We start from the raw sequence: 71,359 nt of genomic DNA on the forward strand, positions 1-71,359 counted from the left end.
GTATAATGTGAGATCTCAATGCACATTGATAGCATAAGAAATTTCAAATAAGTCTGCTTCTTTCTTCTTATTCCCCAAACCAGGAGACAGTCAGACAACCAACCTTTCAGCCAGCCAGCCAGCCAGATACACACACACACACACACACACACACACACACACACACTCACACACATCAGGAAAAACAGATCACTGTACCAAAGTATTATTAAAGAGAAAATTGATGAAATAAGAAAGAAATCCACACTACCACTGAAGTCTGGTAATCCCAGTCCCTGAACATCCCCCACTGTCTAGATCAGGTCTCCTGTAGGGGGATTGTCTTTATTATGTTGATTGATCTGAGAACACAGAGCCCACAGTGAGTGGCACCATTTTCTGGATTTTGCATCCTGGACTTCATACTATAAGTACTAGAAACATGGATACGTTCACTTTTTTCTGCTCCTGACTGTGGCTGTGATGTGACTGTTTTAAGTTCCTGTCACCTTAACTTCCCTCTTATGTTGGTCTATAGCCATGAACCGAGGGGTAGGGTAAGTTGCTTTTTGTCAGGGTGCTTTATCATAGCAACAGAAAAAAACTAGGGCATTTGGCATTTACTGAAACAGTTTGGGATCTCAATGTTTAGTTTTAAAAGCTATGGTCATAATACAAGTTTTTTTGTAGGGAAAAAAAAGTCTTCACACAAAAGCAATTTCTGAGATTTGTTCATTTGTTCACACATCTGCTCCCTCAGTCATGGCTTGGGGATTTTGTTTGTTTGTGTTTGTTTATTTGTTTTTCAAACAGTGTCTCTAAGTAGCTCTGGATGTCCTGGAACTTTCTACCTTGGCCAAGTTGGCTGTGAATTGACAGATGCACCCGCGTCTGCCTTTTAAGTTGCTGGGACTAAGGACATGGGCTACCAAATCCAGCTTGATTGATTGTTTTAACCTGAACTTCTTATAAATCTCAAATATAGAGAAGTAGCCACAATTAGCTGAAGGTGAGAGCAGGTTGGGCCTTGAGCATCGTGGAGACATGTACTGGGTTGAGGAATTCACACCTGGGAAGGAGAGTTGACTTAGCTCTTACGTGAAAGCTGGGTGCCGTCTTTCAGTCCCGTGTGGTAAAGTCAAACAAATGTAAAGCAACTACTATGTTTCCATGTTTCCAGAGATAGTGGCCAGGCAGAGGCCTTGCTGCCCATCAGCTCCGGGCTGAAGGTGGGTGACTGTGGTTACAACAGAGTTCTCTGAAAAATATTTGCTAAGCTCAACTTTGAGCTAGCCTCAGAGGTCCCTAACCTCAGGACTATGTCCCTACACAGGTGGTTGCAAAATTGTATCATGTGTTTCCTTTGGAGAGATCCAGCACACACAGCAAACAGTTGATGAGTATGGGTGAAGGCCACAGGGATACTCAGTAAACTGTTCCTGAAGTAGGTCCTGTGTCTGAGCCTTTCAAAATAAAATGTTAAGACAAGAAAAATAGTCTGGGTAACAACTAGTAACACGTTACCCTTTGATCACCTTTGCCTGAGAATAGACAAAGGCTATGATGGCTTTAGGTCTGAGGATAACCAATGGGTGCTCTTCAAGGCAAACTGAAGTCCAACTGAGAGACTCACATGAGCCTGCCAGTTGAAGTGGTCTTTATCTGAGTTTAACCTTTAGAGACATGTTAAACCCGAGTTCCCTCTTAAACAGGGGCCATGGGTCGCCTATGAAGTTGAGGCAACTCCAAGGATGACCCCGTGCTCAACAGTGCTTCGTGGTCACCATCTGCGTCAATATGGCACTGGGTCAGAAGGATAAAAGAGTCTCTGATAATTGTAAACATGTCAATAATTCCAAAATCCAGCTGGTGATCAGAAACTCTTGAGGATGCTTACTAAAAAGCGGAGGATCTTTTTAATAAATGCGGGCCAGAAACCTCTGTTTTTAAAACACCTGCAGATTAAACTGAGCACGGCGGCTCTGGCCTTTCTACTCAGCACTGCTGGCTGGGTAGATTAGCGCATGACCGATTACCCAGGGGCATGTGCATCAACTATTTGAACACCAAGAATTGACCATCACAGAGGTTTCATGTGAAAGCAGGCTTTGCTTTCTGCTCCAGGTACTCATTCTGCCCTCTGTGTTTGCTTAAGGAAAGAGCAAAGGTCTGAGGATTATGCTGTTCCACCTCCCTCAACTCACTGAACTTTTGTACTTTCAAAATTCTACCTCCACGAATTCTGCATGTTGAATGTCCATGTTTGTGTGTGTGCATGCGCCTGTGTGCCGTTATTAGAAAAACAACCGATATAAAACATATACAAAAAAAACCCAACATATAAAAAAAAAAGGAGATAGCCAAGGCCTTGGCAATTCTTGAAGTTTATTCACTCAGTGTTTATGAATTACAAGCTGTCCACGCCGGAATCGAAGTTGAAGAAAAGCTTCTCAGGGAAGCAAAACAAACAGGCAGATGGCTGGGGTTCATTGCCAAAATGTGAGCAATTTCCTAAGGCTTTCAGAATGTTCTGAGAGTGCACAGTTGACTGGGGGCGTTTCGAAATCAGCCGCAATTTGTCAGATTGTGTAGGAGGAAACACACCCCTGGGCCTGGCCAGCAGGATAGATACAGGGCTGCAGGCAGTTCTCTGGGCCTTGACTTCACGTGTTTGGACATGTGTTTTGTTTTTGTTTTTGTTTTTTGTTTTCTTTTGTTTCTTTTTTGTTTTTGTTTTTGTTTTTGTTTTTAGGAGTGAGATTATTGGACCACCAAATCAATTCTATTTGTCATTCTTTGCAGAAGCCATGTTGAACGATGGCCTCTTTCTTTCATATTTTCACTGACAACAAGGTGATATCAAGCATGGAATGGGAGGGGAGAAGGGGGAACTTTTGATGTGTATGACGTTATAGAACTGAGTAAATTTTAATGATCCGCTATAGACAGAAGTGTAGTGTTGTGCATTTAGAAATGATCTCATGTCAAGTGCTGTCACATTAAAACAATGAAACAAACAAGAGACAGTAGGAAGGCTTAGGAGGTGATGGATGTAATAATTCCATGTGGGTGAGGGGCCTGTGTCTGCATGCACACACGTGAGCATGTATACAGCGGAGAGATTCGGTTTGAGTTGGACTATGTACAAAAATACATAGGCAGGTTTTTGTTTTGTTTTGTTTTGGGGTGTGTGTGTGTGTGTGTGTGTGTGTGTGTGTGTGTGTGTGTGTGTGTGTGTGTTTGTGTGTGTGTGTTATAGCACTGAGAATCAAACTAAGTATTTTTGCTTTAGCATATAAATTATAATTCAATAAGGCCATTAAAAAGATTTAAGGGACTGCTTTGTACTAGAGTGGTGGAAAGCCTGTTGTAACAAAAATGTAGGTATGTAAAGGGGCAGGAGCCAGTCATGGAAGCCATTAATGACCGTGTTTGCCTCCATCGATGGGACTTGGGTGCAAGGCATCCAGTCATTGGTTCTGAAGAGTCAACTTTAAGCAGGCAGGTAATGGGCAGAGTTGTTTAGAATGGTCTTTTTGACAATGTAGAAGGTATCAGTGGTGTGGTGTAGACTGGGATGGACAGAATCTGTGGCATCAAGGCCAGGCAAAGATAAAGTTAAAGGAACAAGGTCCTAAGAGAGAGTTTGTGAGAAACAAATTAGCCTTCACTTAAGTGAACATTGAGAAGATGGGACCCAGGACACTAAGTTCAGTGCAAACAGGCACCATTGACAGCAGCAGCAGGGACACTGAGCTGGGTGCCCATGGGGAGAGGCATAAAGGGTAGACAATCATATTTCCACATTAGGTGTAGTGTTAACTATCAAACACACACACACACACACACACACACACACACACACACACACAATCTAACTGAGGATGATGGGCAATCTTGGCCTCTCAGTTCATCATTTCCCTAAGAAACACACTCCATAGCTTCATGGCTTGCTTGGACTCTGGCCTTGAGGCCTACTTGAAAGGTAGACCAGTTGTTTTCCCACGTAACAGGATGTCTTTTGATTCCTCAGATGTTCAATGTCAGCTTGGTAGACATTTGAGTCTGTAAATATAGTTTCCTGCCTGACAAATTCAAATCCTGAGAGCATGGGTCACACAATAAGAAGACATTGACTTACGATGATAGAGGCTGGTTTATGTAATCAGTCTGTGAGAAAGAGTTTCTTGTGAGATACCTTACATGAAGAAATAGGATTTCGAAGCCAGACTTATAAACAGCAACTTTCGTTTATGTAATACTTTTCTGTGACAGGGATGGGTGGTGCTTAACCTGAAATGCTCCACAGTCAGCTGAAACCAACTGCCTCCATTTATTACTATTCTTCTATTGGTTCTCTGCAGGAAGTAAATGAAGACTATAAATGAGGGTTGGAGAGATACTCAGAAATGAAGGCCTGAATTCACTTCCCAGAACCCATATCAGGCAGCTCACAGCACTGTGACCCCAGGTCTGGAAGGATCTGACCCCTCTGGCTTCTTCAGGCCCTGGCACTCGTGTGCACGTACTCACACACATTCATATAAATTACAAGCAATAAAAATATAACTTTAAAATAAAAGGACACAAAAGAAAGTCATGTGCTATTTTCAATGTCTTTATCTTAGATCGTTCAAAAAAAAAAAAAAAAAAGGACAGACTCCACCATTGTTTTGAGTTTTAGTGGATATACTGTATCAAAGGAAATTCCAATAACATAATGTAAAAAATGGACAGATAGAAGAATAAAAGTCTGTGTCTGGGGGACTATTGCTGTGGGAAGAAAGGCCTGATCTTCATAGACATCTTCTTCATTGAGTACCACGATCCCTTCCAGTTCATCCACACCATACCATCATCTGTGCCATGTTTGGACATGTCCCAGCTGTAAACACCACCCCAGTAGTATCTGCCATTCGGATTGGCTGCGTGGCATCTGTTATACCACCATCCACCACCATCTTCTTTTGAACACTGATTTCTTGAGTCTGTGGTTACCCTGCAAGGAAATGAGTCTGGGTTATGATGCATACAAGTACATACATGGGTAGCTGTCCAGCTTAGACTAAGTTTACACCTCTAAGTTTCATCAGAAAGATAAAAAAAAACAAAAAACCAATGAGGTCTGCCTTACAGTAGGGATGCTTTCCTTTGGTGAGTAATGAGCTCAGGACAGGGGCTGTCTGATATTCTTTAAGTGCCCAAGTACACTCACAGTGCTCAGTAACAATGCTAGCGGGGACTTCTATTATTTGTTTGTTTTGTTTTGTTTTGTTTTTCAAGACAGGGTTTCTCTGTTTTAGCCTTGGCTGTCCTAGACTCACAGTGTAGACCAGGCTGGCCTCGAACTCACAGGGATCCACCTGCCTCTGCCTCCCGAGTGCTGGCATTAAAGGCGTGCGCCACCACCTCCCGGCAGGTTGCTAGCGGGGACTTCTAAGATAGGAGTGAAGACTACAGCGCTTACCAGCCATCATTGTCCCTGTCATATGTGCTGAAGAACATGCCGTTGTGAATGGTCATGGTTCGGTTTTCCCCTACAAGCTGAGAGGCTCCATCCATGAGGGCGTTGCCAGCAGTCCCTTTGTACTTGTTCACTGAGAGTTGGTACTTGCCAGCCTCACTCTGCACTGTGAAGCCTCCATAAAGTGCCTTCACTTTGTCACCTTTCCAGTCTTCCATTTCGATTAGAAGTTCCGTGGGTCCCATCTTTGTAAGCTGGCTGATCTTATCATTCCCAAGCCAATATTCACCTAGAGAAAACAAATGTAAAATATGAAGAAGAAGAAGAAGAAGAAGAAGAAGAAGAAGAAGAAGAAGAGGAGGAGGAGGAGGAGGAGGAGGAGGAGGAGGAAGAGGAGGAGGAGGAGGAGGAGGAGACACTTTCAACAACCAAGCACTGCTCTTTCCCTTATATCTTTAGCTCCCACATTTGTTTTACATATATTTAGTGTGTGTGTGCGCGCGCGTGTGAGCATGCATGTGTGTGTGTGTGCACACGCGCGTGTGTGCATATGACTAGTTAAATTCCTATTACCTTCCTAAAAATCTAAAAGCAGACTCTCTATCCTTGATGTTTTTAATGAGCGGGGGAAAAAAACCTCATTAAAATAGAACGATTTTATTTTGTACTTGCAGTCTTTACCTGGCAAACCACAGTACTTCTTCGAATCTTCATTAGTTGCAATATTTCCAAATCCTTTTTTGTATGGGTCCCATTTCCTGCCAAAGTCGACGCTGCCATCCTGACGGTTCTGGATGACTGTCCATCCTTTAGTTGACAGAAATAAAATTAGCCTAAGGTAACCAGTAATGCCATCTTTCTGAAAGGAAAGTCTACACCCACTGCCCATTTGTTTTATTTCATGCCTGCTTATGGCCGGGTCTCCAAGTAGACACAAGAAGGAAATAAGCAGGAGGGGAGAACTCTTAAACCACTTGGGAATGCCAAGCGCTGCTTGGCATCTTTATGCACGCATCAAGGATCCTTTAAAGCTTTTCAAATGCCAGATTGAATTTCAAACCAAGTGGCTCCGTGCCAGCTGCTTTGGAGTGTACAGCCCTTGTTCCTGGCACCCAGAATGCTTACAGAATGAGAGGTGGGCCACTGACTGAGCAGATTTACCTCCGTTTTCTGTTTTCATGTCACAGTATACTCTGTATGGCTTGATGGTGGTGTCAGGCTGAATGAGGTACATCTCTGACGTCTCGCCTCCTTTCCTAATGATCTCCTCACACTCTGCAAGAATGAGATGGAGCGTTATGCTCGGGGACAGTAATGCAGTCTGCAGCCACTTGTTCTCTAACGTAACTGATTACACTGGGTACTGAGGACTATCATATCACAAATATTTGAGAATAGTGTTTTAGGAGCTGTATTCTGTCCAGTGAAGTATACAGTTCCTTTTATTTCCTGTCCCTCCAAACAGAGCACAAGGAAACACCTCCGTCTTTCCACGTGCCTGCTATCTATTCGCATAAACACATGCACACACACGTTAGAGACCCGTGGAACCCCGCCCTCACTGGAGTCAAAGATGCTTAACAGAACTGGCCTTAATCGTCAGTCAAGGAAGAACACAACACATCCGGGATAGAGTCACGATACGCTAGACTGTCACTGGGTTCTGTTGGGGAAAAACTACTCTGTTCACATCTTAGTCCCCAGGTTTAGAGAGTGTTAGATCTTCTGGAACTCAGTGACAATGCGTTGGCTAACCTTTCCCGGACACCACAGGGATATTGCAGCTCACGGTGCATGGGGTGCGGCAGTACTCCATCTGAGCTGAGATGTCCGACTCTAATTTTTGTATCTTGCTTCTCAGGTTCTCCAGGATGGAGCGGAGCACACGGAGATTAAGGGGGATATTATCATTCACGGTCTCATCAATATATAACCTCTGGTCTTCCAGAATTGAGGAATACTCGTTTATGACATTTTCATTATCTGGAAAAAACAAAATGATGCTATCCTATAAAAGTGTATCTAACCACATAAATACATTTTTTTTTTTTGCGATGAACCTTTAGACTTTCAGGAGTCATTACACAATTGTGACTGTTGACTTTTAAAGGCTTTGTTTGGTTCATGGCACGTAGCGCCCAGCCGCCACTCCAAGGATTGACAAGCTACAGATAGTATAGGGAACAGATACAGCAAGTCCTGTCTTTTTTTTTTCTTTTTCTTTTTTTTTTTTTCGTGAGCAGTGTTCCATCTCAACATATAACTTCATAAAGCAGAGGCACTTGGTGCTTGCACACCCCATGAGTTCTGCAAAGCCTCGGGATTTGCACGAGTATTTCAGATTTCTTTTGATTCCTGGATGGCTACACTTGGGTGAGCTACTCTCTGAAAAGCTTGTGCCCTGCTGACACCCCAACTGACTCCTACCCACCCCCACCGGGCCCTTAGCCCTCAAGGTTCACAGGCCAGAGGTCACTCACTACTTCCCATGACCATTCTCATATCCAGCACCTCATGGGTTAAATTGGCAAATACTAAGTTTTTCTTCTGTGCATATTATCTTCTGAGCCACAAGATGCACATCTAATAGACTGGAAATAAGAAACCACTCAGCTGAAAGTGCTGGGAGAAGATCCATGGTAAGCCGGGACAGACAGAAATCAGCACAGCGCTGATTGACCTTGGATGTTTAACCGCACGTGACTATATATCTAAAGGTAACAGATTCAGTTTTATAAATGAGTCAGGTCGAAGCCCTCAGGACGGCTACCTTTCATTTGCGCCTGCTTCTTATTCCACATGTCTTTCAGGAGGGTCAGGTACTGAAAGGTGGTGGAGGAAGTCTCAGAGACAGATTGGATGTTGCTGTTTAACTCGGCAACACTGGTCTTGATCGGCCTTTCCTGGCTTACCAAAGTCTTTTGCAGCTGACACCCTGTAGGACACAACACTCCCTGTAAGCAAAGAGAGTGCCAGGGGTTAAAGTGGTGGATATTTGTTAAAAATGTACATTAGGGAAACGTCAGTGATCTCATGGGTCAATTAAAAATATAGCCAAAACACTATGAATGTAATATTAATATAATTCCTGATTGTTTTGTGGTTCTTCTTGTTCTGTGTAGTTTAATATATATATGTATGTATATGTAAATAAATAAATAAATAAATAAACTCGATTATTTCATTTTCTTTATGGAATAACAGAAACTTTAGAAACATCAGTGAACTCCTAAAAAGAACAGAATGAGTCCTTACCACAGGGGGGAAAAAAAAACCAGAATCAAGCTACAAAACTTTTTACCCACCCCAATGAAGAAAGTAGGCAAAATACAAAAGTAAAAACAACGGCCCAATACCTTAGTTTGTTATTTTGCCTCCAGATCCAAGAGTCCCATAAAGGAAGGGTAAGTACAAAAAGGGGACTCAAGTTCATATATCAAACTTTAATTCTTAAATATGGAAAAGAGCTATGACAGAGACGTTGGACCATGAACTATTAAGCTTTCTCTGCACAGGAGACCCACCCTTGAAAGGACCACTAAAGCCCCTACCAGGTCTGGGTCAGCATGAAGACAGCCTCCGGCATCAGGAGGTCTTCTCTCCACTTTCTTCTTGCTGGGATCAACCTTGGGTGGGCGGGCTCGATAGCCACTCCCTCCGCTGATAGGAGGAGGGGCGGGTCTCAGGCTAGGAGCATTTTCCTTTCTCCTGTCGATAGGTCGATGGCCACGGGCATCCAAGGCATCCTACAGAACCAGATAGGAACAAAACGCAAGCTAAGACGGGCTGTGAGAGATAACTCTTCCATACTAGTGTTACATAGCTAAGGCAGAGAGAGCAAGGCTCGTGGTCTGCTACAGGGCTCGCCACTGGCTGGATCAGGTTGTTTGTGTCTCTTCAATGACAAAGCTACTACATAAAGCTAAGGAAGTCTCATGGGGGGGGGGGTGGGCTACACAAATACTCCAGATTGTGAAATCTAAGCTTTGGAACACACAGAACTGTCAGGAAACTAGACAATCATAAAGAATGAATATTCTTGTGCCACCTGGGTTAGTAAATTCCTCCAGTTGTTACTAATCCTCTCCCCAACTTTGGAGTTTGACAACTTGATGATCAAGCTGAGTCTTTTGTGATCATATTTGAGACAAGATTATCTATTTGAAGAAAGCTTATTAGTAATAAGACATTATTTGACCCTAACATGGCACAGAGAATTAAGATAGTGTGGAATAAAGGTACTGCTTTGATTCAAGTCTTGACATGCACTTTAGGCAAGTTACTTTATTCACGATGCAGTTTTCTCATTTATAAAACAGGGACAACCACAGCTCACGTTTGCCTTATAAGATTGCAGTAATGATGAATTTTTTTTTTGCCCACTAAATCCCCAGAACTGTCCTTGCCTCGCTTTAAGTTCTTCTTACTATGTTTGTTGTGGCCGTACTTCGAAGGCACTTTTCCACCGTTAATTCCTCTTCTACTCTCAGTTTCAACGAAAGTATTTGTTAAGCTATTCTCTTGAAACTCTATACCTAATTTCTTTATCAAACGTCATGATGTTCTCACAGTCAAAGTGATTTTCAGAGTTTTTACAGTCTTGAAGATTATATGCTAATTTAAAAGTCCTTAAAAAAGATCCTCAACTGGAAGAGCAGCAATCCGACATGAAGATTTGACTTGGGTTAAATATGTTAATCATTTTCATCACCAGTGGTTTTTTCTGTGGGGGTCGTGTTTGCAGGTGAAGAGAGAGTAAACCCTGGAGGAGTAGGTGGGCTCTCATGGCCTTGCGTGCATCTAAATCACTACAGGAGCTGCATCTGAAATTTTACTGCCATTTGTTCCTCAGATCACTACAGTGTTTTACATTTGGTGGGGTGGTGAAAAGATTGAAACCCCAATAGACTGGCTGCGGGTTCCCTTGCTTAGTTACTGATTAAGTCTCCTTCATATGTGTATGTATAGGTGTAGGTATATTCTCCTATATCTTAATGGGTGAGCATTCATGGGGATATACATATGTCATATTAAAGACACAGGCTCAATCAGACCAGGTCTGTTCTAACACACATTTAGTGAAGTGTGATTTTGTTCACCGCAAATACAATTATGAAAAAATAAAACTACTGGCTTCCTTGTTTGTTTTAGAATGTTGGACAGAGGTGATGTTGTCTGGTTTCACTAGAGAAAATAAGTGACAGATATCTGAAAGAATCAATGAGGACAAACGTTAGGAAAGAGCACTTACAGAAATAATTAAAACCAGGAAATCGACATTCGGAGCTTAATCTAAAACACTAGCTAGTAAGAATTTGAAAGCACTTTTGCAGTAATTTATGAAAAACAAAAAAAGTACCCAGATACATCCTTTACATTTTTCTTGCCTAAACCAGACATTTTCCTTTTTATTTGTATGATCAAATAATCTGAATACTTACAGGCCCTTCAATCCAGATCATCCACAGTGAATCAGCTCGTTGTAATATTAATGTGTATTCTGATTTTTATTGCATATAATGCACTACACAGAGTAAGTGTCATCCTGACATATTTAGCAATAAGATTTAAACTATTTTATGAAATTCGCTTTCAATTTTTTTGGGTGTTTTTGGCTTTTTTGAGATTGGTTTTCTCTGTGTAGCCTTGGCCGTCCTGGACTAGCTTTGTAGACCAGGCTGGCTTAGAACTCACAGTGATCCTCTTGCCTCTGCCTCCCTGAGTGCTGGGATTATAGGACTGTCCAATAGTCCACGTATACTGTCTGTTCTTTCTTTCTTTCTTTCTTTCTTTCTTTCCTTCTTTCCTTCTTTCTTTCTTTTGTTTTTGTTTTTGTTTCATTTTGTTTTTCAAGACAGAGTTTCTCTGTGTCCTGGACTAGCTTTTCTTTCTTTCCTTTTCTTTTTCTTTCTTTCTTTCTTTCTTTTTTTTTTTTTTTTTTTTTGTTGTTGTTGTTGTTCTCTTGTTTTTGGGGGGTTTTTTGTTTTGTTTTGTTGTTGTTGCTTTTTCAAGACAGGGTTTCTCTGTGTAGCCTTGTCTGTCCCGGACTCATTTTGTAGACTGGCCTCAAACTCACAGCGATCCACCCACCTCTGCCTCCTTGAGTGCTGCGATTAAAGGCATGCACCATCAGGCTGGGAGTAATTTTTATGACAACAATTAATACTGATATTGAGTTGGTAAAACCCTGCCTCAAACAAATAAACAAACAAAGGGAGAGAGGAAGATTGCCACAAGTTTGAGGCCAATCTGAGCTACAAAGTGAAACCCTGTCTCAAAAAATAAAAATAAAAAAGTAACATGAGAAAAACAGTTTTAAAAGTAAGAAAGTTACGCCTTATATTAATAGTGGAAATAAACATTACTTTTGTTACAATTTTTTATTTGAAAACCCCCAGCATTTCATTTTCTGATTTTAAAATTATCACGTTTACCCATAGTCAATAATCTGAGGGATTATATCTTATCTTATTCAACAAAGAGCAAACAATCTACCACAGTTTTTTTTCTTTCAAAATATCAGTCTTTTACCATCATAGAACCTATAAATTTAAAAATTATCATTATAATTGTGATAATGTACTGCAAGAACTAGGTGAAAATTCATAATGACAAGACAGATCAAAACACATCTCACATTAGATAAGCCACCTTCACCCTGGAAAAATAAAGGTGATTAAACCGAAAATAATATATGACTTTGCTTTCATTATACAGTTCTTGAAATATGTTGAAAGTCAGATAGGTCCCTGAAATTAAAGATTCGGTTTTGTAAGTACAAACAAGGCTTCCTTAGCTTAAATAACTGTTTACCCCAAACTAGGATTCCATTATTTCACATTAGTAATATTAATAGCTATATAATATATCTGTTTTTTAAAAAAAAAATCACCCCATCATCGTAGTCATCATCGGCAGCTTGAGTTTGAACTGAGAAAACGCACAACAGCAGTAGCCAGAGATACTTCATGGTTTCAGATATTCGGAAATTCCAAGCAGTCGCCCTTTGCCTGCAGACTTAGCTGGGAGACTGTGGAACCTATATATAATGGGTCCTCTCCGAGTCATGACTTCAGAAATGGTTACCTCCCTTTGGTTAATATTTGACCTTTCGGTTCACTTGTTGGCTGAACTGCTTTATCATTTGAGCAACATCTTCCCAGCAGGCCTTATTTACCCGCCAGGCAACTCTGCCTCGCTGCTGGCCTCATGTGGATGCTCCGGAGGATCATCAATTCACGGAATGAGAGCAAATGATGGGAAACAGGGACGTTCTGGAAAGAGTCCCACGTCGGAGGTCTTGTGAATTGCTGTGACTGGTACAGGAGTTCACAGAGGAGGTGCAAGGGCAAGGTTTAATCTAAGCAAAACTGTCCTACCCAAGGGCGGCTCAGTAAAGCTAGAACCCCAGTAAAGAGACCCGCGCATGCTCACACTTGGAGGCAGATGCTCGGTCACGTTTTGCAAGAGGCCATTGAAGGGATAAGACAGTATACCATCGCGGTCTATCCTTTCCTCTAGCTGTTAGTCAGAAGTATAACATACCCATCTTTCTGTGCTGTGGTAGACAAACATTTTGGGGGAGGGGGGAGGGGACCCCAGGGTTCTGTTTCATTTCTCTGTTATGATGTCAGTAAGTTATAGATGCCTAAATCAAGATAATCCTTAGGGTAATGGAGCACACAGTTAACGCTTCATTTTATTATTGTGTTATAAATCCTATTTGTGATATCATTTTAATGTAGGTGAAGTTTCCACAGGTCTCGTTCAGTTAGGACGGCCCACAGTAACTGTGGCCTGTTTTCTCTTGCCGGTTCTCATAAGCTACCACTTCTGCCTTGTCTGCTCATTTCTTCCTAGCAGTAGTAGAATCAAGCGTTCCTCCACCCACACAAATCAAAAAGAGGTCCAAAGTCAACGGCACACTTTCCAGCAAGCGCATTGCTCAAACGTATTTCTGGGTTTCATACAGAAAGGGGAACATTCTCGTAAACTTTACAAAATGCTTTTACAAGAAAGATGCAAGTGATCCGAGTTTGGATCATGACAGCATCTTAAAAAATGATTGGAGACAGAGACACGGAATTTCTTCTTTTTGACAGTGCAGGATATCAAATTCTTTTAATTAGGCTGTACAAAGAAATCTGAGCTTAGATACAGGAAAACACCGATTTCTTTGCAAATCTGTGCTTCATTTGTCACGATGTGTGAACATACTGTGTGGTTCTTTATCTTGTTTTATTTTATTTTTTTAGAGAAACATAAAATCTGACAGAAAAATCAAGTTTGTGTGCTGCGTTAATCAAAATGAGATATAAGGATATACCTTCAAAATAAAACTGATAAAAATCTCATCCTAGTTTGAGTGGGACCCCTGGGCCCAAATCTGCCTATCATAACGTTCTACTTGTAGGTTTCTAGGACCCTCTGGATCCTTCTACTTTGCCATTCTCCCATGCTTCTCTCATCTAGAGTCCCAATAGAATGTCTTCCCCTCTGTCTCAGTTTCCTGGTAAGTGAAGGCTTTCGTGGGACATGCTCCTTGGGCTAATATGCAGATATAAGTGAGTATACACCATTTGAGTCTTTCTGCTTCTGGGTTAACTTACTCATTAAGATCATTTCTAGCTCAATCCATTTATCCACAAATTTCGGGAATTCCTTGTTTTTAATAGCTGAGTATTATTCCATAGTGTATATGTACCACAGTTTCTTTATCCATTCTTCTACTGATGGACACTTAGGCTGTTTCCATGTTCTGGCTATTATGAATAAGGCTGCTATGAACATGGTTGAGCAAATTTTCTTGTTGTGTGCTGGAGCATCTTCTGGGTATATTCCAAGGAGTGGAATAGCTGGGTCTTGAGGAAGCCCTATTCCCATTTTTCTGAGATAGCACCAGATAGATTTCCAAAGTGGCTGTACTAGTTTGCATTCCCGCCAGCAATGAAGGAGTGTTCCTCTCTCCCCACATCCTCGCCAGCATGTGGTGTCGCTTGAATTTTTGATCTTAGCCATTCTGATGGGTGTAAGATGAAATCTCAGAGTTGTTTTGATTTGCATTTCCCTGATGATTAAGGAGGTTGAGCATTTCTTTAAGTGTTTCTCAGCCATTTGATATTCCTCTGTTGAGAATTCTCTGTTTAGTTCCTAGCCCCATTTCACAGGTGGTAAACCTTAAACCCCTACCCAGATCTAGCCAATGGACAGAACATTCTCCACAGTAGAGTGGAGAGTGGGATATTACTTTCTCACATACTCTGGTGCCTCACCTTTGACCATGTCCCCTGGAGGGGGAGACCTGGTGGCACTCAGAGGAAGGACAGCAGGTTACCAAGAAGAGACTTGATACCCTATGAGCATATACAGGGGGAGGTAATCCCCCTCAGGAACAGTCATAGGGGAGGGGAATAAGGGGAAAAGAGGAGAGAGGGAAGAATGGGAGGATACAAGGGATGAGATAACCATTGAGATATAACAAGAATAAATTAATAAAGGAAAAAAATCTCATCCTAGCAATCTGGGCAGGATTTCATTGCCGTGGCACTTATATTTTTGCTGACTTTAAAAGAATATCTTGAAGAAGAAGAATCATTTCTTGAGCTGTTTGGTATTACTACTCGATTTCCAGTCCCTGACAGCTCACCTCCTAGTGATAGTGCTATTTATTGGGTAAATCTGTGCATTCTTTAATATCTCTGCAGAAGTAAGGCAGATCTTGTACAGCACGACAGTGCAAGTTCCTTCAACTACTTCTTCAGGCCCCTGAACCTGGCACTCTGAAATTTAACAGTCATTGTCCACACAGTGTTCACGGGCCTCCAAAGGGACAAATGATGTTCAGGGTGCTGTGGAGACACCAGCTCAAATCATTAACCACAGAATAAACACGTGGACTGGCCTTCATGGCTGCACACCTAGCCAATGTTCACTTACCCTACTTAATTCTTAAAACCACTACCTTCTACAGATGTTGAAACTGAGGCTAAGCTAACCACCTACAGTCTCGGAGGCGGCCAGCAAGACTTGTGCATGTCTGTCTAGCTTAACACACCATGTTTTGTGCCCTCTAAACCACACTGCCCAATGGGATGTGTGTGCAAGCTGTAGAATTTTAATTTTACCTCAGGTTTGCTGTAGCTGCTGCTTGGGACCAGCTCATCTATGGTTATCAGGTATCTTTGGTTGACATACTCACTCTTACCTCATATTTTTGTTCATATTTTTCAGCCTGGTGTATAGTGTGTGTGTGTGGATGTTTGTGCCCAGTGACAGATGTAGGTGATATCTTATAACATTTTTTTCTCCACAGTTACAGACAGCTGAAGACCACTTTGAGTTGTCTAACAGTTCCAACCTGGCGAATCCATTTTAAGGAGAAGGGATACATGGAAACACTTAGGTATTTTTGCATTCTGCTGCCATTGGTGGAGAGGAAAGGGCGTGCTGTTTACTAAGCCAATAATGCAGTTTTCTTGTTGGTATTAGTTGACCTTGTTATGTAAGCCAAGGGCAGTCAATCAATGACAGAGAAAACAGACTGACCCATCCTGCCCAACTGTTTCCTAGCACAGAGACAAAAAGACTTGTGAACCCCAATTATGGAGACACTCCTTATGACCTTTTCAGCTTGTGTGGGGCCCAGGCTGCACAGCACAAGGCAATTTGGGCTAAGTAGCAATTTTCGAGTTCCGCCTTTGTGCCAGGTGGGATAGCTCAGTGAGCAAAAGGGACAAGGGCCATGAGTTTATGGGGAAAAGACAGGAAAATGAAATCCACCACAGTAACCTGTGCTGAACCCTACAGAGTCAGGAGAGGCTTTTTGCACAGTGACTTAGCTAATGACCTTCAAAAGGAAAACGGCCATTAAAATGAAAAGGGCTTCCGAGCCTGCAGCCAGGGGCTGAGTAGCAATGGCTGCTTGTATCACGCAGCTTATACCTGAGGTGTCTCATATCTATCCATTAAGCGAGTTTATGCATGGGTGCAGGTGCATGAATAAATAAGACACATCGGTGACCCTGTTGTCTACACAGACATATGAGTGGAAATGTAACAGTTATTAGTGTTTGTAGTGTGTTTCCCTCTGATACAATTTAAGAATAACTGACCAATGGGAATTAGTCCTGGAGAGCCGGAGGCCAGGGCAGACATCAGAACAGTGTGCCTGGGAGACCTATAGTGAGAGAGAGCATGTGGGAGGGTACTGGCTCTGTGGACAGCTCCCTCTGCTCATGTAGCTTTGCGTGGAGCTGACAAGGAACCTGAGGAGCAGGGACAGCAGGACATTTTCTTACCTGACCAAAATACAGACCATAGGACCAATAGCCAGGACAAAGATGCTTCCCTGCTTTTGTTGAGACAGAAAAACCACAAAGGATGGTGACCCTCTTTGGAGTGCAAAAGTGGGACTGCGGTGGTCCTGTCAGTATGGTGATACTACAGGTAACCAAACAAAGGATGGGCACGCTGGCCTTACGCCATGCTAGCCCCATCAGAATCTCTTAAGCAAACTGAAATGTGCAAAGAAATCTGCAAAGCAGAGAATCAGGCCCTTTGACTTGATTTCTGGTTCATGGCAGCATTGCAGAGAAAGGAGTCCGCTGCTGCAGTTCAGCAGCAATAACACTTTCCTATTCAATCATTTGGTTCTTCAGTTAAATCTGTCAGGCCCTCTGGTCCTTCCTCACCTATCACTGCTCAATAGGAAAGGGTTTCTACACTATTTGAAGGAAAGTAAGAAAAAACTTTTATTGTTGAGTGAGAACACAGATTGGTTAATAATGTCTTTCCTTAAAATCTGCATCATTGTTTTCACACATACAAATAGAGCATTCATATTTATACCCATAAATCATTTGTCATGCTTGCTGATAGAGGGAAAAAAAAAATCCTTTGCATGCTTATGAAGTGCCATAGTGACATCTACTGTCCAAGTTAGGTAGTTCAAAATGCCAGCGAGAGCAGGTTTTTGTTTTGGTTTTGGTTTTGGTTTGTAAAGACATGGCCACGTGCACCTTATTCTTTTGTTTGTTTTGTTTCTTGGTATTGTTTTGTTTTGTTTTGTGTGTAGTCCTGGCCCCGGATGGCCTGGAACTCAGTGATTAGCCTGCCTTTGCTTCCCCCATGCTGGGATAAAAGATGTATGCTGCCTCCTCAGGGACAGGCAGGGGTTCTTAACCAGCTGCAGATCCCGATCCCTTCAAAAACAAGAAAATAGGAGGAGGGAGGTCAAGACAAACAGAAAAACAAAAACAACAACAACAAGAAGAAAAAAAAAACCCAAAACCCAAGTTCCTATATGAAAACAAAGTCTGCCTGTGATATATGTGACTTATGGATCTCAGAACTGGATAATAGGCTCGCCTAAATTTTCTATTAATCTAAGTAGACAAATTTTCACATGGATGACATAGTGCAAGAGTTGGAAGAATTACAAAGCCTGGTGTGGTTTACTTCATTAGATTGCTGTTAGGAGCCTTGGTGCATAGGTTGGGTTCTGGATGAGTAAGTATCTAACAGGTTTAGTGAGCATTGTATTATGTATATTACCGTCGATATATAAAGGTATTTCTTATGTTTCCCTAGTGTTGTGATTTAAGATGTTCTTTTGTATAACTACTACTATCTCAAATTATGCTTTATAGTTATGGTACTTCCTTGCAAAGTGTACCACCATTAGCCACTTTTACAGAAAATAAGGTCCTAAGGGTAAACCCACATTTAAATTTAGAAATGGCTAGAGAGATGGCTCAGCCGTTAAGTTAAAGCTCACAATAAAGGCATGTGTGGTAGTCCACACCTTTATTCCCAGCGTTCAGGAGGCAGAGGCAAGTGGATCTCTGTAAATTCAAGGCCAACTTGGTCTATAAAGCAAGTCTAGGACAGCCAGGACTGTTTCACAGAGAAACCCTGTCTTGAAAGACTTTGAAAAAAAAATTTTTTTTTTAAGTTAAGGCTCAGCACCAAGTAGATTAGAAATAACTACTTTTGGGTTAAAAATGTGACCTTACTGTTTTTGTGAATTAAAAAATAACTTGAATGAGAGCACTGATTTACACTGCTGTATTTGTAATATATTTTCACCCTTCTCAAAGTATTTACAGTACTCTCTGAGGACGGGATCAGTAAACTCAATTACAGTTCAGAAAGATGCACAGTCAGTGAAAATGCCTTATTTTAGATGGCAAATACCAGCTACCTCAATTAATTTTACACAGAAAAACATTTGAAAACGACCGATCATAAACCACAGATTTTACTTGGGTAAAACACAAAACATGAGTACTTTAGCATCAGACCAAATAAATTTTAAAAACTTAAGGTCTCTATCGTTTCTGAAGAACTGCTTGCTTGGAATCTAAGTAAAGACCATTAAACTTCCGGAGCAGGAACCGCCCCTAAGCCGGGCTTTAAGGCTGGCGCGCTTCCTAAATTTCCGCTGGAGGCTCCGCCCTCAGCCAGGGAACTCCGCCCATCCCTGTTAAGACCCGCCCCTCTGCCTGGAGAGCCAGTCCAAACCCCGCCTCAGCTCCGCCCAGCGGCAGCCGCCTTCCGGCTCTCCGCTGTAGGCTCCGCCCAACTCTTCCTAAATCCCGCCCTCCACCGTCCTTTGCGCGGCGAGCAGCCAATACGCGTGCGCGGATTGCGTCACGTCCGGGGACAGGCCCCAATCTCCGGAAAGGGCTGCAGAATAGTGGCGGCGATTTCTGCGGCGGTCATTCGAGTTTCCTCACTGCTGAAGGGATAGACTAAACGGCGGCGACATGGTGGAGGTAAAGTAACGTTCGGGTGCCCAAGAGTCGTTTTGTCTATGGAGCTTTGCTTTGCCCACGGATGTGCAGGACGAAAGTTCTGTGAATCTGGGGGAAAGGAACTGTGTAGCCAGGACTGGTGGTCTCGGGATGTCGGGGCGGGAGGAAGGCCGATGACATCCATCCCGAACCCGAGGTTCTGTCGGCGGGAAGCCTGAGAGAACCTGGCAGTACGTGTGCTGTCCCTGGGAGTTGGCGCTGTCCTCGGAGGCGCGGTTTCTGATGCTCCCACCGTGGCTGGGATGCCGGTCCGAAGGCTGTTGGTCCACTTTCTCTTTATCAGTTCGACTGTTACTTCAGCGCTATCAGAGTAAAGCTTGTTTGTTTGTTTTTGCACACCCCAGACGTTTCTTAATTTCACCCTTTCCGTTCCAGATCCACAGCAGTCCTCCTAATCTAGCTCAGCATCTTTTGCCAGGATTGATGAATTAGCTTCCAGCTGTTCTAACTGCTTACGTTTAACGAGCCCCTTGAAGGAATGCAGTTTAGTGGTAGAACGTTTGCCTAGCATGCGCAAGGCTCTGTACTCAGTCCCCAGCACAACACACGTAAATAGAATGCGAATTGGTCTTGCATTTCCTGCTTAAAACTCCTTTCTTTCTTTTTTCTTTTTTCTTTCTTTCTTTTCTTTCTTTCTTTCTTTCTTTTTTTTTTTTTTTTTTTTGGTTTTTCGAGATAGGGTTTCTCTGTGTAGCCTTGGCGGTCCTAGACTCGATTTGTAGACCAGGCTGACCTTGAACTCACAGAGATCCGCATGCCTCGGCCTCCCTAATGCTGGGATTAAGGCTACCACTCCTGGTCTAAATCTCCTTTCTTATTTAGGTGGTGGCAGAGGTTTAAACCTCACTTCATGGTATATACTATAGCCCACACTCCTGCAGCATTCACAGCTGTGTTGCAGTTCTGGCATTATCTGAACACCTTTGCAAGTGACATTTACCTTAGCTTGCATTGTTCATGCCTCGGTTCTGTGTAAGGCAGTCTGCCTCTTTACTATCACCTGAGAGAAACCTTTCATGATTACACCTGGCAATTCTTTTTTTTTTTTTTTCCCCTCTGACTCATCCCATTGCCTGTTTTCTTAGACTCTTCCAAAATGTGGAATTATTTTGCTTATTTTTAATCTGTTATCTCTTGAGCACACTGCATACCAGATACAGTACAAACTCAGGAAATGATTGTTAAACAAATTACTATCCAAGGCATTATTCAGGTACTTTATCCAGAGCTCTGGCCAGATTGGAGCTTTCTCATCTTTGTTGCTGACTGCATAGTGTGTTATAGGTAATAAGGACTGTATATTCCTCTACATATTTTGCATGTAAAGTGCATAATGAATCTAATGTTCATTAGGGTGTATGGATCAGTCGTGATTAGATGTGTGATTCTGGTTGCTTTTTTCACAGGAGGTACAGAAGCATTCTGTACACACACTGGTGTTCAGGTCACTGAAGAGGACCCATGACATGTTTGTGGCTGATAATGGAAAACCTGTGCCTTTGGATGAAGAGAGGTAAATTTTGTTCCTTTTTAATTGCTAAAGTATCTACAGTTTTGTTATTGATGGAAGAGCACAGAGAGAAAGTGACTTTGAAAGGTCTTAAAAAGTAGTGCAGACAGACACCCACAGCATACTTGGGCAATAGCAAATGGCTTTCTATAAATTTAATTTCTACACTTTTAATATAAGTAGAGTTAGCTCGTTTTTCAATTGATTACCTTTTACAATAAAAATACCTTTAGCTTATCATAATTTATAAATACCCAGTGTGGGGGTTTGAAAGAGAACGGCCCCATAGGGTTATGTATTTCACTGTGTGGTCTCTAGTTGGTGGAACTGTTTTGGAAGGATTAGGAGGTGTGTTCTTGTTAGAGGACATGTGGCACTGGGATAGGCTGTGAGATTCCAAAAGCCCACACCATTCCCTGTTAGCTCCACCCCCACCCCACCCCCACCTTGTGCTTGTGAATCAGATTTAAGCTCTCAGCTACTGCTCCAGCACCATGCCATCTGCATGCTCCCTAACCCTCTTGAACCATGAGCTCCAAATCAAATACTTTCTTTTATATTACTTTCATTATGGTGTTCTGCCAGCAACGGGAAAGTAACCCAGTGATTAAGAGCATCCCTATTGGGTAATTTTATTTATAGTAATCATTTTGTACGTGCTTTCAGCTTCCTGCTCTCAGTCTTATTGAGCTGACATTGATTGTACTTGGCCAGTACCTCTACTCCCATCTTTGCTCCTTAGTATAATAAGAATTTGGAGTGGCATATTTTTGGTTCTCAGCAGCCCTAGTTTGGGATTGTGTTGTGTGCAGTGCCCTTCTTTGTCCTTTGCTTTTTCTTTATAATCTACTTAATTCCCCTAAATTGTATTTAATTTATAAGGTGGATTATCTTTTTAAGTAATATAAGTGCATTTCTCTTAAAATGCTGAACTAATTTAGTGCTTCACTGGGTCTGACTTTTTAGATAACTAGTAAATGTAAATACAAGTTCTATTGTATTCTTATATTCAGCCATTTAAAGGTGGTTTTTTGTTGTTGTTCTTGTTTTTGTTTGTTTTGGTGGTTTTGCTTGTTTGTTTGTTTTTTGTTTTTCAAGACATTTCTCTGTGTAACAGCTCTGGGTTTTTTTTGTTTTGTTTTTTTTTTTCCGAAACAGGGTTTCTCTGTGTAGCCTTGGCTGTCCTGGACTCACTTTGTAGACCAGGCTGGCCTCGAACTCACAGAGATCTGTGTGCCTCTGCCTCCCAAGTGCTGAGATTAAAGGCATATGCCACCACTACCCAGCTAAAGTGTTTTAAGAAGATATATTAGATTGTATATGTCTTTAATTCAGTTGGACCCTTGAGGTCTCATCAAAAAAGTTTTTGTGTTTATTGGGTTGCAAACTAAGGTCTTGTTTGGGTTTAATGAATATTGTATGATAGATTGTGAGGGAAAAGTAAAGTATTGTGTGGAAATAAATTTTGAAATTTTGTGTTTGTTAAAATATTATTTTGAAATTTACCCTGGATCAGTGAGATCAAGTAAAGTATTTGTTTATGTTGTTTTCTGGCTATCTGATTGCTGGATGTGTTTTCAGTATTGAAGGATGCATTTCATGTTTATGATTTTTAAATAGTCACAAGCGGAAAATGGCAATCAAGCTTCGCAATGAGTATGGTCCTGTGTTGCACATGCCTACTTCAAAAGAGAGCCTTAAGGAGAAGGGACCGCAGAACGCAGCCGACTCATTTCCTCACAAGCAGTATCCTGCCAACCAAGGTGAAGACTCAAGTGAATTTGTAAAATTCGAAAAACAGTCTCCTTAGTTCCTCCCTGGGAGGACTGATTACCTGTTGCTGTTAGAGGGAAGTTTTGACTTGCTCATCAGAGTATAACTAAGATTCTTACTTGATGACTTTTTACTAGAAAGCAGAATATGGTAGTCGGATTCTTAAGAAGTAGGCCAGGTTACGGTGGAGCCTACAGGGGAACATTGGCGGTTATTCCTAACCTGCGGGGAGACCATCTGTGGGGTCTCTAATTCAGAAAGATGAAATTATAATGAACAAAGAAAATCTAATATTCCATGCAGAACTCTGCTTTGAAGAACAGCTAGAGTAGGTTGTGAGTGAGTGGGAAAGCCTCCGTTGTCAGCACTGCTGGAGAGAACACATAGTCTTTGTGGATTTGTTAAGAGCTTACTGGCAAAACGAGCAATTCATTTCTGAGGCTTCCATTTAGTTGGAAAGGAAAACTCTAGCTAATATTAGTAATACGTTTTAAAAGATGGTACTTGAATAAAGAAAAATTCTCTGGCAATGAATTTTATTTCTTTTAGGACAAGATGTTGAGTATTTGGTGACAGGTACACATCCGTACCCTCCAGGACCTGGTAGGTGGCATTAAGGCTACACTAGTCTACACAGTTGTATTATCTGTTGGCTTAGACGTGTGTGTGTGCGCGCGCGCGCAGATTGGCATGAGGGAGGCCAGTCTGATGAGAGAAAAAAAGCCTTGTGTTTGTAGAACACGCAGGGGCATCGTGTGCTTCTTTTAGTGACTTGATTTACACTTGTAAGTATTCTTTAACACTTGCTCATGAACGTCTGTACTGTCTGAATCAATAGGAAGTTAACTTTATTGTCTTGGGTTGCTCTTAATACCAAGGCTGCTTGTGTTCAGCCAGATTTGAGCTGTGTAATAATGACTATTTATTATAAAATAAAAAATAAAAACAAAGACAAGCCGAACGTAATCAGGATTGTTATAAACAGGTGTTGCGTTGACTGCTGATACTAAGATCCAAAGAATGCCAAGTGAATCGGCTGCACAGTCCTTAGCTGTGGCATTACCCTCGCAGGCCAGGTATGACTATTATGCTTTAGTTACATAGTTGGTGTTGTTTGGTTTTTTTTTCAGCATTTGTGGGTTTTTTGTTTTTGTTTTTGCTTGTTAATGTGTGGATATGTGGACATCAGATATACTTACCCACCTTTAAAAAACGGTGCACATGCATGCATACAGCACAGTGCTCAGTTGGAAATGAAAAGACAGCTTTTGGGAACTGCTTCTCTTCCTACTGTAGGCTCAGGGATTGAATTCAAGTTTGTATAGCAAATGCCTTTACCCACGCTATAGCATTTCACAGCTCCCACCTTTTTTTAATTTAGGTCCTACTGGCCTGGAACTTTGCAAGTATATTAGGCTGGCAGGCAGCAAGCCTTGGGGATGTGTCTGTTTAGTCCCCAGTGCTGGGACCATAAGCACATGTCACTATGCTTTTTCTGTTTTTGAAACAAAGGTTCTGAATATTGAATGTTGGGCCTCATGCTTGCAAAAGCAAGCACTTTACCAAGTGAGCTGGCTCCCAGAATTCTTAAAAGAAAGTTTGTGCAGAATACATATTTAGGAAGGTGCTGAGTAACTATTTCATGATCTTTTATTCTGAAGAGTTGATTCAAATCGTACTGTGCCTGCTGGAAGTGAGTACCGACACCCAGGGGCTTCTGACCGTTCCCAGCCCACAGCAATGAATTCCGTAAGTCTCCTGGGTCAAGTAGCTGCAGATTGCTAGCCCTCAGACCATGATTTCTTCTTTTCCTTTATCTTAAAAGTCTTATATGGAACTGAAATCAATACTGTTATGGGATATGTTTATTAAAATAGCAGCCTGAGCTAGTCTAATTTTGATAGCCCTGAAAACATGGTTTTGGTAAATTGCTAATTTTTTTTTTTAAGAATCCAAAATCCTGTTACTTCTGTATCTGCTTCCCATATTATATATAGTAGGTTTTTTAAATGAAGATACTGTGATTTTAGGTTTTGCTTCTACTCACTCTGAAAAGAACAGGGACTGGGGCTGGGGTTCAAGTCAGTAAAGAGCATTTGGTGTGCAAACTTGTGGCTGTGTGCATCTGTAACAACAGCAATTAATGGGGTGGGGGCAGGCAAAGTAGGGGTGGCAGAAGGTCTCTGGAGCTCACTGGCTAGCCATCTTAGCCTAAAAGGGAAACACTTAGCTTCAGAGTCAATGAGAGCGCCTTTCAGTGGGGCGTGGCCAAGAGTGACGATAGAGGAGAACGCCTGATGCTGCTGGCCTTCGCGTGCACACACCTGCCGCGGGATGCACAGGCACATACAAAATAATTTTAAGGAAACCATCTTTACAGTACTCTGGTGTTTTTCATTTTGAGCAGTTTCCCTAGGTTCCTATATTGCTGTTATTCCTGCCAGTGAATCAGTTTATTTTCTTTAACCTCCTTTTCCTCACTTCAGTTACTGGGAAAATGCTGCATCCAACACACACACACACACACACACACACACACACACTCGCTCACATGTACACTACATAGAATGTTATCAGACCCTTGCGAGGTGGTTTTTTGTTATTGTAGACGTGGGCTGGTGATGGGGTTGATGTGTGGTTGCAGTTGAGTGCTACTGGTTTGGTGATGTTGATGTTCTGTGAGGCCCCTTGAAATGAGAACTGGCTGTACTTGCACGGCAATAGAGCTTATTTGCCAGGCCCCACACCACATTTTAGAGCAGGCCTCTGTTTAGGGTTCATGTAGCCCAGGCTAGCCTTGAACTTTGTGTATCTAAGCTAACCTTGAACTCCTGATCCTGCTGCTTCCACCACCTGAGTGCTTGAATGGCGGGCTGGAGATACCCAGATCTTCATGCATGCTAGGCAGGCAGTCTGCAACTAGGCTGCATGCTCTGGCTCAGTCTCGTAAGTTTCAGTATAGTTTTGGGTTAATGGAATGATGCTAATGGTAGGTTCTTTAGGTTGAACATTATTTATTTAAAGTGCTTGGACTATAAGTGTTTCAGATTAGATTTTAGATTTTGGGGGGGGCTTGGAATATTGACATACATGCTTTAAAATTAGTTACATATGTTCTTTGACTTTTCATACATGTATGAAGATGCATTCTGGTTACTCTCACCTTCCACTTTTCAGTCTTCCTCCTTTTCTACAACTCCCTTTTCCCATGTCTTTTCTTATTTGTTAGTGGCCCACTGGGCTAACCAGACTCTGTGTAGACCACAAGTTTAGAACTAACCATTTGAGCTTGGTGGGCTCAGCAGTGGGTACACACCTGGAAACAGTGACCCCTTCTTCCCCAAATCTCAGCAGTCAGTAGTTTTGCAGGTGGGGGTAGGCCTCATGCACCCCTCCTCATCCACCCTGTATTGTTGATGGGGTTGGTCTTGTGCAGGCCCCGGGCAGGTTCCTGCAGCTGCTGTGAGTTCAAGGTTGTAGTTACTATGTGAGGCTCAAAAAATGGCATCTCTCAGCCCTTCATCCTTCCTACTTCCTTTTCTGCAGTGTTCACTGAGCCTTAGAGAAGATGATATAAATGTCTAGTTTAGTACTGAGCACTTAGCGGTTTCTTATTCTCAGTAGATAGAGCAGCTATGAATCTCTGCGTTTATGACTGTGACCTCCAAAGAGAAATTTCTGCCATTAAGGCCAAGAGTGCATTTGTCTATGGGTATAAAGATAGATATTTAGAAGACTTCCTAGCCATATGTTTTGTTTTAAGTACCATGTATGGGTCCCTTCCTATGGAGCAGGCCTCAGATCCGAGCAGAGCGCAGTTGATTGCCCCTTAGCAGTAATACCACTGCTGTACAATGGGTACTTCTTCTTGCCTAACTAGTTGGTGTTGAAATTGATAGGCATCAAAGCTAGGTAGGACCATCGCTGCCTTTTCTCCTCTGAGAGCCTGTGCAGCACCTTCCACCTCTGTAAAATCTGGCGAGTCGGGAGAGTTTCCGTTTCCATCCCAGCTCGCTTTCTCTGTATCTTCCAGCCCAGGTGTGTGGTGTTTTCAGCAATAGGGTCTTAATATCTAGTTCTGGTGAGCAGTATATTAGTGTGTGTGTGTGTGTGTGTGTGTGTGTGTGTATGTGTGTGTATTTTCTAGTGTGCACTCGATCTAAATAAAATCTAGATTAGGTTTGGATGTTGGAGCATTTGGAAGTTTTAATTTTCAGGTTAAGGATGCTTAGCTTGTTATTAGCTAGTATATATTTTTTAAATAATGTTTAATTCTATAAGAAGATGAAGAGATAAAAGGATGTTACTCAGTTTTTTGCCTGAAGTTGGTCAGCTAGTGGTTGTCTGAGTTGGGCTTTGAACTCCACAGCTATACCTGCTCAGAGTACAGTACTCTGTCTGCCTTAGGTGTTTTTGCTTCCTTTTTGAATATACAGAACATACAGAGTTCTGACAAAGCTTTACTTTTACTTTTAAGTTAAAAGGTATTTTAGCTGTCTTCCTCTTCAGTTAATGAAAAAACAATCCTTTCACAAATCCTCTTCCAATTTGTATTTTTGAGTTAGTGGCTTGAACCCTTCAGTGTGGCAGCTGTGATAGATGTGTAATCTGTCCCATATGTAGATGATTATGGAGGCCGGCAACACCAAGAACTCTGCATTAATGGCTAAAAAAGCCCCTACGATGCCCAAACCCCAGTGGCACCCACCGTGGAAACTCTACAGGGTAAGTGCACCTGTGTTTCCTCTGACTCAGGGAGTAAAATGCTTCCCATCAGTTAGGAGTGGGGTGGGAACCCAGGAGTCACCTGAGGAGAGTGGGTTCAGCACAGTGCTGGGGTGTCAGGAGGCTTTCCAACTGCTGCGTAGAGTCTTCTTAAATAACATACAGGGTAAAGTATTGGGGGAGGTATACATGTGCAGAGCAAGAAATTAAAGTGTTTTCTGGGACACTGAAGGAGAAGGTTTCTTAGTTGTTTCTTTGCAGTGACCCTTCCTGCTGTAATTAATTACATAATAAAATGGAATTTGTAATATGTAAAATGTAATAAAATGCATCTACACTTTCTGTGTAGAGCTAATGAAATGTTAATAGATACAGATTTGAATAGCCCCTGCCATGGTCATGACATCACCCGTGTGCTCTTTTAGTCATGCGCTCTTCCACTCCTGGCTGCAGCTTTTCATACTTGCAGCTTTTTAAAATCTATGTCATGAAATTCAAAGTGTATAGTAAGTGTTTCTGGAGAGTAGTGTCCTTCACTCAATGCTTTTGAAGTAAACTGCAATCTTCTCTGTTTAGTTAGTAGTATTCCGTTGTGTAGATGTACCTCACTTTCAGTATTCATTCACCCATTGATAGTAAGTTACTGTTTCTTACTCTAAAATATAATTGTCGCTTTTATAGAACTACAATTTGAAGATAATGCCGTTCAAATATGTGTTGTGCCTAAACTTGAATGTGTTTTAAATAATGCATGGGTAAGTTTACTCCCCTCATCTTTTGTTACACAGGTCATCAGTGGGCATCTTGGCTGGGTTCGGTGTATCGCTGTAGAACCTGAAAATGAGTGGTTCGTCACTGGATCTGCTGACAGAACTATAAAGGTAGTAAGAAGGACAGTGGGTTTGTTTCCTAAGTTACTTCCTAGGAAACAATTGGTGTCATCCTACATTGCTGTATGCAGCAAAATTTACTGTCAAAACTAGTAACGATGCCTGTTTGCAAAGTGGCATGCAACTTTGTTTTGTAAACATGTTAACTGCCTACTGTTAACGCCACCTAACTGTTAACTGAAGGAAGTTGTCATTCTGTTATCACAGACTGAAGGCATAACTCTCTGTAGTGAAAAGTACCATAAGAGAGCTAGGCTGGTACACAGTCCTACGGCTGTTGGACCTTCAGGTGGACTCATTTTAGGATGTCTGTGGTGACGTGCCAGTGTATCTACTGCAAGCCCTTTGCTGTGTATTCAGGTGCATATCATTTAAAGGCCAGTTTTTAAATGTTCTTTTTTGTGCATCACTGGGAATCAAACCCGGTGCTTTACACTTGCCAGGCATAGCTGGACTGGAACTTGCTGTATAGACCAGGCTAGTTGTAAATTCACAGAATCTACCTGCGTCTGGCATGATGGGATCAAGGGCAGTGTGCAGCTCTATGCCTCGCAAAAATCCTTACGGTTTTATTTTTGAATCTTGTTTTTTTTGACATAGCATTGTCTTGAAGACCTATTATAAAAATGTCAGTGTTTTAAATGAGTAGCACCTGCAGATATTTCTGTAACTTGTCTTCTTATTGTTCAACATTAAAAGCTTTAGTTTGATGATTTTTCTCATGCTAGCCTGCATTTGTTTTACACAGACTGCTTTTTGTGTATTGTACTTTGGTAGACTCGCATCACTACAAGTGTTAGGCCAAATATCTTTGAGCTGGTACATAAAGTGCACATTTCACTCCAAAGTTAGTAGCGGATGCTTGTCGTGCTGATCATGTAGCTCTTTAGAAAGTGCATGGACGTGACCACTAGAAACAGGTAGATGTCTGCTTTTAAGTAGACATGCAGGAATATAGTGAGAGTGGGCGTTTTCATCATTGGTTCTTTTCTGGGCTCCCCTGCTGTGTACTTTGGTCTCTCTAATGCTCTGCTGTTGGTATTTTTGCCATCAGTGAATCTTTTATGTTTTGCAAACATTGACCTTGCCACCTTCTGCAAATCCTTTCCCAGTTTGAATTGCCTTTTTTTTTTTTCCTGCTTTTATTTGGAGAAGAAGCATTTGAAAGAGTCTTAGTTTTCTCCTGTGTATGTATTTAATGCTATATCAGTGTTCTAAATTTGTGTGTATGGGGGGTTGGTGACCAGCATAAAGCAGAAGAATTATTTGATTTCAGATTTGGGATTTGGCTAGTGGCAAATTGAAGCTGTCATTGACCGGCCACATCAGTACAGTGCGTGGTGTGATCGTGAGCACGAGGAGCCCTTATTTGTTCTCTTGTGGAGAAGACAAACAAGTCAAGTGCTGGGATCTTGAATATAACAAGGTAAGCTTGGAGCCAAGGAGCTCACACACCCTGAGCCCCTGCCTGTTGCTTGTCTGTACTTCACTGTGGTGACTGAATCCAGGGCCTTTCATGCGGGCCAGCTCTCTGCCTTGCAGCTCTGTCCCCAGGCCCCACTGTTGGTCTTTTTAAGAAATGGTAACTTTTCTGCTTTGTCTGTAGGTTATACGGCACTATCATGGCCATCTAAGTGCAGTATATGGTCTGGATTTGCATCCAACCATTGATGTCCTGGTGACCTGTAGTCGAGACTCCACTGCTCGGGTACGTGAGATGCAGCTGTGTGTCTCTCTTAGGTACCTTGAATCTTCTCATGTGCAGACATGATATTAGTGTGTTTTGTTTTTTCATAAGGGACAACAGATTCTTAACTCATCAATAGCCTAGTCTCTCTTGGGATTTGTGACTTCTGTGTTTGCTGTCACTCTTCAGTTCTGTGTTTACTGTATGTTGATAGTGTCCTCCTTCATATTGACATAATGATAGCTTCATGTTCTTGGCCAGTGGGGAGTGACCCTGTTGGGGGTAGAGCATCCCTTTCACAGGGGCTGCCTAAGACCGTTGGAAAGCACAGATAGCTACATTAGGATTCATAGCAGTAGCAAAATTACAGTTAGGATGTAACAACGAAAATAAAGTTACGATTGAGGGAGCTCTATTAAAGGGTCACGGCATTAGGGGGAACTGTATTAAAGGGTCACGGCATTAGGGGGAACTGTATTAAAGGGTCACAGCAGTAGGGAGGTTGAGCAGCACTGCTCTAGGCTATCACAGTGGCTGTCATTGGCTCTTTCATTCTCCGGTCACATTATGGGACTAAGCTGATAGATCATTAGCCTGATTTTAATCTTTCTCTTCCTTGACCACTGTCTTTCCCCATAGCACATGGATCATTGTCTTGCATTTTAACATTTTCTTCATTATGTGCAGACACATTGGTTTGGCAAACTTAGAGCTTTGAGATACGAATACCTGTTCTTTTTCATAGTGTGTTGATTGCGTGTTTTACAGATCTGGGATGTGAGAACTAAAGCCAGTGTACACACTTTGTCTGGACACACAAATGCAGTTGCTACCGTGAGGTGCCAGGCTGCAGAGCCACAGATTATTACTGGTATGGTCTGCTTCTCACCCAACTGTCTGCTCGGACGCCATCCTGAGCTTCCGACCCCTGCCTTGTAATGTGGTCTAGTTTCTTATTCATGGCATTTGAAGTTTAGGATTGCAAGATGTTTTCTGGGTAGTTTTTCTTTTTTATCTTGTGCTTTTTATGTATCATAGAATGTGTTAGGCATTGTAAAATTTGTCTAAAAACTGCTACCATATACAGTGAGGTGTCATTCTCCAGTGTCGTGACTCTAGGGCGTTGAAGTTAGAAAACACCTGCTGCCTCCAGTACCTTCAGAACTGGAGCGACTCTGCCTGGAGTGACAGTGGAACTTTACTGTGACTGGGAAGGGATTATTTCACTTGGATTGTCTTTTAACTGGAAATATTAAGATTAAAAAAAAAATTCAGTTTTTTCCTTCCCTGCCATTTAAGATAAAATCACATATTTGTTTTATTTGCGGTCTATATTTTTGATAGCTGATCAGATATTTTTATTATTGTTTAATTTTTTGATTTGTGTATTTTGCCCGCATATATGTACATATATCTGTACTTGGTACCCACTGGGGTCAGTAGGAAATGTCAGGTTACCTGGAACAGGAGATACAGGCTGGGACCAAACCTAGGTCTTCAAGAAGAGAAGGCAGGGTCCTTAACCACCGTGACACTTCTCTAGTGCCTCTATCAGGCAAAAAGTTACGAAGAATTAAGTGTAAAGCTACAGTTTTAGAACCTTGAGGAGATTATGCGCAGCGGTAGGACTTTCCTCTAGTGTATAGCTGGGTACAGAGAAGTACTTTGTGCTGTAACTTGTGCTGTGTCCAGGTCTCCATGTGTGTGTCTTTTCATTACAGGAAGTCACGACACCACAATACGATTATGGGACCTGGTGGCTGGAAAGACAAGAGTGACATTGACAAATCATAAGAAATCAGTCAGGGCTGTGGTCCTCCACCCACGACAGTAAGTGCATTTTGCTGATCAGCTTTTCTTCATGTCTTAGTGCAGCTCCAACTCTAGCATACCTGCAGCCTGTGCTGCTTATGACACCTGCGGCCTGTGCTGCTTATGACACCTGCGGCCTGTGCTGCTGTGGACAGGCTTCCACTCATTGCCCAGCTGTTGCTGTTTTGTCTCATGCTCTTATAGAATAGGAGAAAGGCCCTCTACAGAGTGACAGATAAGGCTAAATAATGGTTAAAACCGCATGCCCAAAGGAGGTAGGTAACAGTGGCTGGGTATTTTCAGGACACATGGTATCTGAACTACCTGTATCTGTCATAGATTGTGCTATGTATGCACAGAATAGTTTGACTCTTAAAGAAGAAGTTAATGTGCAGGAGGGAAAATGGAAGGAGGGCCATTAGCGTTGTAGTCATGGTTCCCAGAGACGTCAAGGCACGTTGCTGTCAGGTCAGGTCACTCCTGTCACCCCCCCCACACACACACACACACACACTGCTCCCTCTCCTTCACTTTTGTGTCCTGTTTTTCATTTCTTTCATTCCATTTCTCTTTCTCTTGCCCTTCTTCTCTTTCCTTCTCTCCCTTTCTCCAAGATTTTTGTGCCCAATGTGTGTATATTTGTTGTGCTAATTCACTGTAGCACACTGAAGAAATGCGAACATTACTCTGGGATTAAAATGGGTTTCAGCAGTTGGAGAGGCTGGTGGGACTTGGCATGAAGAGAGCGATGATTCTGTGCCGTGATGAGCAGGAGCATTTTACTGAGACTGTCTGGACTAGTGAGCACATAGGGATTTTTCAAAGCTTTGAGTTTCTTTGATGCAACACACTTTCCAATTAATTCTTGTCAATCTTTGTTCCAGTTACACATTTGCATCTGGATCTCCAGATAACATAAAGCAGTGGAAATTCCCTGATGGAGGCTTCATTCAAAACCTCTCCGGTCATAATGCAATTATTAACACACTGGCAGTCAATGCTCATGGAGTCCTTGTATCTGGAGGTAATGCGAGGCTTTCATGGTGTGTTGAGTTTGCCCTTCTGTTGAGTGAGTGAGTTAGTCCTATGGCATCCACCATGTTAGCTGCACTCACCTGACTAGGGCGTATGTGCCTGGTTATAACGTGTCATCTTGCTCATTGATAATCCATGCAGCATGTTGCAGAGTTTCATCCTTTTTGAGTTCCCATGTGAGAGAGGTAGGGATCTATGCTAGCAACTGCCCCGTGTTTGGTTGGATTCCTAATGTTATAGTGCCTTTAAGGCCTATAATTCTGAATTAAACACAAATGAAAGCAGACAAACCATATTAGGGAATTTGAGTGAGCATGTGTGTTCTGTGCCTTTGTGTTACTGATGTGGCATTTAGCTCATGGGCCGTCTGAGCTGTTGAAGGGGGTAGAACTGTAACCACATCTTTCCTTTCCAGCTGACAATGGCACTATGCACCTTTGGGACTGGAGAACTGGCTACAATTTTCAGCGAGTTCATGCAGCTGTACAACCTGGGTCTTTAGACAGTGAATCAGGAATATTTGCCTGTGCTTTTGACCAGTCAGAAAGTCGGTTACTAACAGCTGAAGCTGATAAAACCATTAAAGTTTACAGAGAAGATGAGACTGCGGTAAGTTCTTAGTGCCCCCCCACATCCCCCCCATTCCTGTTTTAATTTAATTTTTTAAACTTTTTTTTTTTTAGTTTAATTTTATGTTTTATATTTAGAGACAAGGTTTCATGTTGTATCTCTGGCTGGCCTGGAATTTACTTTGTAGCTCAAGTTGACCTTAAACTTGAAGCAGTCTTCCTGCCTCAGCCTCCCAAATGCTAGGGATATAGGCATGAGCCACCACACCCAGCTTTCACATGCATTTTAAAGTAGAAGAACTGCATGGCAATTGAGCACGGCCTTCTTACTTGATGACTAGAAAGAAAAGGGCTCATTACAGTACTGAGGGATTCGACATCTGGACAGTGATCTGCTCCACTCAGTGTGCTTTCTTTGCTGCTGATGGCCCCAGCCTTATGTTACTTTGTAAATCCAGCTCTTACTCAGATGGCTAGTGGGAAATTGATACCTTAATTAATACCACAGTCTACTGTGGAAGTGAAATCCAGAAGTTGCTGTAATACCTAAATGAAACTCTTGACTTTAGGTGAAAACTCCAAACTTAATGTTAAATAGATCCATTTATCCTCTATTAGACTTGGATAATCCAGGAGTTTGCTGCTGATGGTAAAAATTTTCAAGATCCACTGAACATGTTCTGCCAAGTCATGTGATTTAGCAGAGACAAGGCCTTTTTGTTGAAAGGAAACAAACTCATAACACTTTGTTTACTGTTCTGATTTTAGACAGAAGAAACTCACCCAGTCAGCTGGAAACCAGAAATTATCAAGAGAAAGAGATTTTAGTGTCTTAATGGCTGTCTTTCAGCTCATAGCTTGATGTTGATGAGGATGTCCAGTCATTTGTGGAAGCGCACTTGCAGAAATCATTGCTGCTTTGTATTTTCAATAAACTGCTCCCTATGTCCCTCACCTGTGTTGTATTTCTAAAATAGATACTTTATAGTTTTAGAAGTTAAATGTAAATACAGAAAGAAATCCTAACACATACTGTTTGGACAGGGTTTTGTTTTTGTGGTAGTGGTTTGGGTTTTGTTTGTGCGTGCGTGCGTGCGTGTGTGTGTGTGTGTGTGTGCGCGTGCATGTGTGTGTGTGTAGGTGTTTTTTACATGTACATTTGTGTACAGCCTGGTTCCTATGAAGGCCGGAGAAGGTGTCAGATCCCTGGAATTGGAGTTACAGATGAGCTGCCATGTGGGTGATGGGGATGGAACATAGGTCCTCTAGAAGAGCAGCCAGTGCCCTTAACCACTGAGCCATTTCTGAAACCCCTGTTTTGATAGTTTGTTAGAAAATCCTCTTTTTAAAAAAATGTACAAAACCAATTGCCTTGTTACAATAGGATGTTTTGAGAGGAACACAATCTCTTTTTCAAACAGTCCTTTAAAAACTTAGCACAGTGACTAACAATTTGGGATTAAAAGATTTGAGCTCTTGCAGGACACAGTGGTGCATGCTTTTAATCCCAGTGCTAATGAAGCAGAAGCTGGTGGTTCTCTTAGTCTGAGATAGCCTGGTTTATGTAGTGAGTTCCAGGTTAGCCTGGGCTACACCGACTCTGTTGGGGATGGAGAGGGGAATTGAACTCTTAAACTGACTTATTTTAAAAACAGGGTTGTGTGTTCTGTCAAGTTCTTCACTGTGCTCTGATCCAGAAGGGATAGAAGCATGTTTTCTATGAAACTTGCAGTCTTAGCTTGCTGTAAAAATGTTGTAACTAGGGCCTGGAGAAATGGCTCCGAGATTAAGTGCACTGGTTGCTCTTCCAAAAGTCCTGAGTTAATTCCCAGCAACCACAATGATGGCTCAAAACCATCTAAATTGAGATTTGGTGTCCTCTTCTGTCATGCAGGCAAAACATTGTGTACATGATAAATAAATCTTTAAAAAATAAATAAAAATGCTGTAGCCAGGTCTGGTTCTGGAGGGGACCCAAAGGCACAACTTCATAATTTTTGGGAGGCTTGCAGACATCATCTGATAAGCATTTGAGCAGGCTTCTTCTATTTGGTTAGGTTGGATGCTTTGCCATGGGGCAGATCAAATGCGGGCCTCACAGGAGCTGTTTTCCAGGTTGTTTGCTGCAGTAGTAAGGCACTGCTAAAGAAATGGGGAGGATGACTTAGGATACGAGCCGTTGGAACCTGTGGCAAAGACTGCAGTCTTAGGAGGATTTTCTAGAAAAGGACTCAAGTCTCTTGTGCCTATGTCTCTTGGTAACTGAATTTTAGATCGTACGCCTTTGGATCTCAGCTCCGCCTCAGTCAAAACTTCAAGCTTTACCTTTAGCGGGGAAATGAGTGCAAGTTAAGCTGTACCGAGTCTGAGCGACTTCAATTTCTGCATGCTGTAGTTGGGATGTGATCCTTACAGCCTTTCAAAGTACAGTTTTCCGTGGCTGATTGGAGCTATTTGAATCCTTTGTCCTATTACATTTCTAGGGAACTGCTTCCTAGGAATAATGTGACACGCAGAGTCAGCAATTGCATTGTGTGCATTTGCTCATTAATCCTTAAAACTAACCCAAATGTCGTGGCCATACAAGATAGTTTATTTAGTGGATTGACATTTCAACATTTCCCAGTATTTTCTGAAAGGAAACACTAGATTATTAGGGCAAGGTTACCAAATCATGCTCATGTAAAACTGTACAAACATCTTTGTAAACTAATGGATACTCAAAATTAATAAAGTCACATCAAATTGGTAACTGGCTTTGTGAAATGAGGCAGGGGAACTGTCTGCTTCGTCAATTTCTACTGTTTCCAAGTTCTTTGTATTTCATAAACCAACACTAGGAAGAGAATCAGCATGCTGGAGAGACTTAATGTCTCTTAACAGAAGAAAGAAAAATAGGTGCTATCTAGAAACTGTCTTAGGATTTTTAAGCTGTGATGAAACAGTATGGCCAAAAGCAAGTTGAGGAGCATAGAGTTTAGGTTTGGCTTACCTTCCATATCACCCACCGTTAATCACTGAAGGAAGTCAGAGCAGGGACCTGCAGGCAGGAGCTGATGGAGCAGAGGCCATGGAGGAGTGCTGCTTACTGACTCACTCAGCCTGTTTGCTTATAGAACTCAGGACCACCAGCCCAGGGATGGCACCATCCACAATAGGCTGGGCCCCCCTCTTTTAACTATTAGTTTAAAAAAATACTCCACAACCAGATTTTACACGAAGGTATTTTCTCAGAAGAGGTTCCTTCCTTTCAGATAACTTTTGTTTGTGCCAAATTGACGTAAATCTAGCCTGCACAGTCCGCAAAGGCCATTTGTATGAGGAGACTGGTGAGTCCCTGCCATCCTCCCTAGTCAAGTTTCATCTAGTATGTTGAGGCCAGAGATCAACTGAAGGAGCATTTTTCAAACAGTGTGCCTTAGCGATGCAGAGATGGCTTAGCGGTTAAAAGTGTGCCTTGTGCTACCCTGTATCATGTGCAAAAGTTTTCACAAACAATTGTCTGTTATATATGAACTTGAAACTTAAAAAGGTTCAGAAAAGGGCTACCACAAGCTGCAAGGCAGAGTAGGGGTAACTGACAAAATGCTGGCACTTGATTAGGTCTTCCACATAAAATACAAATTATCCCACTTAATAGCTTTTTTTGTTTTGTTTATCTTTGAAGACCGGGTTTCTTTGTGTAGCCCAGGCTGTCTGGAACTCACTCTGTAGAACATCCTGGCCTCAAACTCCTCCTGCCTCTGCCTCCCAAGTGCTAGGATTAAAGGTGTGGCCACCACTGTCCACATGTTTAATAACTTTGTATAGTTCAACTTTTTGCACAAAACACTGTAAAATACATTCAGTATTGTAAAATTAAATTGTAATGGGATTTATGATAGTTCATCTTGATTGTCAACTTGATTGGCTCTATAGACAATGGCTCTGCATAGAGCTGTGGGGGTATCTCCTAAAAGGGTTAGCAGAAGTAAGTGGGGGACACCTTCTTGGGGTGGCCCAGATCTAAAGAGGTCTAGGAAGAGCAGTGCAATTTTCTGCCTACCCATCTCTAACTCACTGCTGGTGAGTGCATCCACCCTGTCGTTGTTTGTGCTGCTGCTGCTTTCCTTTGCTGACATGGAGACTCAAATCCCTTGGCTTTCCAGTGGAGACTGAGGATCAATGGCTCTTCAGGGATCCTCCAGGCTTTCAACACCAACCTGGGGCCCTGAGTTATCCAATCTCATGGACCGAGACTTTTCAACATACAAATAGATGTTCCTGGACCTCCTCCCCCCCCCCCCCAGTTCCTATTGTGTAAGTCAATCTAGTAAATCTCCTTTGTGATAAGTGTTCACTTCATTGGCTGTTTCTCTAGCAAACCATCATGGATATAGAGATTTGGCAATTTACTTGATTAATATTAACTGTACTTTGAATAGGAACTGCTACTAGGGTTCACCTCTGAAAAGAAAAGGGAAAGGCTTATTTACAGGAGAGGAAGGAAGAAACACACACACACACACACACACACACACACACACACACACACACACACACACACCCTAACAGGAAGCCAGGGTCCTGGGAAGAGTCTGACTTCTGTTGAATTCCCAATCATCTGGCACATCACAGAGTATAAAAGGGTAGGTTTAGGGCAGACAAAAGCTAAATAGCCAGCATTCTTTCATGTAGAAGTAGAGCCTAAAATTATTCTGGATTGACTTAGACCATCTATTTCGGCATTCACATGTTGAGTGCTTCTTTTAGGGCAGGCAAACACTGAACAAAATTAGCACCAGTAACACCCGATGTGATGTGTCATAAAAACAAAAATTGAGTCCCAGATCAACGACCTACCCAGGTTGCCATGGGAGTGAGGAAGGTCACAGGGTTTCCTGGCCTACTAAGCTCAGCTCAGTGAAAGAGGAGGAGAGGAGACAGAAAGACATTCCTAGAGGGTGAGAAGATGCAGTGAGTCTGAGAATAGCCAGGGCTGCTGCTAAATAAAACACATGGGTGGCCAAGTGTGGTGGTGCACGCCTTTAATCCCAGCACTCGGGAGGCAGAGGCAGGCGGATCGCTGTGAGTTCGAGGCCAGCCTGGTCTACAAAGCGAGTCCAGGACAGCCAAGGCTACACAGAGAAGCCCTGTCTCGAAATAAAAAAACAAACAACAACAAAAAAACCCCAAGCAAATGAAGAAGAAGGAAGAAGAAGGAGGAGGAGGAGGAGGAGGAGGAGGAGGAGGAGGAGGAAGAAGAAGAAGAAGAAGAAGAAGAAGAAGAAGAAGAAGAAGAAGAAGAAGAAGAAGAAGAAGAAGAAGAAGAAGAAGAAGAAGAAAGAAAGAAAACAGAAAACATGGGGTATGGGCATGGGCTGCATAAAAAGTTAGGCTGGCAGATGGCACCCTGTTGGACAAGGCTCTTGTGTACTGAACTAGGGGTTTGGGTCTTCTTTTTTATTTTATTTTATTTTATTTTGAATAAGATTTGAGCAAGTAAAAGTCTGGCTGGAGTCACGGAAACAAAGTAGAAAATTAGGCATCCGCAGATATATACCTGAGGCCAACTTAAAGGATGAGATATCTCAGAAGTAGGCTTGGCTTTCTATGTCCGCAGTTCCATAATCATATATCCATCCAACCAGAGATTAAAAACTGCATATGTACCAAGTGTGTCCACTCTTTCTTCTTGCCCCCCCTCCCTAAATAATATAACAACTGCTTGGGTAGCGTTTTACAAGACATTAGGCATTGTAAGTCGTGCAGAGATAGATCAAAGTGCATGGAATGGTGTCCAGGGGTTCTAAGCAAACACTGTCCTGTTTTACACCAGAAGCTCAGCTATCCTAGAACCTCAGCAGAGTTGGACCAGGAGGCAGCTCCACAGTAGGACAGAGGTGGCAGGCAGTGTAGAGCAGAGGGTCTCAGCCTTGTAACATTCCCAAGCCATTGCAGGCCCATCGCAGATTTACCACTGGCAACCTTCAGCTTCAGGGCCAAACCCTGTTGGCCAACATTCCTTCCTTTTTTTAGTCCTCTCATCAGGAGCCTCCACCCACCCACCCACCCCCAGATGATTTTTTTTCCTCTCCTAAATGAGCCATGTCACAATCCTAAAAAGTGTTCTGTTTGCCAAATATATTAATGTCACACTCTTCAACTATTTAGGTAAAATGTTATATTTTGTAAATAAAGCTTTGTGGTTTTGTGCTTATGTGTGTGTGTGTGTGTGTGCTCATGCATGTGTGTGTATATGTTTGCATGTGTGTGGTGTGTATTCTACCTTGCTGTGCCATGTGGGTTTGTCATAGTTTCTAGAAATGCATACAGAGATTTAATTGTCTTGTTTTCTTAGCTGTGTACTTAAGATCATCTCCACTTTCTCTTGTTTGGACATTACACCATTGACTCCATTGAAGAAATACACTCTTTTGTTCATGTGCCATTACCAGCACCAATAACCTTGATCTTTGTATTGATTCCAAAAGACAATAGCTGACAGTACAGTTGCAGAGTCAGCAGGCAGAGCCCCACCCTTTTCCATTTTCTTCTGCAGTGTACAACCAAACTGCACCAAACTGTTCTGGAATTGACAGTACTTTTTTTTTTTTTCCTGAGACAGCGTTTTTCTGTGTAGGCCTGGTTGTTCTGGACTCTCTTTGTAAACCAGGCTGGCCTCGAACTCACAGTGGTCTGCCTGCCTCTGCCTCCCAAGTGCTGGGATTAAAGGTGTGTGCCACCACGCCCAGCTTGATAGTGCTTTTCATTTCATAATTCCTCTGAAACTGGCTCCACTCTGTAAATGAACTGAAAGGTAAAAATCCCATTTCACCCAATGGGACATCCTTAATCTCTGACAATAGGAAAATCTTTTAGAAAAATACCCAACAATTTGAGGACATTTTTTTAAAAAGCAGTTCAGAAAACAGGAAAGCTTATTTGGGGATTTTCTTTAAAATTTTTAAAATTGATTTTGAGATCATCCTGTTGTTTGGTAATACTTTTGATTGGTAATAGCTCATTGACCTGTAAGGCTGTTTAAAATAATACAGACCTTTTTTTCTCAGAATACTTATGTTTTTTAATTTTGTTTTGTTTTGTTTTGTTTTGTAAAATGATAGCATTTTGGCCATGGTATTTGCACATGGCCTATGTGAACTGCGCCTCACGGCAACGTTAAGACTGGGGGAAGACCTTATGGACCCCTCCATGGTGGATGCCAGCGGTGAATGGGGGAAGGAGTGACACTTTCTCCAGCAGTGTGGCCACTGATTAGCTGTCTATGCTCCAATAAATAACTCCATGCTACAATATAAGGATGATCATGCAGGCAGCCTGAGTTAAATTCACCAGATCACACCCATAAAGAGAGGAAAGTGAGGAGCTGGGAAGAAGGCGGAGTCTGGTGAGGGAGGGAGGGATGATTGGAGAAAGCAATGAGAGAGAGAAAAACAATGAAAATTCAGTATATACACATATGAAATGCTGAAAAAGTAAATAACATTGAAAAGTTAAAAATACAATATTATTCATATATCCACATAAAGTTCAGTTCACCTACTTGAAATACACAAGTCTGTAGGTTTTAGTAAACTCACAAAGCTATGCCACCATCACTAAAACCAGTTCTGGGACATCTGACAAATATTTACTTATTATTTTTCCTGTGCACATGTGTGCACCGGTGTCACAGTCCACGTGTGGAGGCCAGAGGACAGCTCTGTGGAGTTGGTTCTCCCCTCTCACCTCTATGTGGATTAACAGAATGGTCCTCTCCTCAGGTCACGTGGGCGTGTGTGGCAAACACCTTTACCTGCCCAGCCATCTCCGCAGCGTGCCAACGTTTCTAGCACCCTTCAGAGAAACCCCACATTTATTAGCATCCGTCCAGTGCCCCGCTGCTCTCTGATTTGATCAGCCACCACTTTGTTTGGCGTCCTTGGATGGGTTGGTCCTGGACATTTCCTTTGGGTGGACACATGAGTGTCATCCTCCATCATTAGCCTCTTCCCCTTAGGCAATGTTTTCAAAGTTCACCCACTTAGAAGCATGTGCCTGGGGCGCTTCATTTGTCGCTAACGACTGTTCCCTTGTGTGCTCTGTGCCTCTCCACTCATTAGTCAATGGATTTTGAGTAAATGGGCTTTTATACATTAGAATAAACCTCATAGTAAACATTTGCTAGAAGGTTTTGATGCATTTAGAAGAAAGGCCCCATGGTATTTAGGACTCCTAATTTGTTAGGCAAGTCAAATACCCATTTACAATAGACTTGTGCCATTCTAACATTTCTGTGTTGTAAATAACAGGCATTTCCCCTCAGTTTTTCAGAAATTAAGAAGCAAAGTTGTCAACTAAATAATATATATATTTTTTTAAATGGTCAAAATCTTGGGGTTACATAGAGGGCATATTGTATCCAAATACCACTCATGAACTACACATAAGGAGAAAATATTCATATAAACCATTTTTTAACATATTGTTGTAGTTAATGTCTTCAGAAGCAATGTGCAGATGTATTTTGCTTTTCTAAATACGTTAGTAATGATAATAATGATAAAAAAAAAGAACCCAATGCTCATAAAACATTTGCTGTATGCCTGGCATTATCCCAAATGATTTTACATATATTAGCACATAATATTTAAAACTAAAATCAGTTACATAATTTACATGGCTCAGAGAAAAATGAAAATTCAAGGCCTGCTGTTTACAAATCAGACAGAAGGTGCCATTAGCAGTAGCTACTACAATATAAGGCTTTCCCTTTTTTCCTTGGTGCTGTTTTTGTGTGTGTGCGTGCACGCATGCTACTTACCATTCTAAATAAAAATAAGTATTAGCATGAATCTTAACATTTATCTTTACATTTATCATGCAGTGTTCATGTAAATGCAAATATGAGCACTTATTTCATATGCAAACTCGACAAACTTACGCTTTGCGTTTTATAGCTCATATGTGCCTATGTATTTTGTGTGTGTGTGTGTGCTTACCAGAACACAGTTTCAGGGTACTAAGCAAGACTCTCCCATTCCAAACTGCATTTCCTTACGGGGTTGGGTCATCCACTGGTGGACAGGAAAAATCGAGAGCGAAGGGACAGTGAGGATGGTCCAACTTTCCTTCAGCCTCAGTGGGTCTGTGTGAGTGTAGGTGAGGGAGGAAGCCAGGGATGTCAGAGTCTCCTTGGAGTTGAGCTGTCTGACATGAGTGTTCAGAACCAAGCTATGGTCCTCTGCAAGGACTATACGAGCCCCTTAACCACTGAGCTGTGTCCTTCCACTTCCTGGGAAGCAACCTCAACTGCCTGTCTTCTCACAAAATCCATCAGATCTTTAATAATTGTTTTCAAATGTATGGGTGCCTTCCGTGGAACAGGGTGCCAAGACTTCTCCTTCTCCCTTGACTTTGTCCTTTTCCTTTATGTTCCTGGGTCTGTTTGTAGAAATGTCAAACGCTGAGCAATTCGGGCACGCGCAGTTTGTCGCCAAGTGTGAAATTACTCCTTTCAGTTTAGCTGATAGGCATGTACACACATGCCCAGAAATCCTTGTCAGGGCCTTTGGGAGGGAACTGGAGGAGTGCTAGTCCAAGGTGTGAACTTACAGCTGTAAGATGAGAAAGTCCTGGAAGCACTGGAGGCTCACATTTGTTAATGCAGCTAGTTAGAAATAATGGACTGTAGCCTAAGCGGAGAGATCTTAGAAATTCTCACCGCACAATTGAGAGATGGCTCAGCGATGAAGAGCACGGACTCTTCTCCCAGAGGAGTTGGGTTCAACTTCCAGCTCAGCAGGGCAAGTGCACAACCTTTTGTAACTCTAGGTCCAGGGGTATATGGCGCCCTCTACTGGCATTTGTGGGTACTGCATGCACACAGTGCTCGGACAAAAACCAGACATTAAAAGAACAACATCTCTCTCCAGCGATGCAAATAGCAGTTAGACTGATGATTTCACAGTGTGTCTGCACCAAGTCCCATACCCTTCTAATGCACACATTTTGTCCCTCAGTATAGCTGACCTTAGACTCACGAGGGTGATCAAGCCGTGCATTTGAGCTCCTTCACAGTTCTGTACTATTTATAAATACATCTGTTTTGAAAGATATATTAGAACATGATTACCTAATGATTTTGAGGCATCAAATAGAAATATTGGTAAGAACGGCCCTATTTGAACTTAGCTTAATACAAATTGGAAGTCACAATTCCTTTTTCTTGGATGAAGGAATGGCAGAAAGCTCACTGTTGACCTGATTGGAAATTGGAATCTTCCCATTCCAAACCTATACTGTCCCTTAGCTCTGCTTCCTGGATCACAGTGTGTGTATGTGAATGAGCGTGTGTGTGTACATGTTCGTGTGTACATGTGTGTATGTATATGTGTATATATGTGAGTGTGTATATCTTCGTGTGTGTGTGTGTGTGTGTGTGTGTGTGTGTGTGTGTGTGTGAGAGAGAGAGAGGGGGGGGGGGGGAGGGGGAGATGTGGCCTGAGCTGAACTCAAGCTTGCTACATAGTCACAGATGACTTGGAATGCATGATCCTCCGCCTCTACTTCCCCAAAGCTACAATTACAGGCCTTGTTTTATGAGTCCTTGGGATTGATGCAGGGTTTCATGCACACTAGGAAAGCACTCGGAGACACACGCCTAGCCCTTTTATTTTACAGATTTATTTTCTATTGTCTCTTTCCTCAATACATTAGTTGTTTTTTTTCCCCATTACTGTGATCAAATGTCTGACAAGAAGCAAGCAAAGGGAGGAAGGGTTTGTTTGAGCTTACCGTGTAGAGCCTGGACTTACCACTGACGCAGTCCACTACGTATATGGGGAATACAGAGAGGCTGCTCATATGGCACCCACAGCCAACAAGCAGAGAAAAATGCACATTGCAGCTCAACTTTAGCTCTGTTCTGTATTTAATCTGTGACCCAGCCCCAGGCATGGCGCCGCCCACATTCAAAGTAGCTCATCATCATCACCATCACTTAACCTCCCTGGAAACACTGTCATGTCTGGAGATGTGTTTCAGTGGTCATTTTAAAGCCCATCTATTCCGCATAATAGCAGGCAGAGCTACACCATTCATGAAAGAGCAGTCTTTGATGAATAGTGGGTACTTGATGTTCTTTGTTAGATCATTAAAATCGGAAATCCTAATCATTGAGAAATTGGGAGGATCATTTTCCAGTGTTCTGTCTTGGACTTTAAAACAAATTATAATGAAGGTAAATCATTTAGCAAAGCACCAGACGTTAAACAGAGGGGTTAATGAAAGTAATTTTAATAAGGTTAATTTATACTTTGCTGAATTTCAAATGTAATCAACAGTTAACAGCAAACTCATCAATTCTGAAAACACGTGATAAAATCAAGCTGGCTCTGAAGATGAAGAGTATGGCTCTTAGCATCTTCCCTCTCGGTGTTTCCCTGTGAACTTTGGCTGACCTTATTTTGACCCACTATACTCTCTACCTCCCCTTGTGGTTATGGCTTATGCTTTGAAGCTTCTGGAAGGACAGAAAAGTGAGAGTCCTGACAGCAGGTATCATTTCTGTAGTTTCTGTATTCCTGAAGAATTCAACTTTAAAGAGGAGAAAGGATAACAAATGAATTTATCTGACACCCTTGCTGACTTTTTTTTCCCTTGAATTAAGGATTCAAGTAAAGTGAGGAAAGCCCAAGTGTCACTAGGAAGCAAATCTTAGTAGTCTGAGCACAGAACTCTTTTCTGTAACCAGACCTTGAACTGAGTGTCCCTGGGGATAAACATACTTGACCTTTATAGATCAGAGGTCTTCACTGCTGATAAAGGGTGGGGGGGGGGGCGGGGCTCAGATCCCAGTGCCTCTACTCACCTTCCAATAGGGCAGTAAGGTGAAGAGCACCACATTTGCACCCCTAGGCAGGGTGCTCACTCCTAGCTGGCTCTCTCCCAGCTCCTGGAATGGTGCCACCTACTCTTAGGTGGGGGGCTTTCCGCTTCCTTAATCTTATCTAGGAATGCCCTCCCAGAACTGACGCCCCTTCCCCCTCCCACCCCCCCCCTGAGTTTTGTTTCCATGGTGACACTAAATTTCATCAAGGTGACAATCAAGCTTAAACATCTCAGCAAGCTAAGGGCATAGGCATTCTAACCCATGGGTGAATTGTGCCCTCAAAGAATAAAGTGGTCCCAATGGAGCAAATAGTAAGTGCTATTGAGGAGGTAACTCTTATTTCCTGGAATAGATTCATTATTCCCAATTTTGTCTACTGTGTTTGTCTTTTATAATTGCCCCCAAATATCCATTGGATTCTTCCCTGATGCCTTCTATCTAGGGCCAGCGAGGGCTTTAGAGGTGAGGAGAATAACATATCTCAGATCTTTGCTAAAGTAGTCAACCAAATTGGGATGTCTCTGGGCAGTGTGATGCAGCTTTTGGGTGAGTACCAAGATAGACTGATAGTATTTTCTTCAAGGTTGCCAAATACAAGTAAACTAAACACGTGAATGTAACTTTTATATATGGTTTTCCTGATTGTTTCATAATTGTTCTTACTGTATTTAGTTTATTATAAAAAGGGGAGGGGCTGTGGTGGTGGATCTGGAACAACCATGTATTCAGATGTTAATTGCTCGCCTGTGCCCTGCCCCTCTCCCCACCCCCCACCCCCAGATTCTGACTGGTCTGCAAGCAAACCCTCATGTATTCAAAATGATGTTTGTGAAACTTGCTTTCTAAATTATCCCTGATTGGATAATGAGGTGCCAACATTGGACTGAACAGAAGAGAGGGGAGGCAGAGTGAAGGCTCAAAGGCTTGAGGGAGTCCCAGGAGGAGAGGATGGGAGGAAGAGAGATGCAGGGTAGGAGAACAGAAAACCAATTCCAGAGCAGATAATAAATGCAAGTATTGGGGACTTTGGATGGGAAGATGCTAGACTGATGGTGGGCAGTGCGTGATGGTGGGCAGTGCGTGATGGTGGGCAGTGCGTGATGGTGGGCAGTGCGTGATGGTGGGCAGTGCGTGATGGTGGGCAGTGCGTGATGGTGGGCAGTGCGTGATGGTGGGCAGTGCGTGATGGTGGGCAGTGCGTGATGGTGGGCAGTGCGTGATGGTGGGCAGTGCGTGATGGTGGGCAGTGCGTGATGGTGGGCAGTGCGTGATGGTGGGCAGTGCGTGATGGTGGGCAGTGCGTGATGGTGGGCAGTGCGTGATGGTGGGCAGTGCGTGATGGTGGGCAGTGCGTGATGGTGGGCAGTGCGTGATGGTGGGCAGTGCGTGATGGTGGGCAGTGCGTGATGGTGGGCAGTGCGTGATGGTGGGCAGTGCGTGATGGTGGGCAGTGCGTGATGGTGGGCAGTGCGTGATGGTGGGCAGTGCGTGATGGTGGGCAGTGCGTGATGGTGGGCAGTGCGTGATGGTGGGCAGTGCGTGATGGTGGGCAGTGTGTGATGGTGGGCAGTGTGTGATGGTGGGCAGTGTGTGATGGTGGGCAGTGCGTGATGGTGGGCAGTGTGTGATGGTGGGCAGTGCGTGATGGTGGGCAGTGCGTGATGGTGGGCAGTGCGTGATGGTGGGCAGTGTGTGATGGTGGGCAGTGTGTGATGGTGGGCAGTGTGTGATGGTGGGCAGTGTGTGATGGTGGGCAGTGTGTGATGGTGGGCAGTGTGTGATGGTGGGCAGTGTGTGATGGTGGGCAGTGCGTGATGGTGGGCAGTGCGTGATGGTGGGCAGTGCGTGATGGTGGGCAGCATGTTAGGTTTTATGCTCAGCTCTGTGATTTGAGTAAATCATGGTCTTTCTTTGTGATTATTTAGGGAAATTGCTGGGTAAGTAGTTACTAAAGCTTTACTAATAAATAAGAATGAATATTAATTCAAATATTTGGTCAACACCTATTACTACAGATACTATGGTACAGAGATATCATAATTTATTTTAAAAAGTAACCTTGACTTTCAAATGTTCCAAAGAACTAATTTAAAATTTTATTGCTTTATAATTAATATTGATTTTGCTAGCTTTTTAAATCAATCTTTGATTAATTATGCAAATGTAGATAGACCTTCCTTTCTATGAATCAGCCCATTCTTGTTGATACGAATTTATTTGACCAAGTAAGTAACACAAGATACACTGGTAAAAAACCCATGGGAAAATATCTGAAATTTTGAACACAACTGTACCCTTATGTTGAGTTATAAACCTGACCTTGTGTGCATCTATCAGCATTTGGTTGTGGAATCTACAACTTCTTACCTATGAATGACCAGGATACAAAAACACTTTCACATTTAAACTGTATTAAAATGATTTTTTTAGCCAGATGTTATCCATGCTTGCAATAATATGGCGTTATTGACAAATAAGTATAAAAGGAGGTGGATGCTTAAGTATTTCTTCATTATTACCTGGATTAAGCGGTGAACAGTATAAGATATTCCTTTTAGAACTTTCTGTTAAAATGCCTTTCAAATGAGACATGGATTTAAGAGGACAATAATTCAATGTAACTGCATAGATTGGCAAATATCTCAGTTTGAGTCTTCCAGATTGGCCAGGCATGTCGGGTGCCTTCCTGGTGATTAGGCAGTTGGGAGACAGAAACAGAGAACTGTGACAAGTTCAAGGCCAGGCTGGTTCCAGTCTCAAAAACAGTCCACACACCAAACAATCAACCAATATATGAGATCTACATTTATTACCACTAAGATATTAAGCATTTCACTATAAATACTGTAGTTTAGATCCTTAGAGTCCCCAAAAGCCCAGATGCTGGCAGGAGGGTCCCTGCCCACAGCACTGTTGGGGCGTGGTAGATTCTTTATGAAGTAGAGCGTGGTGAAGGAAAGGGAAGGGAATACTTGGTCCACTCTCCTTGCTTCTCCTTCTTCCTTCCTCAACTACCATGGAAAGAACAGGCCCCTCCACCCTGTATTCCCATGATGATCAATTGTCAGCTCGAGGCCACAAAGTGCTAATACCAACTGGTAATGGGCTGAGACCTCCATAACCGTGAGCCAAAGCAAGCCTTTCACCATGACAGGCACTTGTTACAGTAAAGAGAAACATGACAAATGCAATGCGATTGATGCTAAATAAAGGCAAATACACACGCCTTCAGCCATTGGTCCGTCCCCTGACCACGTAGGATGGAAGAAATTGTGTTTCTTCCCCTAGGGAGATCCAGAGAAATGTTTATTCTCTCCCAGATAGAGCAGTGTGTGTGTGTGTGTGTGTGTGTGTGTGTGTGTGTGTGTGTGTGTGTGTGTGTGTGCATGCGTGCGTGCGTGCTATTTATAAGAACCCGGACAACACCAAAATAGCTGTGTAGCAAAACTGACTCACAAAGCCTATTGGAATCCCACCTTTAGTTAAACTTCCATCCCCACATATCCTAGCACCCCGCAAGACTCCCATAGAGCTAGGGATAGCAGATAATGCAGGGCTGGAATCCTAATAATGGGGAGCGGATGTTAACCGTGCCACCACTAGGACACTTTTCTAGACATCACTGTGCCAATCTTTCTGGAATAAGCATTACCTCGCCGATGAGAGTGCAGGAAAAGAGAGGGCCCTGGTGGACTGAAGCCAGGACAGCTCCCGAAAGGCTTTCATCGCTGGTCTAGTTTGCGTTCTCATTTTGTTCTCTAAAACCACCAGGTGGGGCAGGCTAGCCAGCAAGAGTTTACAGAAGTCTGTGTGGCAGTCAGCAGGTTGTTAAGGGCAACCACCCTTTGTTTCAGCTATTTCTCCAGCTATTTCTATCCCGGGGAGCAAGCGAAGTCATTCTTGGCAAATAGGCATATAAGCAATGCTTTAAATCAACCAGCCAGCCAACCAACCAATCTATAAACTAGTATCTAACAATTGGTGTTTTCTACCTTATTCTACATTAACATTAACATCACAGTGTTGTCACTCTGGGGCTATGTTATTCTGTATGTCACACAGCAAGCTCTGCTCCATGAGGGTGATGCTCGGAGGAAAAACTGCTTTTCTATAACACTCATGGACAAAAGCAGACTTCTTAGGCTGGGATGCAGCCTGGTTAGTGGAGTTCCAGCCTAGCATGCCTTCAGTCTGGCATCTGATCCTGAGCACTGAGTATCCTAAGTGAGGCTATGTGTGCTGGGAATCCCAGCAGTGGAAGCAAAAGGATCAGAAGTTATGGTCATTTTTGGCTAGATAGAAAGTTTGAAACCAGTCTTTCCGGGATATATGAGACCATATCTCAATAAACAAATTGATAGATAGTAGATACATAGATAGATAATAGATAGATAGATAGATAGATAGATAGATAGATAGATAAAATGTAAGTTTCTTGAGGCAAATGGGACTGGGTTTGCTATTCTTGCTTGACAAAGCAGGCCCCAGTTAGGTCTATTTCTGGGGAGAGCTGCAGAGCACATCAGGGTGTTTTGGCATCTCCTGGTCCAATGGGTACATTGCTTTGTAGCAGATCCAGCTAGGTCAGGCTTAGGGCCCAAAGCATCCACTGACCCCAACCTGTGCAGCACTCACATTGACTTTCTTCCATCAAAGACTCAGATGCGGGGTGGAAATCCAACTTCCTTTGGCTTAATCTCCTCAATTCAAATGAGGAGGCAAATTTAATGAATGAGAACATTCTTCTAGTTTGATTCTGCTAAACGGTCAAAATGTGGCCTTTGAAACCATTGCAAACAAAACATGCACACTAACATGTAAAAGTGTAGAAATGCCCGGGGAGGTTAAGAAAACATCCAAATCAAAGGCTGATGCCCAATTTTACTTCTTCAAATTCCCAGGCTTGGTGGTAAATAATCGTAACCAGAATTTTCAATGTTATATCATGAAAACACTCATGGCCTGTGGATACTTATCATCCTGATAGCAGCCGTTTAGTTGATACAATCAGGATCCTGCTAAGAGTCTCCCCTGCGGGGCATTTAAGATCCTGTGATACTCTTGTTTTTAAGTAATCAAGGCCTCACACTAGACCTCTAAATTCCCTTCATGGCTTCCTTCGAAGCCCTTTAAAATGACATCTTACATATTGTTTTTGCATCATGACACCGGTACCACGCTGGCGCCAGTGTGGAGGTCACGGGACAACTACAGGGAGTTGGTTTTCTCATTCCATCATGTATGTCGCAGGGATGGAACTCAGGTTGTCAGGTTTGGTGGCAAGCCTCTTTACCCGCTGAGCTATCTCACTGGCCCTGCAGTGTCTATTTTAGCTTTAATTTATCCTTTTATTTTGGGAGACTGAGAATAAGAACGCCATTCACAAATCTACCTTAAGTTATGTCATTATGAGAGAACCAAATTAGTTTTTAGGGCTTGGGTAACCTTTTCTTTCCACATGAGGGCCATTCATCCACCTGTTTTATTCACTTAGATGAAGCCCTACTGGAACACATACCATGATTTTTCAAAGCTATTTTGAAATAATGGGGACCCTGCCCAAACCTTTAAAGAAAAGGGCTTACTTTAATAGATTTTTTTTTCTGGAGTATCCTAGCAACAACACTATCATGAAATTTATCAGTTTCTCAGAAAGAATGTGCACTAAATCCAAGAAAAAGACACTTCCATTTTAGTCTCTTATAAGCGCCTTTCTTCATTGTTCCAAGCATTGGAACTTCTCAGGTGTCATCTCTCTGGAGACTCCACTAAATGTCCATTAGGACAATATTTGATGTTATTCTGCCAAGGTTACCTCTGCCAGTGACACCCAATTCTACCCGAGACTAGAAAGATGGCTAGGTAGATTATTTTTTAAATTGTATGTAAAATTCAAAATTTGTTTTATGGGTTTTAATTTCTATGCACACAGAGTATGTCACAAAACCTCAATCCCAAAGAAAGCTGACGCTTAGGACATTCTACTGATCTTGGTCGTCCTTGGGGCCGTGAAAGGGTTTTGTCTGGCTGTACCTTCAGCCAGCAGTTGTTTGCAAACAGAGGACTCAAAAAGAAGTCTTAGTACAAATGAAGATTAAACAAACAAACAAACTTTCCAGGGGGTGTGGACAAGTCAAGCATGAAATGGCATGAATGGGGCATACATTCTGCCTGTGGGGCTCCGGCCTGAGCAGATTAGTAAAACTAAAGAGCATTAGAGTGAAACCGTAGATGGCCAGGAAGCATGGCACTCACACGCGTGGAGCACTCACACGCTCCAGTCAACCTTAGTGTCAACCTTTCTGTTATCTTGAAATCCAAATGAAATGGTTATGTGGACCAGCCTCAGGGAGATTAACATTCACGAGCCATTGCTACATAATCATCATCTATGTCACATATATGTGTGTATATATATATGTATATGTATATGTATATATATATATATATATATATATATATATATATATATATAAATTAATAGCATTATTTTCTAGCTAGAGACCTGGCAGGCATGCTGATTGTGACCATCTGAGTACGTCCAGACGAACAGCATCTAGCATCTATAGGCTGGCATTTGTAATGATAGCTTTCCTCTGGGACAATGCCCTTTAGCTAGGATTAGAACTTATACAACCTTCTTTTTCTTTTTCTTTTAAAATATTAGGCATTTGAAAAAGATTCAGGGATTTCATTACACTAAGCATTCTTCTTTTATTCTATTATAAGGCCTTTCGGATAGCAGCTGACAATATTAAATATTCTTTATGAGATCTTTATCTAAATATAATCTGAAAATTTGACTGAGTTATTCTTTGAGCTGTGTGAACATTATTAGTTGTATTCTTCATCCATGTTTAACTCCAATACTCATTTCCTGACACTGGTTTCCTGAAACGGTTAGGTTATGAATTAGGTTTTGGTGCTGATGTTGATGACAACAAAGGAAGCAAGAAGTCAGAGGCAGAAGATGCTGGGCCCTGGCCTCATCCCTGTGTGGTTCTTCTCCTTTGCTTCTTTCACTGCCCGCTCCATAAGTCAGTCAGTCAGCCTCTCTCCCTCCCCTCCCTCCCCTCCCTCCCTTCCCCTCCTCCTCCTTCTCTCTCTCTCTCTCTCTCTCTCTCTCTCTCTCTCTCTCTCTCTCTCTCTCTCTCTTTCTCTCTCTGATATGAGACTAATTTAAGAATCTCACCTGCTAAAGAGACTCATTTGTTTAGACAGCCCCGATGGATTCTTATCAAAGCCGGGCACTGCAAGTATTCATTGACTAGCCGCTGTGTGGAGAATCAAGGCGTGTTGGCTTCATGCTCTGGAACACCCGCCCCCCGCCGCGCGCGCACCGCCCCCCCCCCCTCCTCCGGGAAGAACTTCTAAAACACAGTCTCACTCTTGAGTCAGAGTCCTGGATCAATCTGGAAACGCTGAGGAAACCCGGGACAGCCTGACTACAGCCTACCCACCCTTCTTTCAGTCTTCTTTTATGCAAACTAAAAGAAAACAAGCAAGCCTCCTGGTAGACGGTGCTCCTTTCTGTAAACAGTTACCACCCCAGGGGATTGAGCTCCTTGCTTAGAGCTGCTCTTTCCGGGCTTGCAGGAGGTGAGCCAACGGAAGAAAAGGGCAGGGGCCTTGAGCATCAGGCACAGCCCCCGCCCCCGCCCCCGTCCCCGCCCCTCCCCCCTCCCCCGCCCCGCCGCAAGCCCCCACCCTTGCACAGAGAGGCCTGTGATTCTTGGGGGATCCACAGAGGAGGGGAGGAGGCCGAGGTGAGCACAAGCATCCCCTGGGTGAGAAGGTCAGAAACAGGTCAGCTATGCAGACAGGCAAGCAGGTACCAAAGCCTGTGAGAGTGCAATCCAGTTCTTCTCAGCAGGGTGTGAGAGCTTTTCTCTGGCGGGAATGGGAGTTCCAGAAGAAGTTGCACAGCGGCTGGAGAGATGGCTCAGCAGAGAAGAGTGCTTGCAGCCTCTCTCACTCCATGAGAACCGAGGCCTCTGGGCATCTTCATGTAAGACCCCCGACACGGCGGTCTTAACGCGGAGACCCCCACCAAGAACCAACGAGACCAAGGCTTCGGCTGCAACAAGCAAGAGGCTTTATTATTAAGGGGACGGGTACCCGGGCGTTTCAGTCTCCCAAGAGGCTGGCGCGCCGGGCGAGTCTTTAGGGGGTCCTTTATAGGGAGTTTGGCGGGAAGCTCGATTACAGAAGCGAAAAGCATAGTTACAGGGCTCTGATTGGTAAATTTAAATGAGGCGAGGTTATAGTCCGGTCATTAGGTGGGCTCTGGGAGCAGGGGAGTTTACCCGTTCTCTGGGCCAGGTGGCCATCCATAAATATCTTGTTTGACATGGAGCGAGGTTATGGCCCGGCCATCGGATGGGAACAGGGGAGTTTGCCCACTCCCTGGGCCAGATGGCCAACCATAAATATTTTGTTTGACAAGGACAAGCACGCTTTTATCTTTCTCCTCTGAGCTCCAGGCCTCATCTTATCTCGGGAACCCATTATTCTAGTCTTGCCTTGCAAGATAACGTTACTGCTGCTATGCTTGCTATGCCGGGTGCACAGGGGAGGGGGTCTTACATTCCCCCCTCTTGTTGTAAATTGAATGAAATCTTTCATTCAATGACCTCTGGTTGTGTCTGTTGGAGCTGTTGGTATTGTCGGGTTAGAACCAAGGCCTGTACAACCGATAGGTGGCCTTGGTTTCGGATGAATTGCATCAGTCTGTTAAGAACGCAGGGCCCAAAAAGTAAGAGCAGAACAATAATTAACAAAGGGCCTGTTATGGTAGATATTAAAGTGGTGAACCAAGGAGCCTTATTAAACCAGTTTTCATACCACGTTCGTCCTGATTCGAATTGTAACTGTCGCTGTTTTAGTCTTTCTCGCAGCTTGGACATACTATCTCTAACTACCCCTGTATGGTCAGCGTAAAAACAACATTCTTCCTTGAGGGCTGCACAGAGTCCACCTTCTTTCAGGAATAAAATGTCTAACCCTCTACGATTTTGGAGTACTACCTCAGAAAGGGAGGTTAGGGACTGTTCTAATGCACTAATAGATTCTTCTAATGCTTGAAGATCTGCGTTCATGGCCTGTTGTAGCTGCTGAAAATGAGCAACCTGAGTGAGAGCAGTAGTCCCGGTTCCGATCCCTGCCGCAACTCCCCCGACTGTTAATCCTCCCAGTAGCAGTGCCAGAGTGATGGATACTGGCTCTCGGGGGTAACGATTAATCCCTTCAAAATAGCGGTATAGGTCGGAGGGGTCATGGTATGTGATCTTGGGGAAGAGCTGGACTAATACACAGAAGTCCGAAGACATTTTAAGGACGGATGTTGTGACACATGGGGTTAACCCAGTGTTACAGGCCCAGTAGGTTCCATTTGGGCCAGTGAGGTACCTGGTTTCCGAAATTTTCAGGGTGCTGGTCAAAGTGGTGTTGCACAGGGATTTATGGGACGAGGGGACGGTCCCTAAGCAAGTTCCCTTACCGGATATTTCAGACAGCGTAAGGCGGTGAGGGGTATTGGAGAGACACCTATTGTCTGGGGTGGAGGAGTTGGTAATGCTGGTCGTAAGGGCAACTCCCTCATAGTAAGGGGGTTGGGAGGTGAGACACATCCAACATTCCTTAGTCTTTTCCGGGGAAGTATAGTTTAGGGCCTGGTATGCCCCCGTTACCAAGTCCAGGAGCTGATTTCTCGTGTTAGGATGTGAATCTAGGGCAGAGGGGGTGCTAGGATTTACCGAAAATGACGTCGTCGGTGGAGCGGGTGGGGGTAGCACCTGGGGTCTAGGCTGGGCTTGAGGTGGCTCGGCCAGGACAGGGTTAGGGCCTATTGCCATGGTGGGAGCGGTAGTCAGGGTTAACTTGACCTTGAAAATTAGCCCATGGTCTTTGTTTGATTTATACAATCGCAACCCCCAAGTGTTCCCCTTAAGCCATCGGCGATCCTGCTTTCCTTTTTCTGTAAACTTGATGACTATGGGGTTGCAGTACTTTTTCTTGCAGGGCCCCTCTGGGCTATTGAAGGGGGCGCATTTAGTCTGGAGGTATTTATACTCATTTCTTTCTCCTTCTCCTGGCCTGTCATAGCTACTGTTTCTCTTTACCGTGATCAGGTCCCAACTGGAAGAGGGGTTCCAGGAAGCCTCGCCCGTGGTTTCACAGCCCCATGCGGCACAAAAGAAATCAGGGGCCCCCCCACATTGGCGCTTGAACTGCCGAGATTGGCCTTGTCCTGGGCAAACATAGAACTGAATGGACCGAAGATTAGCCCGGTAGAACTGTCCGGAGCACCCGAGAGTGCTTCCTATCCCATTTGGCACGCATAGTCTTTCAGCCGGGGGATTAGAGAGGTCAGTGTGGTCGGGAAGGTCCCATGTTAGTGACCCGGCTGCCAACTTACAGAGGTCTGGCGTCAGGTCCGGCCACCAAGTCCATGGAGGGTGTAGTGCGGTGACCGACCAGACGGTGTCTCCCTCTTCATTGGTTACCTCCCAGGTTTGTTGTACTGGAGTGTGAGGGCTGGCAGACGGGGCCCAGGGGAGGGATAGTAGGAGAAAAGTAAGGGTCATGGGGCGGATCAGGTTCGGGAAAGTCTTATCTTTAGGGGATTGTCGGTTCGATGGGCCTTCCATGTTGTCTTGTCTGGGTCTGTCTCCCTGGCTGCCTTGACGTGGGCTGCGTGGATCCAGGTGGCAATTCCGTCTACCTTGAGAGCCGTCGGGGTAGTCAGGAGAACAGCGTAAGGTCCTTTCCAGCGGGGTTCAAGGTTCTTGGTCCGGTGGCGTCGGACCCAGACGTAGTCTCCGACCTGGAATGGGTGAGGGGCCAGGGGTTTGTCAAGCTGGTCTTTATAAGCACGGGCTAGGGGCTTCCATACCTCATTTTGCACCTCTTGGAGGGCTCTTAGGTGTGCCTGGAGGGAAGGCCTGGTAGCGAAGGAGCCGATATCTGGGTCAAGGAAGTGAACAATAGGAACATGTGAACCATAGACAATCTCAAAGGGAGTAAGTCCATGTGGGCCAGGGGTGTTCCTAACCCTGTATAGGGCCAGGGGTAGCAGGGCCACCCAGTCCTTAGTGCCAGCTGCAAGCGTTAATTTAGTCAAAGTCTCCTTAATAGATCTATTCATGCGCTCTACCTGTCCTGAACTCTGGGGTCTATAAGAACAATGTAATTTCCAATTAATCCCCAGTAGATTGGCCACCTGCTGGCTTACCTGGGAGACGAAGGCTGGTCCGTTGTCGGACCCAATTACCTGTGGCATCCCGTAGCGAGGGAAAATATCATCTAAAAGCTTCTTGGAAACCACCTTGGCCGTCTCATGTTTGGTGGGGAAGGCTTCAGTCCATCCTGAAAAAGTATCTACGAAGACCAGCAGGTACCGGTATCCGTATATACCTGGTTTGATCTCCGTGAAGTCAATTTCCCAATGGGTCCCTGGCCGGTGTCCTCGGACCCTAGTTCCTGACAAATTTAAGGACTTGTTGGTATTGACCAGCGTGCAGGGCCGGCAATTGTCAATGGCTCTCTGGAGGGCCTCCTTTTTTCCCAATAGGTAAAAGTCCGTTTCTTCTTTTTCAAGGAGGGTCTTCATCTTCTGGGCGCTTAAATGAGTGAGCTTGTGGAAGTAGTCAATCAAATAGTCAGTTTCTTTTGAGGGGACGACTACCTTGTCCTGGTATCGCCAATGGTCAGGGCCTTCAGGAAGCGCGCCCATCTTTTGAAGTCTTTGTATGTCGTCGTCGGTGAATTTCCAATTCCGGTCCTGCTGTCTTGGCGCTCCGGTGTCTCCTTGTAAGGAGAGCGCCTCGAGAGTGTCGAGGGGTCTTGTAGCGGCTTGGCGGGCTGTCTCGTCAGCCAGCCGATTACCTCGAGCCTCAGGAGAGTCCCCTTTCTGGTGGCCCGGGCAATGGATGATGCTGAGCTGCTGGGGTAAAAAGAGGGCCTTCAGGAGGGCCAGGATTTCAGTCTTATTTTTAATTTCTTTACCTTCTGAGGTGAGGAGTCCTCGGCGCCGATAAATTTCTCCATGTACGTGGGCTGTGGCGAAGGCATACCGGCTGTCTGTATAGACTGTTAGCCTTTTTCCTTTTGCCAGTTCCAGGGCCTTGGTCAGGGCGATCAGTTCAGCACGCTGGGCGGAGGTCCCTGGGGGCAGAGGGCTGGCCCATATTACCTGGTCGGTGGTGGTGATAGCCGCTCCGGCCCGTCGTGTCCCGTTATCCAGGAAGCTGCTCCCATCCGTATACCAAACGAAGTCTGGGTGAGGGAGGGGCTGGTCAGTGAGGTCAGGGCGGGTTCCGTGGATTTCCGCCAGGACTTGCTGACAGTCATGATCCTCGGGCCCGTCTGGGAGAGGGAGCAGCGTGGCAGGGTTGAGATTGGTTATTGGCCCAAAGGTGACTCTGTCCGAGTCTAAAAGCATGGCCTGGTAATGTGTAACCCGGGCGTTGGAGAGCCATCTGTCTGGGGGCTGCCGGACCAGGGATTCCATGGCATGGGGCGCTAAGATAGTAATTGGCTGTCCCATGGTGAGTTTATTAGAGTCTTTAAGGAGTAAGGCGGCTGTAGCAACCATCCGTAGGCAAGGGGGCCAGCCTGCTGCCACGGAGTCCAGTTTCTTAGAGAGGTAGGCTATAGGCCTTTTCCAGGGCCCCAGTCTCTGAATTAGAATTCCCTTGGCGTAGCCTTGCTTCTCGTCAATGAACAACTCAAAGGGCTTGGTTAAATCGGGCAGCCCCAGTGCGGGGGCTGAAATTAAGGCAGTCTTAATAGCCTCGAAGGCCTGTTGATGGGTGGGCCCCCAGACAAACATCGTTCCTGGCTTGGTGAGGGGGTACAGGGGAGCTGCCAGTTCCGCGAACCCAGGGATCCAGAGGCGGCAAAAGCCCGCTGTTCCTAAAAATTCTCTGAGCTGACGGGGGGACCGCGGTGGCGGGATTTGGAGGACAGTTTGTTTCCTAGCCGGAGTGAGCCACCTCTGTCCATCCTTGATGGAGTAACCTAGGTAGGTTACTTCAGTCTGGCAAATTTGTGCCTTCTTGAAAGAGGCTCGATACCCCAGCCGTCCTAGGACTTGTAGGAGGGCGTGGGTTCCCCGTCGGCAGCTCTCCTTAGAGGGGGCTGCCAGGAGGAGATCGTCCACATATTGGAGCAATATGAGGTCTGGGTATCGTACCCTGAAGTCGGCCAAATCACGGTGTAAGGCCTCATCGAACAGAGTGGGACTATTTTTAAATCCCTGTGGCAGCCGTGTCCATGTTAGTTGCCCCGAAATCCCCAAGTCGGGGTCCTTCCATTCGAATGCAAAGAGAGGCTGGCTGGAGGGATGCAGTCTTAGGCAGAAGAAAGCATCCTTTAAGTCCAGCACAGTGTACCAGACATGGTCTGGGGATAGCCCCGTCAATAGGTTGTAAGGGTTGGGGACAGTAGGGTGTATGTCTTCAACCCGTTTGTTGACTTCTCTTAAGTCTTGGACCGGCCGATAATCCCCCGTTCCGGGCTTTTTAACAGGAAGCAAGGGGGTGTTCCAGGGAGACTGACAAGGAGTCAGTATGCCTTGGTCCAGGAGTCTCCGAATATGAGGCCGTATTCCCAGGTAGGCTGCCTGTGACATAGGGTACTGCCGGATAGAGACTGGGGTGGCAGAAGCCTTAAGGTGTACTAATATGGGGGGCTGTTGGTGAGCTAGGCCCATTCCCCCAGTTTCGGCCCATGATGATGGATACAGGGCTTGCCAGTCTGGGCTAGGGGTATCGCTCCCAGGGGGGTCAGTCTCATACAATCTGTATTCATCCTCTAAATTTAATACCAAAGTCTGAATAGGCCGCCCTTGTGGTCCTGTCACACGAGTGTGCCCTTCTTCGAAGTGAATTTGGGCCTTGAGTTTGGTTAATAAGTCTCTTCCCAGGAGGGGATATGGGCAGTCCGGGACATGAAGAAAGGAATGTGAGACCTTACCGGTGGCAAGATGTACTTTTCTCTCGGTGGTCCAGCGGTAAGGCTTCCCGCCAGTCGCTCCTTGCACCCAGACAGTCTTTGTTGTCAGGGGCCCCGGTGCGGTGGTAAGGACGGAGTGCTGAGCTCCCGTATCCACCAAGAAGGTGACGGGTTGCCCCCCCACATTTAGAGTTAGCCGGGGTTCAGGGGGAGGCTCCTGACCCTGACTTCTTCAGTCTTCCAGGTTGAGGAGAGCCGCGGAGGGGGGGGTTCTACGGGGCCCTTTGGGACGCCTGGGACAGTCCCGTACCCAGTGACCTCTCTCCTTACAATAGGCACATTGGTCCTTATCCACAGGGGTTTTTCTCCGTTCTCCCTGGCCCTGACTATCCTGGCGTCCTGAAACTACGGTGGCCAAAAGTCTACTCATTTCTCTATGTCTCTTTTTATCTCTAGCATTTTCCCTTTCTTCCGCTTCTTTTCTCAATCTCTCTTCCCTTTCTTCAGACTCTTTCCTAAGCCTTTCTTCTCTCTCTTCCGGCGTCTCTCTCTTATTATAAACTTTCTCTGCCTCCTTTAAAAGATCCTGAACTGTACTCTCTTTAAGTTCCTCCAATTTCTCCAATTTGCGTCTGATATCTGGGGCAGACTGCCAGATAAAAGCCATGGCCAGGGTGGTGGCCAGGAGGGGGTCCTCCGGATCATATGGAGTATAGACCCTATAAGCCTCTTTTAGACGCTCAAGGAAAGCTGACGGCGTCTCATCTGCTTTTTGAGTAACCATCTTAACCTGGGCCAAATTGGTGGGTCGCCTGGCGGCTTTTTGGAGACCCGCTATAAGCAGCTGACGATAAAGGCGTAGGTGGGCCCTACCTTCCTCAGTATTGAAGTCCCAGTCGGGTCGTTCCAAGGGGAAGGCACTGGCTATCTCATTTGGCAGCTGGGTAGGCCGCCCATTAGCTCCTGGGACGCTCTTGCGTGCCTCCAGAAGGACGCGCTGCTTTTCCTCAGAGGTAAGGAGCGTCTGTAGAAGCTGTTGACAATCATCCCAAGTGGGTTGATGGGTGACTAGAATGGACTCAATAAGGGAGGTTAGCCGGGAGGGGTCCTTAGAAAAAGAAGGGTTATTATTTTTCCAATTATAAAGATCTGAGGCGGAAAACGGCCAATATTGCATCTGGCCACCCGTGCCAGCCCGAAGAGGGAAGGCCTGAGAGGTCTGAGGTGGAACTTCGCGCCGGCTACGGAGTCGGCCGGCCATCGGTGAGGCCTCGGGTGCTGCGGTAGGAGCAATATCTTCAGGGCGGGGCATGATATCCCCAGGTGTCCCCGGCGGGGGAGGAGCCGAGGGAGTCGGAGGTCCGGCCGATGAGGCTGGACCTGGAACCACTAGGGCCCGGTAGGGGGGTGGTTCTTCAGTCAGGAGATCCAGGAGGGGACCCTCATCTGGCGGCAAGACCTTCTGGGCTGGACGGACAATGGCGGGATAGAGACCTGTCCCAGCGGGGGGCGGAGCGGAGTGAAGCCCGGTCCCAGCTGAATCTGCCATGGCAGGGGACACTGGCTGGGGCGGAGCGACACTGGCTGGGGCGGAGCGAGGGGAAGCTCGGTCCCAGCTGAATCTGCCATGGCAGGGGACACTGGCTGGGGCGGAGCGAGGGGAAGCCCGGTCCCAGCTGAACCCGCCAGAGCAGAAACTACAGGCAGGGGCATTGCGGGAGGGAGCCCGGTCCCAGCGGAACCCGCCAGAGCAGAAACTACAGGCAGGGGCATTGCGGGAGGGAGCCCGGTCCCAGCGGAACCCGCCAGAGCAGAAACTACAGGCAGGGGCATTGCGGGAGGGAGCCCGGTCCCAGCGGAACCCGCCAGAGCAGAAACTACAGGCAGGGGCATTGCGGGAGGGAGCCCGGTCCCAGCGGAACCCGCCAGAGCAGAAGGCGCCGGCTGGGGTGTTGCGGCGGGAGTCGCGGAGTGGGGCCCGGCCCCGGCGGGAGTCGCGGAGTGGGGCCCGGCCCCGGCGGGAGTCGCGGAGTGGGGCCCGGCCCCGGCGGGAGTCGCGGAGTGGGGCCCGGCCCCGGCGGGAGTCGCGGAGTGGGGCCCGGCCCCGGCGGGAGTCGCGGAGTGGGGCCCGGCCCCGGCGGGAGTCGCGGAGTGGGGCCCGGCCCCGGCGGGAGTCGCGGAGTGGGGCTGAATGAGGAAAGGTCTGACCCATGGAGGGGGGTCACGAACGAGAGATTCCCAAGTCATTATGTAGGGGACCTGGTCCGGATGACCGTGTGGTCCAGGGTCTATAATTTTGGACTTGATCTGTAGAATGAGAGAAAGGTTAAAAGTGCCATCTTGTGGCCACCCGGTATAAAGCGTAGGCCATTCAGCGGAACAAAGAGTTTTCCATCTGCCCTTGCGAACTTCTACTGACAAATTGTGCGCTATGGCACGGACCTCTTTGAAGTGCTGCAAAGTAAGGGTTAGTGGGGTGACAAGAGTCTGACCCATGGTGCCGAAAATATAGAACGAAACACAACAGAGAAACACTACACACAGAAGACCAGACACAGCCTGCGCGGGACGCTTGCGCCAAAGCAAAAATAAAGCGGCGGTTGCAGGCGGCGGCTCGGCCGCCGCAGGGGATCCGTACCCCCCCGCCTTCCAGATGAGGCGAATAGCCTCTCAGATGGGCCGGAGCCCCAAATAACCCTGGAGGAGACAGGGTTCTAGTACAGAATTCCACAGGGACGTCTCCCCGGGCCACAAGGGGGGAGTACAAGCCCGTCAGCTTCCCCCGCCCTTGCCAGATTCAGAGAGTTTGCGCAAACACCGAGACACGTAACGATTAACAACGATCAACAACGACAAAGCCGGCCGGCGCAAAGACAAAGGCTTACCTCCCGAATTTGGGTCGATGGTCCCCAGGCGGGGGTCTCGATCTCGCTGGGGCCTCCAAATGTAAGACCCCCGACACGGCGGTCTTAACGCGGAGACCCCCACCAAGAACCAACGAGACCAAGGCTTCGGCTGCAACAAGCAAGAGGCTTTATTATTAAGGGGACGGGTACCCGGGCGTTTCAGTCTCCCAAGAGGCTGGCGCGCCGGGCGAGTCTTTAGGGGGTCCTTTATAGGGAGTTTGGCGGGAAGCTCGATTACAGAAGCGAAAAGCATAGTTACAGGGCTCTGATTGGTAAATTTAAATGAGGCGAGGTTATAGTCCGGTCATTAGGTGGGCTCTGGGAGCAGGGGAGTTTACCCGTTCTCTGGGCCAGGTGGCCATCCATAAATATCTTGTTTGACATGGAGCGAGGTTATGGCCCGGCCATCGGATGGGAACAGGGGAGTTTGCCCACTCCCTGGGCCAGATGGCCAACCATAAATATTTTGTTTGACAAGGACAAGCACGCTTTTATCTTTCTCCTCTGAGCTCCAGGCCTCATCTTATCTCGGGAACCCATTATTCTAGTCTTGCCTTGCAAGATAACGTTACTGCTGCTATGCTTGCTATGCCGGGTGCACAGGGGAGGGGGTCTTACACTTCACACACACACACACACACACACACACACACACACACACACAAGCGATGGACCCCAAGTCTACTGAACTGATTAGTTCTAATGGACTCTCCATCTTGATCTCAGAATAATTTTCCCTTCAGCCTTCCATTTCTCGGTCTGTAGCTACAGCTTCCAGGATCACAGGCATCCTGCCAGTGAGCTGGAGAATTGAATTCTTACCGTTAATTAAAAGAGAAGAGCATTAAAGTACACTAAAAACAAAACAGTGTGCTCTTTTGAATGCTGGCGCTAAAGGAAAAGCAAGTCTAATTAGAGGAGGATGAGAGATTCTAAATGGGACTTGTGGCCACTTTCAAGCTGAAAGCTGGTGGCGCGACGCGATGCCTTTGAACCATTCCCTTTCATTGTTTCCATGCAAGCCCCAGCCAGGGCCGCTTCTCTGGACGCCCCCCGCCCCCGCCCCCGCCGTCCCCCAAGTACTCAGCCTAGCTCACAGATGAAACAAAGATGTTATAAGAAACGGAACAAAAAGGAGACAGGTTTCTGAGATTTTCCGGAAGTGGGCCAAGACGGAAATGCCCCCTCCTCTTTTGGACACTCTCCTGCTGCTCAAGTGTTCAAAACAAGTAATAAGGCCTTGAGCTTCAGCTGCTGGGACCGCCAACCTTCATGAGCAAAAAGACGTTCTAGAAGTCAGAAAAATTACCACAACTTGATTTTAAAGCAAAAGTTAGAGGATTGGATAGAAAAGAACCATATTGGCTAAGCTACTTTCATCGTCGTCGTTGTTGTTGTTGTTATTATTTATTATTAATGAACATTTACTATACGCAAGACATGGCATTTACTGGCTCTAAGGGAAATCTCATTTTGACACCCACCCCTGTGGGAAAGATTAAGCTTTGTCACAGGTGGAAGCAGTCTTAGCAGGCTTTACCCTTGGGGCAAGCCATGAATACCTTGTGACAGACTGTTTAGAGCCTTCCTGGGCTTGGAATTCAGGAAGCTGACCTGGGAACCCCACCATGGCTATTGTTTTCCTAATTGACCCTCGAAGGGAGAAGGAGACCGCCCTTGATTTGTGACTGGGAAGGTGGGAAAAAGAAAAAACAACAGGTGAAGGCGAGCAGGGCGCGCGGAGAGAGGAAGGGACCGGACCAGCTCGAGGGACAGAGACACCTAAGGACCCGTCCTGAAGAACGGATTCCATAAGGTTTACTCTTCTGTCCCTTTAACCCTTTTTTCTTTCTTGTATATGATAGTTGGGTTGTTTAATAAAGTTTAATTGTTAATAAACAGAGCCAACACACCCCTCTTTTTAGGATTTGCGCTTGGTGTTTCCACTTCTCCTTGGGAGCATCGGCTCAAACATTTACAGGGGTCCTGGTCATGCTGCCTGCTCTCATTGTCCTGTAACGGGAACTTCTGTTTGAAAGTCAGCAACTTACTCTTTGTCTAACTTGTGGCTTCTTCACTCATTAAATGATCTGTTCAGACCACATGATTTTACACATTTGAGAAAAAAAAAAAATCAAAGTAAGGAATGGTTGCCTAAGAGAACAAGCCACTACATGCAAAACAACTATGTTTTAATAGGTGTCAGTTTGTGATTTTTTTTTTCAGTTCTATTGAAATGTTATTTGCTTCTCCTTCCCAGCTCCCCAGGGAGTGAGGCAGGCTAAATATCACCTCATCATGCCTGGGAACAAGCCTGGGAATGGTTTTCTCTCTTAAAGGCAACTGAAAGAGCAGTCAGTTTTTGTTGTCTTTCTTGCAGTGTGAAGCAGTGGGAAAAGCAAATGAAAGGGTCCATGATTGCGAAAACAAATACACAGAGAAGTACAAAAGCGTGACACACAAAATAGTGCACTGTGAATGTTTCACCAATTTTCATTTTACTAAGGAAGAAAATCACACGAATTGTTTCTGTCTAAAGTACTCTACTTGAAAAGGCAATTCAGTTTCCTAGCAACCAACACTTCTCCAGATCAGAACGCTGTTTGGAGGAAGGGAGAAATGCCAATTACACAAAGAATAGAGCAGAATTCTCCTGGGCCTTGAAGGGAGTAAGAAGAGGTGTCCTAGCTCAGTTCTATTCTCACAGTGTTGGCCTCTGGGACCTCGAAGGCTCCAAACAGGGTCAGCAGCCAGGCCAAATGAGGGGGCTATCTCTGCCTCTGCCTGTGCCTGGCATCTCTTTCCTCATTACCGTGGAAACGTGCCCTTTCTAAAACCCCAACATTAACATAAGCATAGCTTGGAAGTCCACTGTGCCCAGGCTACCCCAACTGGTTTTCAGGAAACAAAACAAAACAAAACAACAACGGAATCTCACAACATTCCTTTCTCTTTTCTGCTCATGTGTTCTGATGTCACCAAAAAGTATGAATTATTTTTTTCCCCACAATTACAAATCTGTGCAGACACAGACAGAAAAGATTGCAACTCAATCCTGCCATTATTTGCCCGGAAATAGCCTCATCTCTCAGTTTAGGTGGCTTTCCTCTCAGGCCACTTCCTACTTCAGGTGATGACTGAGAGTAAAAGGCCCCAGGTTAGTCACAGGCTATGTCTGACTGACATGGCTGCACAGAGGATGCCCCCCAGACTCCCCTCAGGTTCCCTTCTTTCTCTGAGCATCAGTCAGAACCCTGAGTATGGTCTACTGACCATATTGTCAGTTGATTACAGAAGGGGACAAGACAAGGTTGACATGTGTGAGAAAAGGACAGAAAGGGGTGGGGGGGTTCTAGGAGCCCACTTCCTGTGTCCCCTAAACCCTTTCAACTCACCCTCCTGACTTGTGGCTTTTAGGGGTTTTGTGGAGGTTTCATGACCTAGTTGCATCAGAGTCAACCTCAGGCTCAGGTACCTCTTTGCTTCCTGAGGTAGGGCAGGGGTATGGAGCTGGAGTGCCAATCCTCAGATCCTGTGACTGGTTTCCCTGGCAACAAGAGTCCATCTTTAGGCTATGCCGGAGCCACCAGTGGAGTCAGCTCATTAACATACACATCACTTCACCGGTCCCAAGGGTTTTAGGAGTTGTATGTCCAGAAAGGAGAAGAAGAAAGCTAGCACATGTTAACAACAACAACAACACCCTTATATCATACTATCACATAAGACCAAATTAAAATAAAATAAAATTAAAAATTAATTCCTTAGTCACACATGCCATCTCCTGAGTGCTCCCTAGCTGCATTTCTCAGCCCAGGTCTGTTCTGTGGCACTGTCCAGAGCATCAATGGGGTGGGGGGTGGGGCAGGGGGGGGGTGGGATGGGAGTGAAGCAGGGGTGCTAAGCTTTCCTTAGCACCACAAAGGACAGTTTCTAAATTGTTTGTTTGCTTGCTTGCTTTTTCTGCTGTCTCTTTCCTATCTGGAGCGAGTGGATGTTTGTTCACATCTCTCCAGGTCTAAATAGTGTCACAACACCAACTGCCACACTGAGAGCACCAGGATTTTGAATAACAGCGTCATCACCCTGTAGTCTCTCCCCTGGGCAGGATTTGAGTCACAGGGGTCACTGTGAGACTCGAGGTTCACAGGATGAAAAGACACCCAAGGTGTGACAAGGGACGCAGTGTCCTGATGGGGAGCAGAGAAAAGAGGAAGGAAGATGAATTCTCTTGGCTTAGCCCTTCTGGAAGATTCTGAGATCAAAGGGTGTGTGTGTGTGTGTGTGTGTGTGTGTGTGTGTGTGTGTGTGTTACATGTGTCATGTGTTTGAGTACTGCTGCGGATAGGACCAAGGACCTCTCACACATTTGGTAAACATTCTATGTCTGAACTATATAAGGGTTCTCAGTGTCTTAAAGAACCCAGGAGAACCAGTGTGTTCCTGTAAAAAATGGACAATCAGTATTTTTTTTAATCAGTGTATTTTCATTATACGAATGAGGAGATTCATTATGACATGCCCATACATTAATATAATATACTCTGATCATATTCATTTCACGAAACTACTCTTTTTAACTCCCCTTCTGTATCCCCAATACTATTCCTTTTGCATTCACCTCACACTCACTCTTTCCCCCTCACCCCTTAGATCCATATATGAGCAACAGCATGCAATACCCATGGGTCTGAATCGGGTTTATTTTATTTTATATAATACCTTTGTTCTCTCCATTCCTGCAAAAGACATACTTTTATTCTTCTTCATAGTTAAATAATACTTCATACTGTATACATGTGCCATAGTTTCCTTGTTCATTTGTGGATAGACACCTAGGGGGAATCTATAACTTGACTATCGTGGATGCTCATTTTTGGTAGAGTTAGTTATTTGGCCACGGATGCTATATGAGAAATCAGTTGATTCTATACGTCATGGATCAGAGAAACATCTCAGGCTACAGTCTCTTGTCTTGATTTCAGGGATTTCACGGGCAAGCCCACACTTATTTTAAAAATGTATCCTATATCATTGAAAATGAATTCTAGAGTTGAGAAGATGTGTAAGGGAGCTTGCTGCCAAGGCTGACGACCTGAATTTAACCACAGGATCTTATGTGGTGGAAGGAACGAATCAACTCCAGCAAGGTGTCCTCTGACCTCCACACACAGTGTAAGATGACATCCCCAAATAATTAAACAGAAGGAAGAGGAAGAGGAGGAAGAAGAGGAGGAGGAAGAATAAGAAACCTGTACTAGATTGATAATCCCTCTTCCATGAAACTGAAATTGTTTTCTTCCAAAAGGCCTTTTAATTTGAGAAGGTAGATGCTATCATGAGCAGTATTAATTGCGGAGGTAGAACCAATAGCTTACATGACCTAAATGAGATTTCATTTGCATAATAAAGTAATAAGAAAAGAAAAAAAAAGAAATGCGTCTGTTTTCAGTTGCAAACAGATGACGCTGTTGATGACAATGATTGTCAGGTACTGAGATTTTGGCATTTGCCTGGCCTGGTTCTAAGCTGTTACTTGTTTGTCATAATCTTGGAAGGCTTTGGGGAAGTAGCCACTCCTTTCCTCTTTGACTGATGAGGTCAAGTCTTGAGGGAGATGTGACTAGGTGGTACAGCTGGGACCTAGAAATGGGTTATGCCTTCAGTGCTCTGACTCTAGGGCCCTTGATTAGACTCACACACTCCTTCCTTCCTGAGCATGCTGAATATTCCTAAACTGCAGATAAACAAGCAACCAAACTCATCAAAGCATCTTTCACCATATGGTGTTAACTATGAACCCTTTCACAGTTTTCAAAGAAAGATAACGGAGACTGCAAAGCTGTACCAGAACATTCAAAAGGAAAAGCATCATCAGCTTACTTTAGAAAGTTAAATTGTAATCATGTATGGGAGCAAAACCGATGGAACTCTACCTGACCCAGTGAAGCCACGATGGCCAAGAGGCATATTGAGTTATGTACAGCTTTACCCAAGCTACAAGGTTTCCAAGGTGATTTTCTCACACAGTTCATCATAGAGAGAAGGCATATGAAAAGGCTCTGAGGCAGTTGGTCAGAGTGGCTCTGTAGTCAGGAGAGGGAGGGAGAGAGAGAGAGAGAGAGAGAGAGAGAGAGAGAGAGAGAGAGAGAGAGAGAGAGGAGAGAGAGAGAGAGGGAGAGAGAGAGACTGGTGTTTCACTTTTTTCTTCCTTTCTATTCAGTCTGGGACTCCAGCACATAAGATGGTCTGCCCACATTCAGAGTAGGACTTCCCTCCAAATTAAACTTTTCTGGAAACATCCAAATAGACACATGTACAGTTGGGTTTGCATGGGGATTTTACATCCAGTCAAGTTGACAATAAAGATTAGACACTGTTGATGTCAACTTCATTAGAGAAGACATAGATTACAAGTTTTATTCATTCCTGACTCAAACACTAATACATTTATTCTCAGAAACTTGCTGGCTCCTGAAATGCTACTCAGTCATTCCACTTATGCAGAGGTCAAGGATGGCAGCCCTACCCAGTGCTATTTCCACTGTGAAAAACAGCCAGTTGGAGTGTTCAAGTCCGTTTTACAGACCAGCTGGCACAGCCGTATAAAGAGATTCTTGCAGGGCATCACCTTCACCTTCCCACCTGCAGACAGGAACGGAAAGATCTTCAGCCTGAGTGACGTGAATCAGCTCCTGACAGCATACCTGGAAGGACCTACTCTGCCTTGCCTGCTTGGCTGTTCGCTGGGGAAGGAGGTAAGAGGTGGCTGCTTATCAGCACAAGTGAGATGCTTGGGAGTTATGGAAGGTGAAGAATGACAAGTGACCCTTGCCTGGATCTTGGCAGCCTCCAGTCCTATATAAACTTAAAGGCTGTTGGGAAGATTAAGGAGTTTCAATATCCATGCTGAGATTAACGTTAGAAAGACAGGTGCTGGAGAGATAGCTCAGTGGTTTAGAGCACTGCCTGCTCTTCCGGAGGTCCTGAGTTCAATTCCCAGCAACCACATGGTGGCTCACAACCATCTATGAGATCTGGCACCCTCTTCTGCAGATATAAACGCTCATATACAATAAATAATAAATAAATAAATCTTAAAAAAAGAAAGACAGCTATATATATATATATATATATATATATATATATATATATATATATATACATACATACATATTTAAATGCCTTGTCACTTCAAATTACTTTTTGAGTCTAACCTAGGACACCAAAAGGCTTTGTCACTTATCTTGGAGTTGTGCTGGGATTTCCTTCAGAATGGCTGATGATCAAATGTGCAAAATCAGCCTTTCAGGAGAGTGTCCCGGGGCTCCAGTTGAAGACCCATCATAGCATGTAGGACTCAAGAGGTCTCTCCGGCAGGTGGTCTTGGGCCTCAGCTCATCTGTCCCTGGCTCTGGGAAGCACAGGTACATCCTCATCTCTTTGTCTTTGCACCCCACTGCTGGTTTGATTATCTGGCCTTAACATCTACCAGGCAAGAAAAGTGTGTGTTTCATATAGCACTCAGTATTCAGGAGAACCTCGAACTTAGGCTGCCCCATAAAGAAAAACAGTCTTCAACTCCCTGGCCCTACAGGAATGCACTAACATGCAAACAAATGGAATGTGGCTGAGGCAACCGAGTCAAGTGAACCGGATAACATGTAGGACTTGAGGGGAAGGTGAGAGAAACAGAGCCTTGTTGTCTTCTGGAACTTTCTAGTCATTTGGCCATAGTTGCCACTGCAGTCAAAGAAGCTATTTTTGTCCTGAAGTGGAAAGAAAATTCCAGAGGCCTACTAGACCAAACTCCTCAGTCAACTCGTTTCCATGATCAATCCACTTAGACTTATTTTCCAATATTGACTTATTTATGAAGCATGAACTGGTAATTAGTTATTGACTCTGCGAGAAAGTTATTTGTAAAGCATATATTCTATGATGTTGCATGGTATACATGAGCTGCAGAAAGCAGCTCAGCCCATAGCTGTTTCTAAACATCCCCAGTGGTTGTAGTGTTACTTAGAAGTAGCCAGCTCTCCATAATGGGGAAACAATGCTTAGAACAGAATAGACTTGCTTTTAAGTAGACTTGTATGCATGGTGAAATAATAGCTAAGATACAGAGTCAAGTAAAAGCCAGAAGGTAAAATTGCTTTTTATTTTCAGGGTAGCTCTAAGAGTTTGGCATTTGCTTTGTGGTCCTCCTCTTCGGGGATGGGCCTCATCCTATTGCTGGCATGCCACTAGACAGGTCATGTCACCCCTCTGTACTTAACATGTCTCTTTCTAAATCTACCTGAAAACTATAGTTAGGCAGTACACCGCAAGACTTCAGTAAAGACAGATGGCATGCATGACAGCATTTTATAGATCACATGCCCTGGTGACACTGGGAGCCATCTCAGGCCCCCATGATTATATTCGGTGACATCTCTACAATGGCCACATTGTCCAGTAATTTCTCACAGCATGTCCCTGCTATTGGGTGGCATGTACTTTCAATTTTGTTGTTATTTCTTGAATACTCAGGATTCTAAGCTTGGTATGGGGGGGGCACACACCTCTAACCACAACACTCTACTGGTGGAGACAGTAAGACTGTGATCTCAAGGCTAGCTGCTTTCCCAAAGATATTCCGTGACAGTGAGCCCCCTGTCACAGACATGACCATAAGGAGAAAGGACCATGCCCTGTAGTGTGCTGTCTTATCCACCATTTTGCATATAAGTATTTAATAAATCTCATGAGATATTAAATACTTTATTATAAAATGGGTTTTTAATTCACTGATTTTGCCCAATTGTGTATGTATAGTACAACATTCTCAGCTTGTTTATGGAAGCCTAGGTTAAGCTATGTTCAATAGGTTGGATATTGATGCATTTTTGATATATTACATTTCCAATGTTTCTATACGTTTGCTTTATTTTGTGTGAGAAAAAAATCTTTAAGCTGTCAGATGAAAATCATTTCTATATTAGAATCACCTATAAGCTGATACTTGCAAAAAAATCATTAGCCTTGAAGGCATAGAAAAAAATGAATGAGGAGATTAAGACTAGATGCTTCTTTTGAAACTTCATAGCAGAAGCAGGGCTGGCCCCGTAATACTCCTGACAATTGCTCAGTCTCAAACAGGGTGCCAAGTGTACCTGCCAGGAGTGGGCTGACCTTCACTTTTCAGTGTGTTTCACCTCCTCAGCTTGTTGGATATGGCATCCTTTGCATCATTGTGCCTAGTTGTAGGGAATGCTCTTCACTCTACTCTGGACACAGACTACCCAGAGATGGTGATTTCAGCGAAATCTCCGGAGTCCACTAGGTCTAACCCCTGGCTCATCTGCTCCATCCCTGAGATTAC

General features: G+C 44.3%; 2 protein-coding genes across 2 annotated transcripts; one reads left to right on the forward strand and one right to left on the reverse strand.

The window, feature by feature from the left end:
- Window positions 1-4,581: 4,581 nt before the first annotated feature.
- FGB (fibrinogen beta chain) lies at window positions 4,582-12,471 on the reverse strand. The gene is made up of 8 exons (XM_084769857.1): window positions 12,336-12,471; window positions 8,995-9,189; window positions 8,214-8,397; window positions 7,199-7,426; window positions 6,605-6,718; window positions 6,125-6,250; window positions 5,447-5,732; window positions 4,582-4,978 (listed from the first exon to the last, which is right to left on the reverse strand). The coding sequence occupies exons 1-8, from the start codon at window positions 12,411-12,413 to the stop codon at window positions 4,747-4,749; spliced, it is 1,443 nt and encodes a 480-aa protein (XP_084625983.1). The 5' UTR covers window positions 12,414-12,471; the 3' UTR covers window positions 4,582-4,746.
- A 6,592-nt stretch (window positions 12,472-19,063) lies between these two features.
- On the forward strand, window positions 19,064-34,212 carry PLRG1 (pleiotropic regulator 1). The gene is made up of 15 exons (XM_084769765.1): window positions 19,064-19,218; window positions 20,664-20,770; window positions 22,388-22,530; window positions 23,090-23,143; window positions 23,526-23,616; window positions 24,202-24,289; window positions 27,164-27,265; window positions 28,054-28,146; window positions 29,432-29,581; window positions 29,762-29,863; window positions 30,611-30,713; window positions 31,564-31,672; window positions 32,539-32,678; window positions 33,105-33,298; window positions 34,027-34,212. The coding sequence occupies exons 1-15, from the start codon at window positions 19,210-19,212 to the stop codon at window positions 34,084-34,086; spliced, it is 1,545 nt and encodes a 514-aa protein (XP_084625891.1). The 5' UTR covers window positions 19,064-19,209; the 3' UTR covers window positions 34,087-34,212.
- Window positions 34,213-71,359: the final 37,147 nt, after the last annotated feature.

The sequence above is a fragment of the Acomys minous genome, assembly GCF_964271855.1.
Source record: "Acomys minous genome assembly, chromosome: 19".
In the NCBI taxonomy this organism is placed as follows: domain Eukaryota; kingdom Metazoa; phylum Chordata; class Mammalia; order Rodentia; family Muridae; genus Acomys; species Acomys minous.

Bases quoted from the DNA above. Each gene is read 5' to 3' on its own strand.
- FGB (XM_084769857.1), bottom strand. From the start codon at position 12,413: ATGAAGTATCTCTGGCTACTGCTGTTGTGCGTTTTCTCAGTTCAAACT. The intron at 6,251-6,604 runs GTAAATCTGCTC...TGTCAACTAAAG, and splicing joins CATGAAAACAGAAAACGGAG to GATGGACAGTCATCCAGAAC. The intron at 4,979-5,446 runs GTAAGCGCTGTA...ATTTCCTTGCAG, and splicing joins GACAGGGACAATGATGGCTG to GGTAACCACAGACTCAAGAA.
- PLRG1 (XM_084769765.1), top strand. The intron at 23,617-24,201 runs GTATGACTATTA...TTTATTCTGAAG, and splicing joins GCATTACCCTCGCAGGCCAG to AGTTGATTCAAATCGTACTG. The intron at 31,673-32,538 runs GTAAGTGCATTT...TCTTTGTTCCAG, and splicing joins GTGGTCCTCCACCCACGACA to TTACACATTTGCATCTGGAT.